Source organism: Triticum urartu, chromosome 2 (genome assembly GCF_003073215.2).
Source record: "Triticum urartu cultivar G1812 chromosome 2, Tu2.1, whole genome shotgun sequence".
Taxonomy (NCBI): Eukaryota; Viridiplantae; Streptophyta; class Magnoliopsida; order Poales; family Poaceae; genus Triticum; species Triticum urartu.
Genome location: NC_053023.1, coordinates 443,358,777 through 443,430,865, shown reverse-complemented (window position 1 = coordinate 443,430,865; position 72,089 = coordinate 443,358,777).

The window sequence follows — 72,089 nt, the reverse complement described above, 5'->3', positions numbered from 1 at the left end:
GCCGCTTCATTGAGAACTTCTCCAAAGTGGCCAAACCTCTTACGGAACTTCTCAAGAAAGATGAAAAGTTTGAGTGGTCCCCACAGTGTGAGCACAGTTTTCAGGAACTGAAAAGACGCCTGACTTTTGCTCCCATACTTGTGCCACTAGATTTCACTAAGGGCTTTGTTATCTATTGTGATGCCTCACGATAGGGACTAGGTTGCATTCTTATGTAGGATCGTCATGTGATTGCCTATGCATCTCGACAGTTGCATCCACATGAGGATAATTATCCTACACATGATCTAGAGCTTGCAGCCGTAGTCTATGCACTTAAGACATGGCGACATTACCTTCTCGGTAATCGTTGCGAGATTTACACCGACCACCAGAGTCTCAAGTATATCTTCACCCAACCAGATTTGAACCTTAGGCAAAGACGTTGGTTGGAGTTGATCTCAGATTACGACTTAGGGATTACCTACACCCCAGGCAAGGGGAATGTCATGGCTGATGCGCTAAGTCGTAAGTCCTATTGCAACAATCTCATGTTGCAGCAGGGCCAACCACTTCTTCATGAGGAATTCTGTAAGCTTAACCTTCACATTGCTCCTCACGGATTCCTTTCTACCTTGGTGGTGAAGCCTACCCTTGTGGATCATATCATAGAAGCCCAGAAGCATGATACGGGGATTACCCGGATCAAGAGAAACATTGCCAAGGGCATTGCTGGTAGTTTCTCTATAGATGATCAGGGTGTTGTTTTCTTCGGGAATCGCCTGGTGCTCCCCAAGAAGCAGCATCTTCAGAAATTAATCCTTAAGGAGGCGCATGAATCTCCTCTCACGATTCATCCCGGTCAGGACCTACGCTAGAGGTTCTGGTGGACAAGGATGAAGAGAGAAATCGCTCAGTTTATTGCTAACCGTGACGTTTGTCGTCGCGTGAAGGCAGAGCATCAGAGACCTGCTGGCACCCTTCAGCCTTTAGCTATTCCTGAATGGAAATGGGATAAAGTTGGTATGGACTTCATCACCGGCTTTCCCAGGACCAAGAAAGGGAATAATGCTATCTTCATAGTCATTGATCATCTTTCTAAAGTGGCTCACTTCCTACCTGTTCGAGAGAGTATCACTGCTAGTCAGCTCGCTGACTTATATATTTCTTGAATAGTGTCACTTCATGGTGTTCCACTAGAGATCAATTCAGACCGTGGTAGTCTTTTCACTTCTCATTTCTGGGAGAGTTTCCAAACTGCCATGGGCACCCATCTTTCCTTCAGTACCGCTTTCCACCCTCAATCAAGTGGTCAGGTGGAAAGGGTCAACCAAATTCTCGAAGACATGCTTAGAGCTTGTGTTATCTCATTTAGTATGGATTGGGAGAAGTGTCTTCCCTTCACCGAGTTTGCTTATAACAACAGCTACCAATCCAGCCTCAAGAAAGCTCCTTTCGAGGTTCTGTAAGGACGAAGATGTCGAACACCTTTGAACTGGTCAGAAACCGGTGAAAGACAATTCTTTGGACCGGATATGATCCAGGAGGCAGAAGAGCAAGTTCGCATCATTCGTGAGAATTTGAAAACAGCCCAATCTCGTCAAAAGAGCCAGTATGACCATAGTCATAAGGAAGTGGCTTATGAAGTTGGCGACAAAGCTTATCTTTGGGTTACCCCTTTGAACGGTACCCATCGATTCGGTATCAAGGGCAAGTTGGCTCCTCGTTACATTGGTCCTTTTCGCATTCTCGCTAAATGAGAAGAGGTTGCCTACCAGTTGGAACTATCCCCACATCTTTCTCGAGTTCATGATGTCTTCCACGTCTCTCAACTCAGGCGTTGCTTCTCGGATCCCATCCGCGGAGTGGACCACGAAACGCTTGATCTCCAAGATAACCTCACTTATCGAGAGTACCCTGTCTGCATCCTTGATCAAGCAGAGCATGTCACCCGACGTCATAACATCAAGTTTCTCAAGGTTCAGTGGCCTCATCATTCCGAGAGAGAAGCTACTTGGGAGCGTGAAGATCGTCTTCGACTTGAGTACCCCGCTTTCTTTCCGCTGACTCCTGAATCTCGGGAAGAGATTCTTCCGAGTGGGGGCGAGTTGTCAAATCCCTAGTTCTGGTATGACCTAGACCAGCTAGCCATTTGTGCATCATGATTAAATTCCATTTAAATTTGAAATGGGGATTGGTGAAACCCTCGGAAATCATTTCTGGAAATAATCCAGATAAAAATTGCTCCAAAAAGGTCCAAGAAAATGTTCATGTTACTCTCTAAAAATATTGGTCAGAGATAAAAATCAAACCAATCTTTTTAGGAGCTCATAAGCATTTATTTTGGGCATTTGGAATTAATGCAGTAAATATTTGCTTTGGATAAATATTGTTATATATATATACAATATTGTCCAGAAATTATGCCATTTGTTGAGGAGCTCTTCAATAATACCACTAGTTTCTACAAAAATTGGCATAAGGAAATAAAATGATTTAGTATTCTTATTAAATCAAACAAATGTGAGATAAACAGAAAAGAAACAGAAATGGTAAAAACCCACCTGTGCTTACCTGCGGCCCAGCTCCTGTGCTGGCCCAGCACTGTGCAGCCCAGCAGCAGCCCAGCCACCTGTCTCCCTCCCCTGTCGTCTTCCTCCTGCCAGGAGGACAGCGTGTGTGGCCGCCGCGCGCGAGCACGCACCTCGCCACCTCCTGCTTGCCGCCGAGACCCTGGACGCGTGGATGCATGCCCCGGTGTCGTCCCGATCCGCCCGACCTCTCTCACTCTCCCCTGCTCTCTCCCTCGTCGTTCCCCACCTCACCGAACGAGCCCGCCGCCGCCGACGAGCACCACCGCGGCCACCACCTCCCCCTCGCCCTCTCCCCATGAGCAGAAGCTCCGCCACATCGTGGGCTACCTTCCCATCAAGACACGCACCTCGGGAGGCCCTGGAATGCCGCCTCGCCATCGTCTTCACTTCCGGCCGCCAGAGATCGCCCTCGCCGTTCCGGCTGCACCAAGCCTTCCCCGAGCTCGCCGACCCCGCCGTTGGATTCGCTGTGAGCCCCGCCGTCGAACCCCCCTCTCCCCTGCTCTTCTGGAGCCCTCTAGCCCCGTCTGCCACCACGGCTGTAGCACCTCGCCGCCGGCTATGGCGCCGCCGTGGCCAGAGGCCGAGCCAGCCGCTCCCGTGCGTGTCACCTTGCTCCTGGGGACACCAGGAGGCCGTAGAATCCCTCCGCATCCCCTGTCGTGCACTGCAGCGTTGCGCCCGCACGCCACCGAACTCCGGCCGCCGCCCCGAGCTCCGCCCCGGCGAGCTCCGGCTGTCCCCGCCTCTCCCACTTGCCCCAGATGAAGCGGACGAGGCTCAGCTCCTCGCTCGTGGTCTCCGCCGCCCGAATGGTCGCCGGAGGGCGATTCCCGTGCCCTCCGCCACGTTCGGCCTCGCTGGCGGCTTAGCGCCGGCAGGTTTGACCGAGTCCACCCCGCTAATTAAACCCCCCCTTTGTGACACTGACAGTGGGCCCCGCGCCCTAATCTGTTAATTAGATTAGAAATAACCCCCTTTGTTAATTAACCTATGAAACTGACGTGTGGACCCCACACGTCAGGTTTGACCGGTCAGCCACGGTTGACTTGCTGACGTCATGCCACTTTCATGCTGACGCAATTATTCATTTTCTGGTATTAAAATAAATCAGAAAATTCCAGAAAATATTCAAAACTTCAAAAAATCACAGAAATTCAACCGTAGCTCAGATTGAAATAATTTATATATAAAAATCATCAGAAAAATGCAATCTATCCATCTGTACTAGATTCATGCATGAAAAACCAAGTTATACCTGCGTTATAGGTGAAAATACATGAATGGCAATTATAAGAGCTTATGTTAAAGATGCATTTGAATCTTTGGTTCAAATGGACTTTGACCAAATGAATGCTAGTTGCATTAGCTCAAACAACATCACATCTTCATGCCATGTTCATGCATCATATTGTTGCATATGCTTGTGTATTGATTGTCGACACCGTTCCTTCTCGATAGGTCCTGCTCCGGAGACCGATCCAGAGTACCTGTCAGAGGAGCAGTGCCCCCTGTTGATCTACCAGGCAAGCAAACCCCCTTGTTCAATCCGATACAATCCCACTCTCTCGCTCCTGCTCTCTTTTATTGCATTAGGACAACAACGATTCAACTGCTACTTTATGCTGCGGTAGTTGAACCCATTCCTTTGCATGACCTGTCATTGCCACATTAAATAGTTGAAACCCACTAGCATGTGTAGGAGTTGTTTGAGCCATGTTGTGCTTCTACCATGCCATGCCTGCTATTGCTTAGAGTTGTGTCAGGTCTGATTCATTGGGAATGGATTGGAGTGTTATGCTATGTTCTGATGCTGAGAGTTAAGCGTGTGAACACGATTTGGTAAAGGTAGCGGTGAGAGGCCATGTAGGAGTACATGGTGAGTTGTCTCATTGGACCGTCCTTAAGAACCAAGTTCTGTGTAAGTTGTCCAATGACTAGCTACTACCACACATTGGGTTCCGGTAACTCGACCCCTCTCGACTTATTAACCAACTTGATCTCTGTCCAGGAGTTGCAACTAGTTTATGGTGTTTGTAGGTAGTGCTATTTTTCTACCAAGTGGCACCCGGCAGGGTGGGCCCGGGACAGACTAGGCACAGGTGGCACGGTGTACCAAGTGGCACCCGGATGGTGGGCTTGGGAACCCTCCTCACATCGTTTGGGGCCGTGAGCGACACCTCGGCCGTATCTCCTTGCGGATGGAACCCGAATAGGCGATAAACCTGGATTAGAGTCTTGCGTGGTTAGTCAGGTCGTGGTCAACACCCTCGCCAGGCTTCCGCTTGAAGGTTGCCGAGATACATGACGTGTGCATGGTGATAAGTGGTGAGAGCGTGTGTGAAGAAGTACACCCCTGCAGGGTTAACATGATCTATTCGAATAGCCGTGTCCTCCGTTATGGACTTCTTGGATGCTTACGTGGTACATAGACAACTTTAAGTGGATACTCTAAAATGCTCAAGACAAGTGTGAGTGCTATGGATGGCCTTCTTGTAAGGAGACGAGGATGGATCCATAATACTGTATTGATGTGGTGATTAGTGGACTCGTGTGCGCTGCCTCATCTCAAAGAAGTTTCTCGTTGTCGTAGAACAGGATAGCCACTGGGTCAAAGCTGGCTTGCTGCAACTAAACCCCACATTACCTTCTTGATACAAATGCATGTATGATAGGATCTGATGTAAGTCTTGCTGAGTACCTTTTTACTCACGTTTGCTTTATTTATGTTTTGCAGGTGAGACATCTGTCTCACTAGTGGTACTGCTTGGACTTCAACGAGTAGCTGTTACCTCAGCTACGATCTTGTACCTTGGAGGGACTTGTAGATAGTCAGGCTTCTCGGCCTTTTTCTTTTGTAGTTGTCTGTACTCAGACATGTAAAGCTTCCGTTGCTTGTATGCTCTGAATGATGGGTCATGTGACCCCTGTTTGTATTTATGCTATGTGGCTCTTCTGAGCCTTTCTCTATATGAGTTGCGTTATGTTGTGATGCCATGTTGTACATCACATACTTGCATGTTATACGTACGTGTGACGTGTATTGCTATGTGTGGGATCCGACAATCTAGTTGTTTGTCCTTGGCAGCCTCTCTTATGGGGAAATGTAGTCTAGTGCTTCCTTGAGCCATAGTAGTCCGCTACAGCCCGGTTCACCGGAGTCCTGCTAGCCCAGCACTAATGTTCAGAACACTTGACTGGCCGGCATGTGTTCCACTTCATTCCTATGTCTGTCCCTTCAGGGAAATGTCACGCGGTGACTTCCGGAGTCCTGTTAGCCCAGTGCTATAGCCCGGATTCATACGCTGTTGACCGACATGCTCGATGTGATTCATGTATGCCTGTCTCCATAGGTCTGTGCTGCTTTGGGTTCACGACTAGCCATGTCGGCCCGGGTTCTCTGTCATATGGATGCTAGCGACACTATCATATACGTGAGCCAAAAGGCGCAAACGGTCCCAGGCCATGGTAAGGCGACACCCGTGGGGATACTGTGCGTGAGGCCGCAAAGTGATATGAGGTGTTACATGCTAGACCGGTGTGACTTAGAATCGGGGTCCTGACAGCTGTCAAGAAAATTTAGCGCTAATTAGCCCCCCTAACAACACGCTCAAGGCTTAAAGCCCAGGAGCTTTCCTCGTTGAAGCCCATATGTGCTTGTCGGTTAGCCTGTGCTAGGGGAGCTTTCCTAGTTGAATCCCATATGTACTTGTTGGTTAGCCCATGGAAAACAAACACCCAGAGTAGTTTCAGAATCTGCAGAGGCCACGATCGAAGGCATCCCCAATCGTTTCTTTTGCGCCGACGCACGAGGCACACGCGCTCGCTCTGCCTGGAAGTTCGATGATGGCATCTTTACAACAAATCCATAATGGTGCTGAAGGTAGAATAATCCTGCGGTGAGTCTGCTTTGATTCCTTTGATGATTTATACTATAGAATACAACTGATGAACTGTTTCGAATCGGGCTCCAAAAGACCAGAAACTTTTTGCTTCAGATGAAATTTATTAGGGGTGGCAATTTCTTGTTTTATTCTCAATAATAGGTACTGTAAATTAGGTTTGCGCTGATTTCATCATCTGTGTTTTAAATTTCACCCTTAGGACACATAGCTAATACACAAACTACCGATCAAATATATTCTAGCACGAGTAAAATTTACAACAAGCTCGACTCGCCATATAGGATTGTTGACTTTGTTCTATATTTTGGGTGTCAGAGCCACATTCAAATTAATGAACAAAAAAATTTCTAATTGAAAAATACATGTTATCTTGTGGTCCTCTATGTATGGTCATTTTTAGAAAAAGGAATATGTTTGGTGTCTTCTTCGCCCCCCTATTGTCAAATCCTGGCTCCGCCCCTGACTGGATGAGATGAATTGGAAGCTCAAGAGCTCTGATGAGGAGATCGACCTTATCAACATGCGGTTTGATCAAGCACAAGGGTAGCCCGCTCGAGATTTTACAGTTTTCATGTCGAGAAAAGTGTTCATGATTATTCCTAAGAAAGAGATGCTTAGTTATGTTTGGAACTATCGCCACGGAGGTCGAGGGCCTCAAGTCCAAGATGAAGAAGGCCAAGGAGGAGGCGGCTGAACGAAAGGCGGTGACCGAGAAAGCGGCTGCCAAACTCAAGATGGTGAAAACTGTGAGTGAGAAGCACGAGGCTAGAGTGGCTGAAGTGCAGCATGAGCTCAAGGATGCTATCACTACATGTGAGGACCTTGAGGAGAAGAATAATGGTCAAGCCACCGAGCTGTCCAAGGTAAAGCAGAAGATCCAGGAGGCCAGGACGGAGACGCGAGGCACCCGAGAGGAGCTTCGTCAAGTGAAGCAAATTGCCGATGGTAAGTCGTACTTACTATAGAGTTTCTTTGGCGGCCATAGGTTCACATTGCTCACACGAGTCTGTAATTCCTCAGGCACATTTGTAGAACTCCCGAGGAGTGCGGCGGATGCGGAAAGGTATTATGCAGCTCGGGAGGGTGATACCAAACACAAGTTGTTCTGGACCCAGTCCCAAACGCCAGAACACCCGCCCCTGCTGAGCAACCAGATGAAGCAACTGATGGAGCTGCAACGGATGGCGGAACCTGCCATGAAGTACCTCTGTGTCCAGCTGTGCTAAGCAGAGCCAATACCGAACAGTTATTTCGGCCTGGTGTAGAAACTGCGCGGTGCGGCCTCCTAGATTGACACTGTTAAGCACTCTGTCTGCATTGAGGTGGCTCGGATGGCTTATGCGAAGACCATGGTGCACTAGCCCAAGATCAAGCCAGTTGAAATGGCCACCGGTCCTCCACCTACTGGAAGGGAGCATCGACGTCCCGAGCAATACTTCCCCATGGTGACGGATGGTGCTCGGATGATAGAGGACCACACTACAAAAAAATACACTTCCGTGATGATACATGTTTCTCACAGTAGGTCGCGTTTTCTATCATGCATGTACATCCATGATGATTTTATGACAGAATCAAGATAGTCATACCTGTGCTGTCATAGAAGTGTTCCATGACATTACCAAAATTATCATCACGGAAGTGTCCACTTCCATGATGATAAATTGCGCGTCACAGAAGTGCTTTCGTCAAGGGTGACCGACACATGGCATCCACCGTAATAGAACACCGTTAAGCTATCGGGTCGGGTTTTGGATCTGATAACCCGTTAACAGCCCCAACCAATGGGGATTTTCCACGTGTAAAATCATCATTGGCTGGAGGAAACACGTGTCGGCTCATCGCTGGGACAGATGTCATCCACTCATTGGACAGAAGGCGCCTATGATACGTCGACACGTGGCACGGCCCAACAGAGGCCCATTCCTATGGAAAGGCTGGCCCGTTTGACTTGGTCAAAAGGTGGCGGGCCGGCCCATGCAAAGCCTGTTAACGGCCTGTTCACATATAGCCCATTTACAGCCCGCTAACCCAAGGTCCGTTACGCCCTATTCGAATTAGGCCCAGTAGCGTCATCTGGGCCATCCAATATGATTCCAGCCCATTTTCACTTCTAGCCCATGTATGGCCCATGATGTCTTTCAGCCCATATGAGGCCCTATGTAACTCTTGGCCTATTAACGGCCCGTGGTGAAACTGGCCCGTAATGAACAGTGTATCACTTTACACCCATTAACAGCCCGTGGTGAAACTGGCCCGTAAAGAACAGTGTATCACTTTATACCCATTAACAGCCGTTATTCCATTGGGCCATTTCCAGCCCATGTTATCTTTCGGCCTTCTTAGAGCCCATTTATTCTTGGGCTATTTTCCAGCATTCGTTTACTTACGGCCCATTACTGTCATTTTCTGCTTATGGGCCAAATTCAGCCCGTGGTTACAGTCGGCCCGTTTGTGGTCCATTAATACGTTGGGCCGTTTTCATAGCGTCATCAAATACGGCCTATTAACGATGGCCCGTTATGGTCGGCCCATGAACGGACGATTCCAACTCTAGCCCGTTTACGGCCAGAATGTGGTCTGTTTGGCCCATGTTTGGCCAATCGATCATACGGCCCGTATAAGGCCCATTGTTTCTACGGCCCGTAGAAGGCCCATTGTTTCTAAGGCCCGTAGAAGGCCCACTGTTTCTACGGCCCGTAGAAGGCCCTGTATTTATACGTCCTATAGAAGGCCCACTGTTTATATGGTCCGTAGAAGGCCCACTGTTTCTACGGCCCGTAGGAGGCCCAGTGTCACTACAGTAAATATTAGCCCATGGTTATTGTGGCCTCTTTTTAAAAAATAGGTTATTGCAACCACTAGCAAACCGTAGAAAAAGAACTGCACTGACTACAAGCAAACAAATAAACAAGACAACAAGGAAATAAATAAGCAAGCAACTTACACTAGGCTATCACGGCTATTACACATATTACATCCACTGGGCATCAAAGTTCGCCACCAGTGCAAATATAGGGAACACAGCTGCATATAAACGCCGCAGCAAAACAAGTGCAGAACTGAAACCACTTCAGAAGAGCTCAAGAAACAATATCCTGGGTACCCATAATGCTGGCAAGATGCTTAGCAAGCTTATTAACTTTCTCTTGTTTGGCGCTTAAGTCCTCCAGCGCTTGCTGTTGCACCAGAAAGTATGCATCTGAATTCTGCAGGGACTTCCTCAGTCCTTCGGCTTCCTGTCGCATATCATCTGATCGATGTCTTTCAACTTGAAGTTGAGACTCAAGAAGCCGAATGGTTTCAGGCAACGAGTTCGAAGAGCTGGTGCCAGCGGTGGTAGCCAGTAACTCGAACACTACATCAAGGCAGGACTTTGGGGTTGTCTCAGTGTCTTCAATATAGTTTTTATCAGCTTTCTTGGAGACCAGCAGGGATGTCACACTATCTTGAACCTTATCTGCATTACTTCCTTTACCATTGCATAACAGGGTACTCTTCTCCAATATTTTATCCGTGTTCTAAAAGAGAAACAAACAAACACATCTCAGGTTAACAATGTAGTATATGAAACTCATTTTGGTAAACCAGTTCAGTAGTAAGGTGGATAGGATAATAGCATGAAACAAACATATATCTATGTAGTATGGTCACTTTATGGTATATATCATTCTAGTTTATGTTGCCAAATCAAGATAGATACAGTTCGAATCATATCTATTTAAGACAAAGCAGCATAGACAGAATATAAGTGTGGGAAACTACACAGCAATAACAACACTTGTAATGTGCATGGCATGAGAACATAACTGTTTATTCAATTGAAACTGAAATCAACATAGAGCCAGTTACAACAGCAAACAGCCAAACACGTTGAAGAAACAGGTTTAAAACATACCTGTTGCGCCACTGGAGTCTCAGTTGCATCCTTCAAATTTGAAATTAGCTGGTATCAGTAAATACAGTGATGCAAGAGCAAAGTAGTATGAACCATAGCTACAGAACCTGACCTGAGAACAGTTCTTCTTCTGCTTTAAGCGTTGAATTTGGGTTCGGAGTGGTGGTCCTCATGATTTGGGCACTGCAGTTGCCTTACTAACTGCTCGTGTTTGGGTGCTCTGTGGTGGAGACGGTGTTGTGTCAACGGGAACTGGGTGTCTATCTGCTGGGGTTGGGGTTAGAAGGGGTGTAGCTAGTTCTCTATCCAACTGGGTAGGGGTACAATCTACATGAGTGTGGGTTATGTGTGGTGGGGCTGGTTCTTGGGCAAGTACAACCGTGGTTCTATCTGCATCGACAAGTAGCATGATCTTTTCTGAAGACCGTCTTTTTACTCCCACAGAAACTGCCATCACTCCCTCCAATTGAAATGGCTGATAAACAAGAAAAGTAATTGAATGTACAGACATTGTAAGATAGACAGGTGCAATGGATAGTAGGGAAGAAAACAGGGCATGAAATAATTCACATTTATGTTGTCTAAGCAAACAGAATAGCAGGACATAATTTCGCATATATGATGGCTAATTAAACAGGATAGCATGACACAATTTCACATGTATGATGGCTAACTAAACAGGATAGAATGACATACTTCAAAATATGATGGCTATGTAAACAAGATGACATGATGTAACTATACGATGTTTCTATTAAAGTGGTTGGCATGCCATAAATCACAAACATGTCGTCGATGGAAACATGATGGCATGATATAATTCACGGATAGAATGACATAATTTAAAATATGATGACTATGTAAACAGGATGAGATGGTATAACTATATTATGTCCTTAGAAAATGGGTTGGCATGCCATAATTCAGATACATGCTGTCTATGTAAACATCATGGCATGACATAATTCAAATATATGATTTATATACTAAGGAAGTGAGCAGAGGGCAATCGCATATATGATGTGTCAACTAAGGAGATGGCATTCAATATTGTGTATATGATGTAAAAACTAAGCATTGCAATACAACATATGCATTATATGAGTAATATAACCCTACCAAGTTTGAGCATACACCTTAGGGGGGTAATAGGACTGGTCATCTGCCTCTAAATCCTCCTCTGAAGAGCTATCTGTAACCAGCAAGATATTTGCTTCAGCAGGTAGCATTGTCTGCTCTGAAGACCTTGTTTTCACTCCAGATTTCTCCATCATCAATTCGAATGGCTGATGCACAGGAAGAGCAGTTGAATATACAAGTATTGTTGACAAAAGCAATGAGAAATACAAAAAAAGGATGTCATGATATAATTCACATATATGACGCTTGCCTAAACAGCATGGCATTGCATAATTCACATACATAATGCCTTGCAACAAGATAACATTGCATAATTCACATATATAATGTCTTGCAACAAGACGGCATTGCATAATTCACATATATGGTAATTAGACACTAAAAAGGTGGCATTCACACAAAGCATGTCTAAACAAAGCAAATGACATAGCAATGCAAGATATCATACGCACGATATGAGCAACATAACCCTGCCAAGTTAGGGCATGCACCTCGGGGAGGAAATATGACTGGTCATCTGTCTCTGAATCCTCCTCTGAGGAGCTATCGGTAACCAGCAAGACATGCGCTTCGTCAGATAGCATTGTCTGCTCTGAAGACCTTGTTTCCACTCCAGATTTTTCCAATGGCTGATGCACGGGAAGAGTAATTGAATGTACTAAAATTGTTGACAAATTTAACACGTAATAAAAAAATGATGGCATGATATAATTCACATATAAGATGACTGGCTAACCAGGGTGGCATTGCAAAATTCACATATATGATGCCTGGCTAGACAAGATGGCATTACATGATTCACATATACGATAAGAAACTAAACAGATGGCATTGACACAAAGCATGTCTAAACTAAGCAGATGACATCTTTAATGTATAGAGTAAGCAATGCAAGGCACCATCTGCATGATATTACCAACATCAGCATGCCAAGTTAGAGCGAAGACCACATGGGGTAAATAGGAGTGGTCTTCTCCTTCTAAATCCCCCTCAGAATAGTTATCTTCCTCTTGATTACGATCCAAAATGGGTGGAGGGGGCTGCCTTTGCACCCACCATGGAACAACGTCTGCATGAAATTTTATTGCCACGCAAGGCTTGTCTCTTTTGCTCTACATGATCAGTTCCATTGTGTACAATAACTGGCATGCATAGGAATAAAACATAGTGAGATTATGTAAGGAGTGCATGCACAAATCCAGAGTGATGGTAGCAAACTATGGATAGGCCCAAAACCACTGATAGTAGGCAGATAATAGCTTTAGTTAAAAAATACAGATAATGGCTCCTTTAATGTTTGTTTGCACCCAACATGAAACTCATAGTAGACACCGGAGATTAACAGATAGTAGACAGATAGTACTGATTGCTACCCCAATATGTACCCCACAACCATATAAAAACTCAAGTTTCAGCATTAGTTTGGACCTGACTCGGAGTCTAATAGGTGAACACGACGATAATGTAGCATGTCATCATATTAAGCGACGCATACCGTAAGCAGACACAGAAGAGTGCGACCTCTCTTGCGGACCCGTGTAGTCCTCAAGGTCATCTGCACAGTTGATGATGGTAATGTAGTTGCCGTGGCTGCCGACGGCGGGGAAGAAGATCTGAGGGGGCGAAAGACAGTCTGGATAGCGGATCCCTGCTGTGGTAAACCCTTCCGTTGTTGGAGCAGCTAAGCTGGGGTGGAACACAGCGCCGCAGGAGCAGGACAAACCACACCAGGTTTTCTTTGACACATATATGTAACAGAAGTAATTGAGTAAGGGCTTGTTTGAATTTGAGGATTCTAACAATGCAGGGATAGGAAATAGACAGGAATAGGATAGGAATGCACGTGCAAAACAGAGAATTTAAAAACACAGGATTTCTACCAATCTGGGTGTTTGATTCACAACAATTGGAAGATCACAGGATGCAAAAAAGCATGGTGAGATTAAGTCAAACCACAAGAAAATGTACGGTTATAATGCTATTATGCTACTATCTCTTAGTCTTGTGCTTGATGAATAGGAATATGAAAAGGAGGAGATGTGGAAATTAGAATTCCTACAGTTTTTCTTTCAAGGAGACACTAAAGGAACAAATCCTACAGTTTTCCTTTGCTCCATTCCTTTGCACCAAATTCATGAAAAGTAGTACCATAGGAAACTTTCCAATTCCGATGTTTTTCATTCACTTTTCCTTTCAAGCACTGGCGATTCTAGTAGGCAGGCTTGAGCAAGGAAAATCCTACACTAAAAATGTTTTTGTGCTACTTCTATTACTTTGGACGCAGGCCACTGCCATACTAGCTCAACTCCCAGGCCCATCGACAAATGCACAGCTCAAACGCGCAGAGCTAAATAATGATGGCGTTCAAGAGAGTCCATCACGGATAGCTAAGTTGCCTGGTACCTCACTGCTTGTCATATAGTAGGATAAAATAATCGTATTTCCCGTTACTATGAGTGCTCAGTGGACAATATATATATAACATGTAGAGAAAAAAGAGATGCAGCAAGTGTACAACCTCTTTGGCAAAGCCATGTCGATCTCAGCGTGATTGGATTGGCCGGTGAGGATGCTCCGGCTGACTTGGCTGTCGGACAAGGGGAAGAAGATCTTAGGCGTCTGGAGATGGAGCCCGAGGTACTGCTCCACCGTGATGGAGGGTTTCGTCGTTGGAGCAGCTCCAGTGAGTTGTACGACGTCTAGGCTGAAGCAGGACAAGAGAGACAACGAACAACGTTAACCTGAGTGGAATTCTAATAGCATCTCCAATACAGGACGTAAAATACATAACCACAAAGTGCTAGATGTAAAATACATCAGCCGCTTATCTCTGAACTTAACTGTCGAAACTGAACTTAACTTTCGAAACTGAATTTTGCTGACGAAACTGAATTTTGCTGTCGAAACTGAATGCACTAGCAAGGTGAGGCTACACGTCGGTCGACTGACTTTTTCATCTCTGGTCGGTTGATTTTGCAGCCGTTGGATACGAAATCAAGGGCTTGCGGTTCATCTTCAACCTCCACCCCCTGAGCCGCCAGCCACCACCGGCCAAACAGCAGCCCCTCGCCGCCCGCGGCCGGCGGTGCGCCGCCCCCCCCCCCCCCAAAACACTCCCCACCCCCGGGCTGCCGCCGCCCCGGCCATCCCTCTAGGCCCCCCGTGCCGAGCTTTTTCTCCGGCGATCCCCACGCCACCTCCCCACCACCGCTGGCGACCATCGCCCCCATCCTGAACACTAAGATAGATAGTGGGGTACCTCTCCGGCGAGCCCCCCTCCCCGTTGCGGCTGGTTCTTCCTTCACCCCGGTGAGCCCCTCCCCCCCACCCACCCCCTGAAAATCGACTGACCCAAAACTCGATTCAATCGACTGAAGTGTAGCTAAATCGGAGCAGCATCGCAAGCAAGAGCAAGAGCGAGAGCAGCAGCGCGAGCAAGAGCAATAGCAAGAGCAGACCAGGCAGGGGACCGAGAGCAAGAGCAGAGCAGAAGCGCGAGTGAGAGCTAAAGCAGCGGCGGCTCCTACTGATGTGGACGTCGCCGCCGAGGGAGCGACGCCATGGAGGAAGTGGCCGGCGATGCCACCGTGGATGGAGCCACGCCGTGTCAGTTCGGGACCGAGCGCTGGCAGCACCGTGAGATCGAATCAAGAAGAAAATGTGGCGATTAGTGTACAACCTCTTTGGTGGCGCCGATTAGGCCGCAGCTTCATCCGAGCAAACAGTGATGATGATGCTCTTCCGGTGGTGCAGGTGAAGACGGCGGTGTGGGAGTGGAGGTGGCGCGAAAGACGAGCGGAACGTCGGGGCAGCTCCTTGGAGGTGGAGGACGGGGTGGCTGAACCGGCGGGACGATGAGATCGACGATGGATCCTCATCTGATACGGTGGATGAGGGACGTCGAGGTGTTGCTGTGGACGACGTCATCGGGGAAGAGGCTCCGGTCGGGTGCCGGACGGAGCAGGGTGTGGAGTTTCGTCGCGGGTTTTCACGGCCTCGGTGTATGAATGGGTGGGCGGATGGGATGGTAGTGGGGAACCATGGCTTAGAGACGCGCTTGTCCGAAATGTGGGGTAAGTTACGAAAGTACCCCCACAGATTTGAGGCGGTTCTTTCGGTTCAGGGGTACCACGGGCATTTCGCATGTCGGGATTTCACAGGAGGTGGGCGTTTCCGCGCGCGTTGTAATTTAGGAATAGCAAGGCACGGGTTGAGATGGAGGGAGTTGTCGGAGCACAACAAGACAAAGATATATCTTAAATATTTCGGGCAAACAAGGCGCGGGTTGAAGAGGCAGGAGTTTCGCATCACGATAGACAGAGATGCTAGCTTGAATTTTCGGCATAACAAGGCGCGACTTGAAATTTCGGAAGAACAAGCTTAACGCCTACCCCAAAAAAAGACAGTTTGCACCTCAACACGCACAACACACATAAAACACCATTTAGATTAGAGTAAGGTACACATGCATTGCACGCATGAGATTTGGCAACCAAATTATGAATAAATACCACATTATAGCATGCAAGCTTTGAGTCATATATGCATGATGTAGATGTTCGTTTAATTCTTATAGCTCATTTCATTCAAAATCATCTAGTTTTTATAAGAAAGCTAATCTATTTTAAGATTCATGGAATTGTGCGTCGTAAGACATAAAGTAAAAACAAATAATGGCAAATCATGTAGAAAAACATTTGGGCAATTCTGATACGGAAGATTATAGAACAAATTAGAAGTGCTTGTGTTTTGATGTTTGTGCATTATGCTTAAGTTCAACCATGGAGTCTTCTAGATTATACATTTGGCGAAATCTGGTGGAATCTAGATGATATCCAACGGCCAGTAGTGCTCAAATTTGCCATCTTTGGACCATTGGATTCGCCTCATCCAACGACTATCTTTCAAAGTTAAAGTTACCCGCACACAATATAAAAATATATAAAATATAATATATATATATAGGGGTATAGATATAGATATGTGATGCGAAAGCCGCCCATCATCTCCAATTAGAATAGTGTGTCCATGCACGGATGCGACGTGGCCAAATGATGTCTGCCATCTGTATCTCAAATTCAAATCAGTTTGACCTTGTTCAATGTGTATACATTACAACATGCTCGTTTCAAAACCACACCATGCAGATCTCCGTTATATTCATGCATGCATGGGTTTCAAACATCATGATCTCTTATTCAAATATTTGAATTCAACTTTACATTGATTATGACCTCACCTATTCTTTTACACCCACACAGTAGTATTCTCTTTATAATTGTACCACTAACTTTCTCTCGTGCATGCATGCACACACACTGCCAGTCGGCATTATCCATCACAAGCATGCAATCTTTTTCTTCAGGTCGGTCTCCCATGAAGGCACACACCCACACACATCCCCCTCTCCATCATATCGGGCATTCTTTTTCTCTCACGCGTGCATGAGCAACGATCGATGTTCCTCTATGTATGTGTGTATATAGCTAGGTGTTTCATAGTTTTCCACACAAACCGATCAATCGATATATCCAGTGAGGTCTCACCCTCTTTCCCACGTCCACATCGATCAATTTATACCTTTCTATATAGGATTAACATATATAGCTAATACACCCACATTAATTATATATCCAATGCCCCCCTCTCATCATCCATGCCTTCCGCTTCATCTCTCAGACACATGCACAATGGCGAAGACAAGGGGCAGTAAGGGCCCTGCCCCCCTCCCCCCTAACATCACTATATATCGAGGCTAATATGAATGTGATCATTAGATAATTGCTGATAAAATGGTTTAAGTTCATGAATTGACCCTCCCCGTAAAGGATTAGCAATGATTGGCCCCCTAGCTCATTTATTTTTCATGGCTCCGCCACTGTGCACAACAGCGCACGTGTTTGCCCCCTCTCTCTAAATATCAATCTCGCACTTGTGCATTCCTTCATAGTCTCCCTCCACTCGGCCCCTCGCACCATCTTCTAGCCCCCACCGGATTTTGCCACATGTACAATCTAGCAGACTCCATGGTTTGAACTTAAGCATAATGCACAAACCTCAAAACAACAGTGGTTCTCTTTTGTTCAAGAATCTTCCGTATCATAACTGCCCAAACTTTTTTTCTAGTTGAATTGCCATTATTTGTTTTTAATTTATGCTTTACAATGCACAATTCCATGAATCATAAAATAGATTAAGGGCTTCTTCGATTCAAAGGATTCTCAACAGAATTTTGGAGGATTCTAATCATTAGGAATTTTTCCTATCTTGGTTGTTTGATTCGTAGGATTGTAAACCATAGGAATTTTTCCATAGGATTCATTTGCACTAGATTTCATAGGAAACATCCCATCCACTCAAACCTCTTTGAAAGAATTCCGCGTTTTTCTATGCACGATCAAACACTCGTACAATCCTGTAGGATTCAAGACGACATTCCACTATAATACCATGTTTTTCCTATTCCCGCGTTCTTAGCTTTTTTATAAAAACTAATTGATTTTGAATGAGATGAACTATAAGAATTAAGCGAAGGGCTACATCAGGCATATATGACTCAGAACTTACATGCTATAGCGTGGTATTTATTCATAATTTGGTTGCAAAATCTGATGCGTGCAATGCACGTGTACCTTACTAGTACTTCGAGTATGTGCAAAACACGTAAATTAGAATACCAATGGCACGCTACACAGTGTCTCTCTTACAGTTCATGAAGCCACGTGGCACATGTGGAGGCGTTGTCGCGACCTCCTTGCGTGGATTGATCACAGCAACGTGCTGCTGGTTCTAGAAGAATGTACTCGTCCTCCCTGAGCCATACTGGAGGTACATGCACGAAGCGAAGATGTGCACGCATGCTATGCACGCACTCATTCCCTCGCACGCACACGCGGGTACACGGGCGGACACAATTTTGTACCAAGATCCACCCCATGTGATAATTTGACACGTGTAAAGTCGTTCACTTCATTGATGGTCAATTAATACAGCGCATGCAAATTGAGTGGACGTGAGGGCAGATGAAAGACATTATTACTCCAGTGCGCGCATGCGAGTAGTTAAATCGTGGGTTGCTAGTAGTACTTCCATTGGTCTCCTTCGTATTTTGTGCCAATTTTTGATAGTAACATAATATTTACGCATTTGAGCAGTGTAGTACTTGAAATTTATGTTCCTCTAAACTCATCGAGAGTCGTTTCGGGCCTCAAAACCAAAACCATCAATTAATCTTTACCTTGTTCCCATCACATTCGAAAGCCTGCTCACACCTACTAGTACGTACCAAACCTGAACATGTTCCCACTATGCAGGTATTAGTACCAGTGCTAGTACTTAGGTTAAAAAAAAGGGGAACTACCTAACCAAAAATTTCTCTACCTTTCCTCCTCATAAGTGCTTCTTCTTCGTCCGTCGTTGCCATGGCCGGTGAGCACAGCTCTAGGTCGAGTACTACTCATTACAAGGGAGCGGCAACCAAGGCTGCAGAAAAAAAAGAGGGCTCGCCGCCACGCAGAGACCTCGAAAGATCTCTCACGGGCAGGCGATGGCTCCCAGGAGCGCCCTAGCCGCGGAGGCGAACATGCCGAGCCGGCGGAGCTGGAGTCGTTATCCCTCGACGGCATGCCCGATCAGCTCAATAATCAGAAGGAGTTCATCCAAGGCTTGATGGAGTTGCTGAAGGAGAGCCTCGATGACATGCCCGCTGAGCTCAATCAGCAGGGGGAGTTGACCGCCGGCTTGGTGATGCTGCTGAAGAAGAGCATTGCCTCGGAGAAGAAGGCGACTGGCGAAATCCTGCGACTTCAGGAGGACAAGGCGAAGCTCTTCCACGAGATCGACCTGTTGAAGGAGAAGAACACCGGCTGGAAGAAGCTGCATGAGAATAGTAGTTCCTCGATGAAGATGCTGCAGGCCCTCGTCATGGAATAGAAGGAGGAGTTGGCGAAGCTCCGCATCGAGCACCCGGCTGCTGTCAAGGTATGTAATGCGGCCATGGAACAGATGATGAAGGCTCGCATCGAGAAATACCGCGTCATGGACAGAATGAAGAAGATGGAGGAGGAGACGCGCAAGGAGATGGAGGTCGTGGAGGCGATGAAGAAGCAGTTATGACTCCGCGGCGAATTAGATCATTTGGGGTGATAATCTTCCTTCTTCTTTTGCTCCTGGGTTTCATCTTTTGCTTCGGGTGTTTCGCCGCATGTGTCACGTTCTCTGCGAGGCATGAATAGAACAATGTTTTTTTAGGGAATGAATAGAACAATGCTAACAATGAGATGACTAGCAAATTAGATCATTTTTTATCGCCATATGCCACTGGGCTGCCGTGTTTCATGCTCCTCTGTTGCAGTACTACTCCAATGGAAAACTTGAGTATACCGCACGGTTCTTTGCTCCTCCTCGATCAGGTCATCGGCGCATTTATACGAGCAGTCAAATCACAAGGCCCCGCCTTCCAGCAGTAATGAGCCGTAAAATCACAAAGGCCCTCGCCCCTCGTGAAACTGACCAAGCTAGACTGCCATGCCCTCTAACCTTTTAAAAAATGTATACTTTTGTACAGCAGTAGTATCGATGGATTGCGCCAAGGAGCAAAACTTGAAATTTAAAAAAAGGTGGTACATATAGAGAGCGCCCGTCGCCAAATTATGCATATAGTACTATTAAAAAGGCTAGTCACAATAATGGTTTCCAGCACAACCCACCCCTCAAATAAAACTAAGAGGGTGCTTGGATACGTTTTAGTCCCATGACTAAAAGTAGTGGGACTAAAACATGCTAGCCTCACCCATGCTTGGATCCAAATACTAAAAGGCTAAAATCAAGTTAATGAGCATTTATTATCCTCGAAACCCTCCAATCCAGAACTCGCCTGTGTTAAAGGAGAGGAGTTAAATGAGTAGACAGAGGACTAATCCACATTTTAGTAGGGGTACCCCTGACTAAAAAATTTAGTCTCAAGACTAGTTTTAGCCCCTCTTTAGTCAGGGGTGCTTGGAACTTTAGCCTTTTAAAGAGACTATTTTTAGTAAGACTAAAATAAGTCCCTTGGATCCAAGCACCCTCTAAGCATCCTGGAATTCTTTGACAAAACTAAGCACCCTGAAATTCTTTGACAACTAAACTGCTGGCTATATGATGTTGGCCATATATATTGTACGTATATAATGTGAAGAAACGAGTGGTAGTACTATACCAACTAAAAGATGAAATGTAAGAAATACTAGTATGTACGTACTGAAGAGTTAAAGTAACAAGAAGAAACATAACATAGTTCTGCTGGGGGCTCAGCACAACACACCCCTCAAATTAAATTAAGCACACCTGAAATTAAACTTTGCAACTATTCCGGTAGACACTGCATTAGAACCACCATGAGCAACGACACTGCCACCTTACTCGGAGTCCTTGTCCACGTCCTCGACTTCGTCTTTGTCCCTCTTCCACTTGGCCGATACTTCTTTGCTTGAACCGCACACTTGGCTATTGTTCTTCATCCAACCCTTGTAGATATTGAAGCAAAGGTAGCCATCCATTGCAGCGTAGTGGATGTGGTCTATATCTAGTACATTCCGCTGCCATGCATGACGATGAAACGTGTATGGAGGTTTCTCCAGTTTACCGTACGAAGGATGAACCATGGCTCCTGCCAGGATCAGCATTGAAGGCTGACGAGAGGACACCAGTCGATTCTTCCGGAGGTCGAAGGGGTTGCCTACAACGAGACCTATCCGATGTAGGACATCCATGTCGTTCTTAAAGTCTACAGTAACGAATTTCACTGTTTTGTCCTTGAGGAAGTTCTTAAAATCCTGGCGCTCAACATCAGCATGGCATATGTGGTAGACCAAGAAAATGTTATGTACGCAAACCTGGATCACGGCGGGTTCTTCCTCTCTTCGTCCTTTCGATCCTTCTCTGGTCCGAGGACTGTGGTGTAGTCAACATCTAGCCCAGCGACCCACTCATCATCTGAGTTTTCGAACATGCGTTTGAAGCGAGAAAGGCATCCTTTCACCGTCGTGGAAGAACGGGTGTAGATGACGTCGAACTCATTGTCGATGATGGTTCTAACCTTGTACTCACCGCCAATCGTGGAGATTTGGGACGCCATGGATTTGGGAGGAGGGTTAGGATTAGTGGAACTGCCGTAATGTGAATGGACGTGACGACTAGGAGCGAACCGCCATAGTATTGAAGGACGTGCGGGGACAAGTAGGAGCGAATTGCCAGCGTGTGAACGGCAGGGTAGTGGCTTTCCATTCTCCCATGATACGGGCTTCCCAGAGCCCTTGGATCTGAGATCAAATGGTTGCATGGCGTGATTCTAGACCTATGGGTGAATATCCTATCCTAGAGGGTTATTCTGCAAATTTTCAGCAACTTAGCATGCGACCGTTTGATCTTAGATCCAAGGGCTGCCAGCAGCCCATATCATGGTCGCGCCTACCACGACCGCCGCGTCGCTCGCGCGGTCGCGCCCTTGGAGATTTAACACGGTGCGTTAGGCTATCTGATGTTGGCATGTCATACATAGTCATCACTTAGTCACTCATACTACAACAAGGTTGGCTATAAGTGTATTTTTTACTCCTCTCTATCTCTTTCTTCATAATGGAGGTGGTCAGGATGTAACACCCCGGATGTAACCTACCTTATTTGTATTCCAACTCTTGCCTTTTCCGGCACTAAGTTATGTTATTTCCTCGTTGTCGGGTTTTTGTCTCCGTGTGTTTTGTCTTTGTCATGCATCTCATATCATGTCATCATGTGCATTGCATTTGCATACGTGTTCGTCTCATGCATCCGAGCATTTTCCCCGTTGTTCGTTTTGCATTCCGGCGCTCCTATGTCCTCCGGTGTCCCTTTCTACCTCTTTTCGTGTGCGGGCATTAAACGTTTTTGGATTGGACCAAGACTTGTCATGCGGCCTTGGTTTAGTACCGGTAGACCGCCTGTCAAGTTTTGTGCCATTTGGACTTCGTTTGATACTCCAACGGTTAACTGAGGGACTGAAAAGGCCTCATGTGTGTTGCACCCAACACCTGGGCCGTTCGATCATGATCGCGTGGCTGCAAACACCTAAACCTCCTCCATCACCTGGGCCGTTCGATCATGACCGCGTGGCTGCAAACACCTAAACCTCCTCCATCACCTGGGCCGTTCGATCATGATCGCGTGGCTGCAAACCGCACCTCATTTGGAGCTTCCTAGCTCCCTCTACCTCTATAAATAGACCCCCCTTTCCAAATTTCGGATCTCTCCCCCGAAACCCTAGAAAAAACACTCGTGCCGGCGCCAGATGTGTCCGTTCCACTCCGCAGCCACTGTGGGCTCGACACATGTCCCGGGCAGGTACCACTTCGCCGCGCCGCCACCCGAGGCCCGCGAAGCCCACTCCAGGCCCCCGCGAGCCCGTTCCTTCGCCCCCGCCCGCCGCCTACCTCCTCCTGCCGCGCGTCGCCATCTCCTTCAATGCCGGCCACCTCCGCCGCTCGCAAGCTCGCCGCCGACCGGCGACCCCGCCGCGCGCTTAGCTCCTCCACCGCGGCCCCCTCCTCGCCCTCGCCGTCCCTGACTCCGGACAAGTTCCCGGCGACCTCCTCCGGCCTCCCTCGTCAACTCTGGCGTCCCCCCGACGAGCAACTCTGGCCGGATCGAGCAACTCCGGCGAACTGCTACAGTGAACTCCGACGATATCCAGATCTGGATCGGATCGGTTGACTTTTTTGCCTGAAACCCTAGTTTTTTATGCATTCTTTGCCATGCCATAACTTCATCACCGTTGCTCCGATTCGCGCGTGTAGCATATCAATATGTTCGTCTCGACGAGTACTCCATTTCATATCAGTGCATCATTTTCATTTGAGCTCATCTTGATGCCCAAAATGATGTTGGAAGAGGGCTATGTGATGTTAGTTTTTGATTCATATTAGCAAATGCACTTTTGTCATTTTTCCATGATTAATGTGTGCATGCTATGATCTTGAGCTCTACATGTGTTTTGAAGTATGCCATGCCATCTTTACAAGGGTGTATGCCATGTATTTTTGTGATCTCTGTGGTGACCAGCACAAGCATGCAAAGTAGCTTACTTATTGTTGCTGATTTCAGGGACTTAGAAATATTCTAAGTCTCTGCCCTGTCATTATTTTTATGTCATGTGTTCATGTTGATACCTAGTGATTCGTGCCTCGTTTGAGCATGATCAGTAAGGATGTTTTGTAGGTATTGTGGTGCTCTATCCATCCATGTCTTTTTATGCATTTATGGAGCACCCTAGCTTGAGTCAATCGATCTCTACTTTTGCTATGAAATGTTCCTGGCAGATTGTTAACATGTTTAGCAATTTTGCTGAGCTTGTTGTAGTTGATCCGTGCATGCTATGATGTTGTTCTTGCAATGTCTAGCTTCTATGGCATGTCTACTTGCTGGGTGTGTGCGTAGTTTGTCATGAAATGCCTTGTGGTGAGTGCATCGAGCTCGTAAACATGCCTACATGATATCTGTTTTGCCATGTTCCAAATTTCACCAAGTCTGAATTTGTTAACGATAATTGCTATGTTCACGTGGTTGCAATTGTATTTTCTGATCCCTTTTGGCTTATGGTTAGTAAGGGACTTTTGTTGTATGATTTGAGTAGCTTCATGCCATGCCTTGATTTGCCATGATATGTTCCTGTAGCATGTTGTTACACTTCTCTAAAGATTGCTTCCTGATGTTAAATTCCTGACATGTTGATAATTTCTCTAAGTCTGTAACCTGTTATCTTTTGCACTTTTGCCATGCCTGTTTGAACCTGCTATTGATTGAATTAGCTGTAGCTTAGTGTTCATCTTTTGTAAAGAATCATGAGTGGATCCCTATGGTGTATTTTGTTGCTATATTTGAGTGCAGTAGCATATTTATCTTGATGCATTTAGATGGCTTCGTGTTGTTTATCGCAGACTAGTGCCATATTTGTTTTGCTTGTCCTTTCCAAACCGTGCATCCGATTCCGGTGATCTTTATATCGATTTCAACCGAAATCAACTCACCTTTCCAGTGGCACTCTTGGTTTTACAAGTTGAGGCCATGTTCAATCATTCCTTTCCAAATCATGCATATGCATCACATATCGCATCCCACATATGATACCATGTTTGCATCATGTTGTTTGTGCATTGAACGTGGTTGATTGTTCTCCCTTTGCTTGTGTTTCTTGCTTTGGGTAGAGCCGGGAGACGAGTACGTGATCGAGGAGCCCGTTGAGTACGCTTACGAGGATCAAGTCAACTCGGAGAACTTTGCAGGCAAGATGACCATACCCTTGAAATCACTTCTATCTTCGCTTGCTAGATGCTCGCTCTTTTGCTATGCCTACGCTATGATACCTAACACTTGCTTATCATGCCTCCCATATTGCCATGTCAAGCCTCTAACCCACCTTGTCCTAGCAAACCGTTGTTTGGCTATGTTACCGCTTTGCTCAGCCCCTCTTATAGTGTTGCTAGTTGGAGGTGAAGATTGGAGTTTGTTCCTTGTTGGAACTTGTTTATTGTTGGGATATCATTATATTATCTTGTCTATCTTAATGCACCTATATACTTGGTAAAGGGTGGAAGGCTCGGCCTTATGCCTGGTGTTTTGTTCCACTCTTGCCGCCCTAGTTTCTGTCATACCGGTGTTATGTTCCTTGATTTTGCGTTCCTTACACGGTTGGGTTATAATGGGAACCCCTTGACAGTTTGCCTTGAATAAAACTCCTCCAGCATGGCCCAACCTTGGTTTTACCATTCGCCACCTAGCCTCTTTTCCCCTTGGGTTCCGCGGACTCAAGGGTCATCTTTATTTAAACCCTCGGGCCAGTGCTCCTCTGAGTGTTGGTCCACCTTGTCAGCCGCCGGTGGCCACCAGGGGCAACTCTGGGCTGGCCTACCGGAAGTTTGGACAATCCGGTGTGCCTTGAGAACGAGATATGTGGAGCTCCTATCGGGATTTGTTGGCACATTCGGGTGGCTTTGCTGGTTTAGTTTTACCATTGTCAAGATGTCTTGTAACCGGGATGCCGAGTCTGATCGGATTGTCTTGGGAGAAGGAATATCCTTCGTTGACCGTGAGAGCTTGTGATGGGCTAAGTTGGGACACCCCTGCAGGGTTATGATCTTTCGAAAGCCATGCCCGCAGTTATGGGAAGATGGGAATTTGTTAATGTACGGTTGTAGAAAACCTAAAACTTAACTTAATTAAAATGCATCAACTGCATATGTAACCGTGATGGTCTCTTCTCGGCGGGGTCCGGGAAGTGAACACGGTGTTGGAGTTATGTTTGACGTAGGTTGTTCTAGGATCACTTCTTGATCATAGTTGTTCGACTATGCCTTTGCCTTCTCTTCTCGCTCTCATTTGCGTATGTTAGCCACCAAATATGCCAGTCGCTTGCTGCAGCTCCACCTCATACTTTTACCCTTCCTATAAGCTTAAATAGTCTTGATCGTGAGGGTGTGAGATTGCTGAGTCCCCGTGACTCACAGATTCCTTCCAAAACCAGATGCAGGGACCGATGATGCCATTCCAGGAGATTCAACTGAGCTCAAGTGGGAGTTCGATGAGGACTCCAGATGATACTACGTGTCTTTCCCAGATGATCAGTAGTGGTGCCCAGTTGGGGCGATCGGGGACTATGTTGCATTTGGGGTTTATCTTCATTTTCGTTCCATAGTTGGACCTTGAGTGTATCTTGATGAATGTAATGTTATTTATGATATTTGTGTGACGTGGCGAGTGTAAGCCAACTATGTATCCTTTTCCCTTATTATTACATGGGTTGTTGTGAAGATTACCTCACTTGCGACATTGCTTTCAATGCGGTTATGCCTCTAAGTCGTGCTTCGACACATGGGAGATATAGCCGCATCGAGGGCATTACAAGTTGGTAATCAGAGCCTTCCCCGACTTTAGGAGCCCCCTTCTTGAACGAATCGCTGGCGTTGTTGAGTCTAGAAAAAACGTTTTGAGTCATTTAGGTTTATATATACCGAAGAGTAGGTATTATTTTTACTTCTTAGTCCCTTCGTTGCTCTGGTGAGGCATCCTGACGTAGAGTTTTGACTCTTCTCTTCTCAAATTTCACTCAAAAAATTTAGGATCACACGGGTATCTTGGAATCGTTCCGATGGTTTTGTGACGAGAACATTGTTCTTGGTGCCTCCTGACATTTAGGGGTTGTGGAAGTGTCCCGGGGAGTTGAGCTCCGAGGTGTTGTCATCACAATTTTATCGTTGCAATTCTGGAATACCTGAGTTTCGCCGACATCGAAAATCTCTTTTATGCAGTTGTTGGTGAGATAACCTCGATGCCACCCAGTACTGGGGCGGGAGTTTGGGAGTATTGCCATAACTCGTATAACAAATGCTTTTCGAAGGTTGAGGTAGATGATTTCCGAAGGTTTCTTGGTTATGTGTTGAAGGATGGATACAACTAGATGTAGGATTTGCTAGCTTTGGGTGAGATATTATGCTTCCCCTGTATCCCCAACACCTGATTACATAACCGGAAAGGTTCGGGAGTTTCATAGGTGGGAATTCATATAGCTCTAGTAATTCTTCCGCAGTTATTTGGTTTGTGATTGGGTAATCCTCACCAAGTATTTGTTCTTGTCCGTACCTTGTTGTTTTATTCTTCTACCTCTATCTAAGTGGCTTCTCAATTTATGGAAGTGTGACCATTTCAATTGGAATGCATTAGTTCATTTTGCTCGGATGTGAAGACTATATGTTGCAATTTCGATCCATTTGATTCAGCTTGAATATATGTCTGTCAAGATGCTAACGGATGTCACCCTCTCCAGGATGGCTCCTCCAACGCGTACGACTCTGAATCCTGATCCTCCACCACCACCTCCACCTCCGGAGGCATGGCAAGCTGTGATGGCCGCTACCAATGCAAACACGCAGATGCTTTTGCAAATCTTGTAAGAGCGCAACCAAGGGAATCATGGCCATGGCAACAATCAGAATTAGTTTGCTACACTCAACCAGTTCCTCGCAAACCAGCCAAAGACCTTCAGCAATTGTGTTGAGGCAACAGACGCTGATGATTGGCTCGTGGATATCAGCAAGCATTTTGAGTGCAACAATGTCAGGCCTGAGGACTTTGTCAAGTTTGCTTCGTTCTAACTCAAAGACCAAGCTGCAGAATGGTTTCAACAGTACAAAGATTCCAGAGGAGGTCGTGTGATTACCTGGGATGAATTCCGTCGAGACTTCAAACTCACAACATTCCTCAGAGTGTTGTTGAGAGCAAGCGTGAGGAATTCCGCAACCTGAAGCAAGGCAGCTTGTCTGTTTACTAGTATAACATCATGTTCTAGAAGCTCGCTCATTTCGCCAAGTAGGACGTCCCCGATGAGAAGAGCATGATTTATCAGTTCAGAGGTGGCCTCAGAGAAGATCTTCAACTAGCTCTCATGCTCTTTGAGCCGAAGAAGTACGATGAGTTTTACAACATGGCACTGAAACAAGAGACTGCTCAGCTGAAGTGCGATGCTTCCAAGAAGCGAGTCAGAGATGCGACTCCTTCTTCCTCAACTCAAGTGGCTACTAAGCAACAAAAGTATTGGTTGCCTCCTCCTCCGTTTCGTCAGCCTTATCAATAGAAGAGCAAAGGTGGAAGTGGATCTTCCCCCCCCCCCCAACCCAGGCTTTCCGAAAAAAACCTCGTCTCATGCTCCAAGATCAAGTGCTTCGTATCACCGTCCGCTCTCGGAGGTCACGTGCAACAAGTGTTAGCAGAAGGGTCACTATGCCAACAAATGCTTCAATCAGAGGCGTCTTACTCCTCCTCCTCCTGTGAGATCTGCTAGTACCGCAGTGGTCAAGCATAACCCCAAGTATGCCAAGGTCAACATGATGAATGCAGCTTAGGCAGAGGACTCATCAGATGTCATCATGGGTAACCTTCCTGTTAACGATGTTCCTGCAAAAGTTCTTTTTGACACTGGTGCATCGCATTGTTTCATCTCAAGACCATTTGCATCTAAGCATGAGTTGCCTTTCCAAGATTTGCATAGACCATTAGCAGTTGTCTCTCCGGGCAAGTGCTTGCACGCAAGCTACGTGGTTCCGGATGTTTCTGTCACGTTGGGCGACTATAAGTTTTTGTCTTCTCCAATGGTCCTTGGTAAATTGGATATCGATCTTATTCTTAGAATGGATTGGCTTTCTAAGCACAAGGCTCACCTTGATTGTGCTGCCAGACAAATTCAATTGACACATTCGTCTGAGGATGTTATCGTCTTTGCTGCTCGTGATGATGCCATCTCACAGATTCGGTCATTTGTGAATATCAAGACGTCTTTCCAGAAGATCTTCCAGGAATGCCTCTGCACCGGCCAGTTGAATTCATCATCAATCTTGAGCCTGGCACGGAACCTGTTTGCAAACGTCCTTACAAGCTTGGACCTGAAGAGTTGAAGGAGCTGAAGAAGCAACTTGATATTCAAGAGCGAATGGGTCTCATCTGACCAAGTTCTTCTCCATGGGGTTGTGGTGTTCTTTTCGTCAAGAAGGATGGAACGGACCGACTTTGTGTCGACTACCGTCCATTGAACAAGAAGACTATAAAGAACAAGTACCCATTTACCAACATCAATGAGCTGTTTGAACAACTCAAAGGTGCTCAAGTATTCTCCAAGTTTGATCTCTGTATGGGCTATCATCAGATTCGCATTCATGAAGAAGATATTCCTAAGACAACATTTAGAACAAGCTATGGTTCATATGAATACACAGTCATGTCTTTCGGCCTTGTCAATGCTCCTCCAACATTCTCTCGCATGATGAACTTCATCTTCAACGCCTACACAAATGACTTCGTCTTGGTCTACCTCGATGACAATTTGGTATTTTCTAAGAACAAGGAGGATCATGCCAAGCACTTGCGTTTGGTGCTGGGTAAACTCAGAGAACATCAGTTCTATGCGAAGTTTTCAAAGTGCGAGTTTTGGCTCGTTGAGATTCTCTACCTTGGGCATATTATCTCTGCCAAGGGCATAGCTGTAAATCCTGAGAAGGTGTTTGCAATTGTGAATTGGGAACCACCTCAGAATGTGAAGCAACTCCGCAGCTTCCTTGGTCTCGCAAGCTATTGTCGAAGGTTCGTTGAGAACTTCTCAAAGATCGCGAATCCTCTTTCCAACCTTCTCCAGAAGCATGTGAAGAACGTCTAGTCTCCTGAATGTGACATCGCTTTCAACACCCTGAAAGATAAGTTAGTCACTGCTCCAGTTCTGACTACTCCTGATGAATCCAAACCGTTCGAGGTCTTCTGTGATGCTTCCCTTCAAGGTCTTGGTGCAGTGTTGATGCAATAGAAGAAAGTTGTGGCCTATACCTCTCGCCAGTTGAAGCCCAACGAAAAGAACTACCCCACTCATGACCTCGAGTTGGCAGCAGTTGTCCATGCTCTTTTAACTTGGAGACATCTCTTATTGGGAAGAAAAGTGGACATCTTCACTGATCATAAGAGTCTCAAGTACATCTTCACTCAGCCAAACCTCAACCTCAGGCAGACTCATTGGGTCGAGATGATTCAAGAGTATAATCCGAGTATTGAATATACTCCAGGCAAGGCCAATGTAGTTGTTGACGCATTGAGCAGGAAGGCTTACTACAACAGTCTAATTCTCAAGCCTTACCAACCCGAGCTTTGTGAAGCTTTCTGAAAACTCAATCTTCAAGTTGTTCCTTAAGGATTCCTTGCCAACCTCCAATTCTCTCCTACTCTGGAAGATCAGATTCGCGAGGCTCAACTTCTTGATGCTATGGTGAAGAAGGTGAAGATTGGGATTGCCAAGAGTCAACCCAAGTACAAGTGCTATCGTCTTGATGACAAGGATACTCTATTCTTCGAGGATCGCATTGTTGTGCCTAAAGGTGACCTTCGTAAAGTCATTATGAATGAGGCTCACAATTAACTCCTCTCTATCCACCCTGGAAGTACAAAGATGTACCATGACCTCAAGCAGTCGTATTGGTGGACTCGAATGAAGCTTGAGATTGCTCAGTTCGTGAACAAATGTGATGTCCGCAGAAGAGTGAAAGCAGAACACCAACGACCAGCTGGTCTCCTCCAACCTCTTGCCATTCCAGAATGGAAGTTTGACCATATTGAGATGGACTTCATGACTGGATTTCCCAAGTCCAAGCGTGGCAATGATGCTATCTTTTTTTTCATGGACAAACTCACTAAAGTGGCTCATTTTCTTCCTATCAAAGAATCTATCATAGCAGCTCAGTTGGCAGAGCTATATACCTCCAGGATTGTATCTCTGCATGACATTCCGCAGTTGATATCTTCAGATAGTGGCAGCATCTTTACCTCTAAGTTCTGGGATTCTTTTGAGAAGGCCGTGGGCACCAACATTCGCTTCAGCACAACTTTTCATCCTCAAACTAGTGGCCAAGTCGAGCGAGTAAATCAGATTCTTGAAGATATGCTCAGGGCTTGCGTCATCTCTTTCGGTATGAAGTGGGAAGATTGTCTTCCATATGCCGAGTTCTCCTACAACAACAGCTTCCAAGCGAGTTCGGGCAAGGCCCCGTTCGAGATTCTCTATGGCAGGAAGTGTCGTACTCCTCTTAACTGGTCAGAGACTCGTGAACATCAACTTCTCGGAAATGACTTGATCACAGAGGCAGAAGAAATGTGCAAAGTCATTCATGATAATCTCAAAGCCGCGCAATCGCGCCAGAAGAGTTACTATGATAGCAAGCATCGTGACTTGGATTTTGAGATCGGAGACCATGTCTACCTCCGCGTCTCTCCAATGAAAGGTACTCGTCGCTTCGGTATCAAAGGGAAGCTTGCCCCTAGATACGTGGGTCCTTTCAAGATCATCAGCAAAAGAGGCGATCCCGCCTATCAACTTGAGCTTTCGTTCAACTTTGCAAATGTGCATGATGTGTTTCATGTCTCTCAACTCCGCAAGTGTTTCAAGGCACCTGACCGTACCATCAACTTCGAAGACATCGATCTCCAAGAAGACATGTCTTATCATGAACACCCAGTTGCTATTCTTGAAGAAACTGAGTGCAAGACTCGCAACAAGTCTATCAAATTCCTTAAAGTCAAGTGGTCACATCATTCCCGCTATGAAGCTACCTGGGAACGCGAGGATCACCTCCGTTCTGAGTACCCGGAGTTTTTCTAGTCATAGATCTTGGGACGAGATCCTTTCATAGTGGTGGAGTGTTGTAACACCCCGGATGTAACCTACCTTATTTGTATTCCAACTCTTGCCTTTTCCGACACTCAGTTATGTTATTTCGTCGTTGTCGGGTTTTTGTCTCCGTGTGTTTTGTCTTTGTCATGCATCTCATATCATGTCATCATGTGCATTGCATTTGCATATGTGTTCGTCTCATGCATCCGAGCATTTTCCCTGTTGTTCGTTTTGCATTCCGTCGCTCCCATGTCCTCCGGTGTCCCTTTCTACCTCTTTTCATGTGCGGGTGTTAAACGTTTTTGGATTGGACCGAGACATGTCATGAGGCCTTGGTTTACTACCGGTAGACCGCCTGTCAAGTTTCGTGCCATTTGGACTTCGTTTGATACTCCAACGGTTAACCGAGGGACCGAAAATGCCTCGTGTGTGTTGCAGCCCAACACCCCTCCAAAGTGGCCCAAAACCCACCTAAACCTCCTCCATCACCTAGGCCGTTCGATCACGATTGCGTGGCCACAAACCGCACCTCTTATGGAGCTTCCTAGCTCCCTCTACCTCTATAAATAGACCCCCTTTCCAAATTTTGGATCTCTCCCCCGAAACCCTAGAAAAAACCCTCGCGCTGCGGCCGGACATGTCCGTTCCACCCCGCAGCCACTGTGGGCTCGACACGTGTCCCGGACGGGTACCACTTCGCCGCACCGCCGCCCCAGGCCCGCGAAGCCCACTCCGGGCCCCCGCGAGCCCGTTCCATCGCCCGCGCCCGCCGCCTACCTCCTCATCCCGCGCGCCGCCATCTCCTTCAACGCTGGCCGCCTCTACCGCCCGCAAGCTCGCTGCCGACCGCCGACCCCGTCGCGCACCGAGCTCCTCCACCGCGGCCCCCTACTCGCCCCTCACCGTCCCCGACTCTAGCCAAGTTCTCGGCGACCTCTCCGACCTCCTCCGGCCTCCCTCGTCAACTCCAGCGTCCCCCCGACGAGCAACTCCGACCGGATCGAGCAACTTTGGTGAACTGCTACAGTGAACTCCGGCGAGATCCAGATCTAGATCGGATCGGTTGACTTTTTCGCCCGAAACCCTAGTTTTTTATGCATTCTTTGCCATGCCATAACTTCATCACCGCTGCTCCGATTCACGCGTGTAGCATATCGATATGTTCGTCTTGACGAGTACTCCATTTCATATCATTGCATCGTTTTCAATTGAGCTCATCTTGATGCCCGAAATGCTGTTGGAAGAGGGCTATGTGATGTTAGTTTCAGATTCATATCAGCAAATGCACTTTTGTCATTTTTGCCATGATTAATGTGTGCATGCTATGGTCTTGAGCTCTACATGTGTTTTGAAGTATGCCATGCCATATTTACAGGGGTGTATGCCATGTATTTTTGTGATCTCTGTGGTGACTAGCACAAGCATGCAAAGTAGCTTACTTATTGTTGCTGATTTCAGGGACTTAGAAATATTCTGTCTCTGCCCTGTCATTATTTTTATGCCATGTGTTCATGTTGATACCTAGTGATCCATGCCTCGTTTGAGCATGATCAGTAAGGATTTTTTGTGGGTATTGTGGTGCTCTATCCATCCATGTCTTTGTTTGCATTTATGGAGCACCCTAGTTTGAGTCAATCGAGCTCTACTTTTTCTATAAAATGTTCCTGGCAGATTGTTAACATGTTTAGCAATTTTGCCGAGCTTGTTGTAGTTGATCCGTGCATGCTATGATGTTGTTATTTCCATGCCTAGCTTCTATGCCATGTCTACTATTTGGGTGTATGCTTAGTTTGTCATGAAATGCCTTGTGGTGAGTGCATCGAGCTCGTAAACATGCCTACATGATATCTGTTCACGTGGTTGCAATTGTATTTTCTGATCCCTTTTGGCTTATGGTCAGTAAGGGACTTTTCTTGTATGCTTTGAGTAGCTTCATGCCATGCCTTGCTTTGCCATGATATGTTCCTGTAGCATGTTGTTACCCTGCTCTAAAGATTGCTTCCTGATGTTAAATTCCTGACATGTTGATAATTTCTCTAAGTCTATAACCTGTTATCTTTTGCACTTTTGCCATGCTTGTTTGAACCTACTATTGATTGAATTAGCCATAGCTCAGTGTTCATCTTTTGTCTAGCATCTTGAGTGAATCCGTGCCATGTATTTTGTTGCTATGTTTGAGTGCAGTAGCTTATTTATCTTGATGCATTTAGATGGCTTCGTGCTGTTTATCGCAGACCGGTGCCATATTTGTTTTGCTTGTCTTTTTCAAACCGTGCATCCGATTCCAGTGATCTTTATATCGATTTCAACCGAAATCAACTCACCTTTCCAGTGGCACTCTTGGTTTTTCCATGTTGAGGCCAGGTTCAATCATTCCTTTCCAAATCATGCATATGCATCACATATCGCATCCCGCATATCATACCATGTTTGCATCATGTTGTTTGTGCATTGCACGTGGTTGATTGTTCTCCCTTTGCTTGTGTTTCTTGCTTTGGGTAGAGCCAGGAGACGAGTACGTGGTCGAGGAGCCCGTTGAGTATGCTTACGAGGATCAAGTCAACTCAGAGAACTTTGCAGGCAAGATGACCATACCCTCGAAATCACTTCTATCTTTGCTTGCTAGATGCTCGCTCTTTTGCTATGCCTATGCTACGATACCTACCACTTGCTTATCATGCCTCCCATATTGCCATGTCAAGCCTCTAACCCACCTTGTCCTAGCAAACCGTTGTTTGGCTATGTTACCGCTTTGCTCAGCCCCTCTTATAGCGTTGCTAGTTGCAGGTGAAGATTGGAGTTTGTTCCTTGTTGGAACTTGTTTATTGTTGGGATATCATTATATTATCTTGTCTATATTAATGCACCTATATACTTGGTAAAGGGTGGAAGGCTCGGCCTTATGCCTGGTGTTTTGTTCCCCTCTTGCCGCCCTAGTTTCCGTCATACTGGTGTTATGTTCCTTGATTTTGCGTTCCTTACACGGTTGGGTTATAATGGGAACCCCTTCACAGTTCGCCTTGAATAAAACTCCTCCAGCATGGCCCAACCTTGGTTTTAGCATTCTCCACCTAGCCTCTTTTTCCCTTGGGTACCGCGGACTCAAGGGTCATCTTTATTTAAGCCCCTAGGCCAGTGCTCCTCTGAGTGTTGGTCCACCTTGTCAGCTGCCGGTGGCCACTAGGGGCAACTCTGGGCTGGCCTACCAGAAGTTTGGACAATCCGGTGTGCCCTGAGAACGAGATATGTGCAGCTCCTATCGGGATTTTTCAGCACATTCGGGTGGCTTTGCTGGTTTAGTTTTACCATTGTCGAGATGTCTTGTAACCGGGATGCCGAGTCTGATCCGATTGTCTTGGGAGAAGGAATATCCTTCATTGATCATGAGAGCTTGTGATGGGCTAAGTTGGGACACCCCTGCAGGGTTATGATCTTTCGAAAGTTCTGCTCGCGGTTATGGGCAGATGGGAATTTGTTAATGTCTGGTTGTAGAAAACCTGAAACTTAACTTAATTAAAATGCATCAACCGCGTATGTAACCGTGATGGTCTCTTCTCGGCGGGGTCCGGGAAGTGAACACGGTGTTGGAGTTATGTTTGACGTAGGTTGTTCTAGGATCACTTCTTGATCATAGTTGTTCGACCGTGCCTTTGCCTTCTCTTCTCGCTCTCATTTGCGTATGTTAGCCACCAAATATGCTAGTCGCTTGCTGCAGCTCCACCTCATACTTTTACCCTTCCTATAAGCTTAAATAGTCTTGATCGCGAGGGTGTGAGATTGCTGAGTCCCCGTGACTCACAGATTCCTTCCAAAACCAGATGCAGGGACCGATGATGCCATTCCAGGAGATTCAACTGAGCTCAAGTGGGAGTTTGATGAGGACTCCGGACGATACTACGTGTCTTTCCCAGATGATCAGTAGTGGTGCCGAGTTGGGGCGATCGGGGACTATGTTGCATTTGGGGTTTATCTTCATTTTGGTTCCGTAGTCGGACCTTAAGTGTATTTTGATGAATGTAATGTTATTTATGATATTTGTGTGACGTGGCGAGTGTAAGCCAACTATGTATCCTTTTACCTTATTATTATTACATGGGTTGTTGTGAAGATTACCTCACTTGCGACATTGCTTTCAATGCGGTTATGCCTCTAAGTCGTGCTTCGACACGTGGGAGATATAGCCGCATCGAGGGCGTTACACAGGAATCGGGAGACTCACGCCGGTCGTAGCGCTGCAGTTAAAATGATAATGGCAAGTCAAATCATGGGGCCCCACCTGTCCAGCAGTAACTCGCTGTCAAATCACACAGCCCTACGTTTACAGCAGCCTACTCCCTCGTCCTTTCGCGCCTCTGTCGAATCGACTAGGCGGAACTGCACCGCCGCCTACCGCGCAGGAAAAGCCCCACCCTCGACTTTTAAATAGTATACAATATACTAATTTTGTATCCATGGATTGTGCCCGCGCCATGGAGCAAAGTGTCTAGAAACGGCGGCACACATGTACGGAATATACAGCACGCCCATCGCGTTCGCGTCACACCCTAGACGGTCGGTCGGTCTAGCACGCTGCTCTCCGAATCGAACATGCGTCATATTGTGTTTGCACACACATGTGGGACGACAATTGAGAACTGACCATAGGCACACTCCCCGGCCCCGCAAGTCGGGTGACTTAATAGAAGAGGGAGACGAGCGATAGTACTAGAGAAGTGTTGTACTACGATGGTGCCTGGACGATCCCTGCAAGACACGGAAGATCAGTTCGTCCATGCATGTGACCAGACTCCAGCAAACATGCCTGATTGGCTATCGTCTACATATCGTGCAGGCTGTATTGTACATGGCTGTGGTTGTGGTGAGAAATCTAAAAAAGGTTTCTTATCATCTCGCAAAATTAGGTGTCATGTGCTTCGGATCACTGCGAGGGTTAAACAGCGACAACTGAGTTGGGCTAGTCATTGGGGGCACATGAACGAACAGTGACTACTCGGTTGCCATCTAGGTCTAGCCGGCTATGTTAATTAGGACATCTATCGACGGACCCCTTTTCTACGAGTTTATCTTTGATTTGAGCTTTCTTCCTCGTCTAGTTTGTCCGTCGGGATTCATGTTGTCTCCTTTGGGCAGTGAGGTTATGATTTCTTGTCATGTGGCATTTTTTCGGGTTATATGTTATAATCCAGCGCTTCAGATCAAAATGACGACAACTGCACCTCTGGGCCACGTGCATGAAGACTTCTCGACAGTCATTGACAAGGTCAAGCCGGCTCCGGTAGACAAAATAAAACTAGTACTACTCCACTATATAGGGAGGAGCCTCTGCGCTTGCTTGCTAGTGTTGCTCTCTTCACACTATCTCGACCTATCCATATCTAAACACGATAGCGGTGGCCACACACTCTCTCTCTCTACTCACCGCTGGTCACAGATCCAGCCGGATCCTCTCCGCCGGGGAAGGTGAGAAGTTGCAACGTTCACGCGGTCGTCCTCGGCGGCGGCTCTTACCCACTGCTGGGCGCGTCTCGATCAGCCTGCCTTACCATTCTCTCCCAAGCACCGCTGGCAAGGGAGGGCCTCCGACCCCTTCTTCGTCGCTGCCGTAGTGTGGGCAGATCCGGCCTCCCGCCGCCCACCTAGCGACATCCCGGCGACCATTAGGTATAACTTCCTTCGAAACCGGCCTTGCTCTACTTCCCGAGCTCCCGACGTCGCTGCATTTGTATCTTTTAGTATTTCTCAGGCCCCCTCGTAGATAGGATCGATCAGCTGTTCGAAAACCACCTGATTTTTTTACGTTTAAGAGGTAAAACTAGTTCATGCACTCGAATCTAGTACTACTTGGTTCAAACAAGGAAGAAAGGGGGTGGGGGTGGGGGAGGATTTGTTACCTGAATCTAGGACTTGGTCGAAAGAGGAAATAATGGGGGCGAAAAGTAGCAGAGACTGGCTATCCAACTGGTCTCTAGGTCTAATAGGGAAATAAAGGGAAACACAGTACAAACTCAATATAAACCCGATCTATTGGTTGAAAAAGGAAAGAAAGTGGGGACTGGGGGACAAGTCAACAGAGTAAGTCCAACACTAGATTTGCTAGCCTCACACAGTATAAGGTGGCTATACCGAACAAAAATGGGACCAACCCAGATATCCTATTCTGATGTTTGTTGCCCCGAGCCACTCTTATGTAATGCCACTAGTAAAATGTAGCAGTCGCACTGTTAAAAGTAAGGACACATTAAACCAATGTTGTTTTCAATGTAATGCCTCTAGTAATATGAATCAATGGCACTTCTTTACATGTCCTGCTAAAATTTCCCATTAAGATAAGTTGGTTCTTTTCGTTAGAAATGTAACTGTCCTGGTCTGCCTACTCTCCCGTGCCCAAAGTAATATCGTACTTAACGGTTGTCATAGTTAATCCTAATGCCCACACTAATATCTAGCAATGCCAGTGCTTTAGAAATTGCTACTATCCGTGTAGGATTGCCATTCAGATAAGAAACATGCTTCTTTTCATTTGATGCATGTTTCATCACTTGTTAGTCACCCTCCTTTCCACCTTTTTTGTGCAAACAGAGATATACATTTCACGCTCGATCTTAGTTGAACTGCACAAATGATATCCAAATTATAGTTGAGCATTCCAGGAGCTTCACAACCAACCTTGATGTTGCTCAATTTTATTGCAACTAAGGAAGAAGAAGCTTTGTAGGTTTCGTTTTCTGATGGAAATGGAACTGGGGCTGGAGCCCTTTTCTTAAAAAGTTGAAGAAGCTGCTAGCTCACGGGACATTGCTTCATTTTAGTTGAACTTCACCAAAAGGTCCCATGAATTGAGTCATCCATGTTGGTGACTGAAAGAGCCAGCTTCCACATCCCAGTCTAAGCACCCCCGGCCTCCATCCTTGCGATTCACGGTACACCTCGTTTGCCACCTGCTTGACCCTAGTGTCACTCATAAAATGAAGTAATAATACAATTGAAATAGAGCGAGTGTCATCTCTATCATTTCATTTCCAATGTAGATAAGGAAAGTGCTTCTCTTTGTTAATGTATGTTTCATCAACTTGTCCCATTGTTAATGTTTAAGCATTTCTACAAACTGGGGTGCTTAATTTTAGTTGATATGTACAAAAATAGAGATTTGAATGTCTCAAGGTGCCTCCTTGTACTACCGATGTACACTGATGTTCATCACTGGCAGAAGGTGTATCTGGGAGACTTGGGACGATGCCCAGTATGAGGCGTACCGTATGAGGTGTCACAGGGCCCATCTCGCCCTCGCAGCATGGCATACTATGATACTATCGCAATATTTTCTTCTATTTATTTTGTGTGTTTCATCAACTAGTGCCACTATAATGTAATCACGCTTTTTCATTATCTGTGCAAATAGGGTTATTCAGCTGCATTTTGGTGGAACTGCACAAATGTACGTATGGAACCGGCATATATGCAGAGTGCGAGGTGGTTTTGCAATGGAGAAGATCAGAAGAGGGAGAGGCGAGACGGTGGTTTTGGAATGGAGATGATGGAGAGGAGAGGAGGTGGTTTTGCAATGGAGAAGAGGGAGAGGAGCGTGCGGCCACGATTTAGGATTGGACGAGGGTCCGGCGCGCTGTGACTGGATCAAAATCAAAATCAGTTTACCCTTCAATTAAGAAGCGACCCCACATTAACTAGTCTCCCTTTTATTCTGGGTCATAATTGACCATGATTTTTGCACATAAAATATATGTTATACGTTGGAAAAATAATATAATTTGAAAGTACATTCAGATACGAACCAAACAATACAATTTTTGGTGACATGCATTCACATTTTGCTTGTCAAATACAGTACGTGGTCAAACTTTGACCCAAAATACGCAAAACAACAAAAAAATACTTCCAAGACCAGCGCCGCTCTTCCGCTCTTCTCCTCTTAAACCACCGCCGCTCCTCTCTTGTTCCAATCTAAATGCAGCGCCGCTCCTCTCCTCTTCCATTTCAAAACCACCGCCCCTCCTCTCCTATTCCAGTCCAAAACCAGCATCGCTCCTCTCCTGTTCTAATCCAAAACCAGCGCTGCTCCTCTCCTCTTCCATTCAAAAACCACCGCCGGCGAGTGAAGGTGCTGTGGAGAAGTAGATCGATGGAGGAGTACAACCGATACGTGAGGATCGCAGACGGCGACCCTGTGAAGCTAGCTAGGATGTTGGAGATACAGTCTTGGTTTGACAACAAGGGCCAACTAGCGGCGACGGCGACATCCATGGCTAAATATCTGCAACAAAGCAAAAAGGCAGCGATACTCCCGGAGGGAGTCGCGCCGGAGTACATAGAGCTGCTCCTCTGGGCCATGTAGCAAACAGATTCACCGAATCCGATCGTGAGGGAGCGGTGGTGGGAGTATCGATCCCAGATGGAGCATCCACCAGAGATTGAAGGATCGCGCATCTACAGGGTGCCGTTTGTGAGGGTGTCCTGCCAGAGCGAGCCGGTGGAGTCTTCATCGACCGAACCCAACTGCAAGAGGAGAAAAGCAGTTGGCCCGATGACGCTTCCCCGCCATCTTCTCCCTCGCCTTTCACATCGTCTCACGGGGCGGCTGTCTGTCGCCGAGGAATAGGAGGGGGCTGCCCCCCCAGCCCAATAGTCGAGCAGGTTGTGAATTGTCAGGAGGAGCTTAGGGTTGTCAGTATTTGCAGGTTGTGAATTGTGTTTTGTGTTGTGTATTTTGAGAGTACTTTCAGATATGAATGTCTTTCGAATTTCAGATTTGCGGTATTGAGCATTCGAAGTATTTTATGAATTCTAGAGATCTATTTTTAGCACTTAAAAATGTAGTTTCATAGGAGTATAAAAGTGCAGACAATGTGATTCTCAGAGAAAAAACTGCAAGTTTCAGTTTCAGATAAGAAACCGCAACTTTCAGAGGCAGTGCATTTATATTAGCACGGCCTTTTCAAACAGGGTTAACATCATGTTGGAAGTTTTCTTCATGGTCGAAAATGGAACTACCAGCAAGTTAACATCATGCTGATCAACATTCATGCATAGTACATCTTCATATGATGCACAGTCAAAATGCCCACACAATCTCGAGTGTGCGAAACAAAGAGAAAATGAGGGACGAACTTTTGGCAAGTGTTGGACGTGGTTTTGGGCTGCCGCGTATAGGCTTTCATTTTTAACATGCGCAGCCCACGACCTCGGATGGGAGGTCCATAGGCCTGTTTGTATTTTCTTAGGGTCGTCATGTATCGACCGGCCTATGGACCTCCCATCCGAGGTTTTATTTTTGGCAGCCCAATTTATGTATTTTTTGAAGAAAACGCAGAGGTCTGTTCTATTTTTCTATATAAGAATAGGAACGCCAGGTCCAACTTATGTTTCCCTTCTAACTATATTATATATATTTAAATTATTTTATATGTTATTATATATTATTTTTATTGTCATCATATATTTAATAGATACTTACATATGTAAGAAAACAATATCCCACATCTTATTAACTTATAAAAATAATTTCTTAACAAATAAAATCCTGGATTGTTTTGGCACGAAAATCCAAGTGATTGTGTACAAAAGCTTGTTAAGATTTAAGGACGAATGTAATAATATCACTTATTATTTAAATATATTTATAACAAAATGCTCAGTCCCTTTTTATTTTTTGATAACATTGCTGGCCCAACCCAACATTATAATTAGAATCAGCGCAGCAAATTCGTGTATTTCAAGAAAGTGCAAATGGCCTGTAATTTTTTAGGAAATAAAATAAATGGGCCGCATGTATGCTACATTATTAGTTCACCCAGCCCAGCTAATGGCTGTAATTCAAAAAAAGATCAAATTGACTGTAAATTCTACCACGCAAAAAAAAGACTGTAAATTCTGAAAAAATGGGTTGAATACGTGCCACATTTTTGGAGGCTGAAATGTGGGCCAATAGGTCGAAGCCAACGCAAGTCGTTGTCAATTTAGTCAACAAATGATTCTGACATGTTAGCCGTTGGATTTACATCCAACAACCGGCATCCATCTTCAATCTCTCGTCTTCTTCCTCCAGCGCCGCCGGGACCACCTCCCGCCTCCTGCTGCTAGCAGCTCTGCTTAGCACGCTTCGCTATGAAGCGCCACTCCACCGTTGGCCAGGCCATCCCTCCACCCCTCCACACTTCCTATTCTTCTCCACCGACTGCCGAACCACACCGCACTAGAACCAGTTAACCCTCACACTACTAGGAAAAGGGCTACTAATGGCGCAACAGTTTTGCCTACTAATGGCGCACTACTGGTGCGCCATTAGTATCACGCCACTAGTATTTCTTACTAATGGCGCACCACCGGTGCGCCATTAGTATCTGGTATACTAATGGCGCACCACGCAGTGCGCCATTAGTATAGAACACCATGTGCCATTAGTATCCGGCATACTAATGGTGCACTGTTGGGTGATGCGCCATTAGTATGAATATTAGGGTTTTTTTACTTTTCTGAATTTTGCACAGGTTACAAAATATATTATTGGACAGAATATAGACAGCACCCCACAGCAAGAGCAGATTCATCGAATACAATAGAAGATTAGTCTCCGAATACAATTCATCATATTAGTCTCCGAATTCAAAAGACCGAACAAAGATAGAACATTACAAGTCTCAAGACCGCGAGTAGCGAGTTTGTCGGAAGTAATACTAATCCTAATAAGTCCTACTAATCATCATCATACAACTTCTACTCGTTATTAATAACAAGTCATACGATCATCATCTTGATAGTCATCGAACCAACCCTACTTAATTGTTCTTAGCACATGATCATCAGTATTAGGCAGGACCTAAATACCCTATTTTAGCTAAAATAGCATAAAACAATATAGACCTGACTCTCCATTATGGAGAATGGAGAACATCCTGTCTCCAATTCTTGCACTTCGCTTCCTTTTGCTTCCAAGAACCTCCTTACGACTGTCCATACATTTTTTCCATCCTTTGATTTTCATGTCTCCACTTCTTTTAGAAATCTCGTATGGACAGTTGAGATTCGTAGGATGACCTAGATGTATGTTCAAAACATTAAGACTACCTTTCTTATAAATCAAATGAGGCACACAATTCTCTGGGATTATCTGTTGAAAAACAGAGTAATAACTTCATAGTTAGCAATGATGTACTAGTTTTAGAAGTATGCAAAAGATGCACGGATGTCGTAATAGTAAAAATCTTACCAGGGTATCTCCATGGTAGTTACCGTAGTTGAACACATGCACTAGTGGCACGTATTTACCATAATGTTGAGGAGTTTGATTGTGGATATTGTAGTTCTCAATGTCAGTACAAAATCCGACCAGATGATTTTTCTCCTTGTAAGTTGTTAATTCGGAGCCATCGGTGTAGTGGGTTTTGTCTACCATCTCCCGCACATTCTTTGAACAATAAAAATAAGCTGTCAATGGAAATAAGCTGTCAACTATTTTGAAATAAACAATATAAATTACCTAATAACTATGTTTGAGAAACTCACATAATGGTAGAACTGGAGGCGTATCAACAAGGACCCAAATGTCCATATTGTCTTGGTTGATGTCAGGATTACCAAGATCCATGGTGATAAGCATACCCTCATCAAAACCATACATCTTGCAAAATGCTTCCCAATTTTTGCAACCAAAATGGGTTACACTCTCAGAATTATATAGATTTACTTCAAAGTCCACATCGTGATGAGTCCTTAGGTGAATTTTCTTTGTTTCAGAAATTTCATGGTCTTCAAAATCCATCCTCTCCAAGACATAGCGTCTTGCGTGGCATGGGATAAGCTATACTCGAATTGTAAAAGATGAAAATTACACGTTGAAATAGTTGAAGTCATGCTTAATTATGAAAATAACACTTGTCGTTGTTGTGTACCGTTTCAACTTCGAAGGTCTCCTCGAGCTTAATGCTGAAGCGCCGATCAACGTCCAGGTGAGGCATGTCGTACAGACCACGATCGTCGTGGCACCAGTCACACTCCCCCGGGAGACTTTCGTCGTCCGATGACGACATATCCTACGTTCATAATTCAAAACTACATCATTTAGGGTTTGTCAACACCGAGGCATCCTAAAAGCTAAGCTTTTATCATTTAGGGTTTGTCGATGCCGAGGCACCCTAAAAGCCTAAGCTTTCATCATTTAGGTTCTTATCGACACCGAGGCACCCTTAAAGCCAAGGATTTATCATTTAGGGTTTGTCGACGCCAAGGCAACCTAAAAGCCTAAGCTTTCATCATTTAGGTTCTTATCGACACCGAGGCACCCTAAAACCTATGGTTTAATGCAGCAAGAATAAAGGGGCAGTTGATCCTACTTAATTAAGTACTAAGATACCCCGACCCATGCATTAGTCGCAAGTACCCCATATGTCCTATTTTTAGCAAAGTCATCCTAAAATTCATGGAAAATTTCAGCATGACCTTTGGTGAAAATAGGACATATGGAGTACCCGAATTTGCTGGAACGGAAGTTAATCGACATTCCGGCAAACTCAAGGGCCTCTCGGGGTACCTGCAAATTCATCACGACACAATGGTCGGAGACAAAACCCAGCAAACTAGCAAGATGATCATCATCTTTTAAAGTCATTACTTGTCAAACGCAGAAGTGCATAACACAAGCTCACCGACATAGACACACATAACAGCCGCACAACAGCATAGACATTAAACATGTGCAGAGATCACAATCAACAAAGGTTTCCATCAGGTGTATTTCAGACTATTATTCCCATCCCGAGAAAGCATCAACTTCAGAATATCCCCTTTTTAAAGAATGTGTTCTGTGATGAAAGCACTAGCGAATCATGTTAAAGCTAACCCCTACTTTTGACCCTCAACTATAACAACCGCATGTAGTACAGAGAAGTGTTGATGCAGGCATCAAACATTATAATGCCGCAGGACAAGGTCTCAAGTTACATGATCAGTTGTGCTTGACTGAAAATTTTGGCAGGAAAATTTTGACTAAAATTTTGACTGGAGTAACAAAGGCATAACAGTAGAAATTACAGGTGTAGATTGCTCTGTTCAACAAACTCCCTATTAGTCCAACAATGTTTCTGAATCTAAACTTTTTCAGTTAACAGAACCTAAACCTAACAATGTTCAGTTAACAGAAAGGGGGGTGAAGGGGAACCGGTGCAGCTCACCGAGAGGAAGACAATGGCGAGCTCGTGCGGGGCCGGGGTTGACGAGGTGACGCGGATCGACGGTGAGGCGTCTGTGTCGTAGAGGCACCGGAGACCTTGCCCTGTGAGACAGAGAAGGGGCCGTCAACCCCGGCGTAGGCGGGGGGCAAGGGGACGAGGAGGAGGGGGAAGGGGAGGAGGAGGGTCGGGGGCGTACGGTGCTGCGTCGCTGCTCGGCGCCGACGGTGAGGAGGAAGGCGAAGACGTTGAGGGTCGGGACGGTGGGGGTGGGGGGCGGCGGCGTCGTGGGTCTGGCGAGGGAGAGAGGGACGAATGGGATCTGACGAGGGAGAGGGAGGACTTAGCTATAGGGGGAAGCATACTAATGGTGCACCACCCGTCGGTGCGCCATTAGAAATCATTTTTTTAGATAGCAATGGCACACCCACCACTGGTGCGCCATTAGTATATTTTATTATTATTTTTTTTTAATAAATGAATATAAATATGAAACAGTAATCCATGCATTTAAATAATTATTGTGTATTTGTATTCTGATAATATTTGTTAGTTATTATGCCTGATTTATAGAATGATTGAAACTAGTTTAGTGGGTAAACCAAGTTAAGATTTATTTGTGGTGATGTTATAAATAATTTTTGTTATGAATGTTAGTAATTGTTTAAAGGTTTGTTCTTGCATACATAATTTGACCAGAGCGGGGGAGGGTGCGGGGGGTGCTCTTCAGCGGCGGTGGAGCGGGGGAGGGTGCGGGGGGTGCTCGTCGGCGGCGGTGGAGCGGGGGAGGGTGCGGTGGGTCGTCGGCGGCAGTGGAGCTAGCGAGGGAGGGTGCGGGTGGAATCGAGATCGAGATGGAGGGTGCGGGGGGTGGCTCGTCGGAGGCGGTGGAGAAGGGGAGGGTGCGGTGGGTCGTCGGCGGCGGTGGAGCTAGCGGGGGAGGGTGCGGGTGGAATCGAGATCGAGATGGAGGGGGATCGAGATCGAGTGTCCTCATGAATTCAAAAACTGCCCATGAAATTTAAAAATATTCATGATATCAAAAAGTATCTGTCTTGGTGATATAAAAAATATCAAAAAGTGCCCATGAAATTTCGCGGTGATGTTTGCGCCATTAGCAGTTTTGCAAAAAAGTAAAAAATATATATATATACTAATGGCGCACCGTGGCAGAGTGCGGTATTACTAGTTTAAACTAGTAATGGCGCACTTTGCAACTAGTAATGGCGCACTCTGCCACGGTGCGCCATTAGTAGTTTTGCAAAAAAAACAGATAAAAAGAAATACAGTAGTGGCGCACTCTATGGCTGGTGCACCATTACTAGTTAGAACTACTAATGGCGCACTTTGCCCGGATGCGCCATTCGTATGTTTGGAAAAATGAAAAAAAAATTGTTACTTGTGGCGCAACTTGTTCCTGGTGCGCCATTAGTGTCTTCCACACTAATGGCGCATCACCACATTGTGTGCCATTAGTATATAGTAGTGGTGCACCACTTCTCTGGTGCTCCATTAGTGTCAATATCATCTATAGCCTTTTCCTAGTAGTGTCGTACACCTCTCCATCTACAACTCTACTCCCGCGTCTTCCCATCTTCGGCTCGTTGCTGTCCGGGGCCTCGCCGTCGTCCACCACCTTGGATGCTCTCGGCGCGGCGTGGTCAACGTGGTCAACGAACGACACCATCGGAAGTAGACTGTGCGTGGAGAGGCTGACAGCTGGGTCCACGGCCACACACAAGGAAATGCCTCCTTATTACACGCAAAATAATGATTCCTCCACCTGACATCTGGGACCCACCGGAAGGGCCTGTGTATTTCGCAAAAATAACATGCCCCCCGCTGACATGTCGGACCCACCAGCTATCTTCGCATGCAAGGAAGTGCCTCCCTATTACGCAAAAAAATGAATATTCCCCCTGCCAGCTGGAACCTAGCATAGTGGGAGTCTGACTTGTGGGCCTACCAAATTGATGGGGATGGAGGGCTTTGTCAACTTAGTCAATATGAACGATTCTAGCTCCTATTATCGTACGATGTTCATCCAACGGCCGTAGTGCTTCTTCAACCTCTGGTCTTCTTGCTCCAGCCACCCAAACCAGCACCGGTCGTGCCGCGTGCTCCTGCCTCCCGTGGCCGGCTGTGATGCCACGGAGGCCTCACCGTCCCCTACTACTCCCACCGCTGGCCAGGCCATCCCTCTACTCCCCAACACTCCCTGTTATTCTATGGCGACAGCAGCCTCACACTGCAGCTGAACCAGTCAACCCTCGTACTCCTCTTCGCGTGGGCATCCACTGTTGCATCTTTCCCAGCTCCGAGTCGTCCCCTTCCTAGTCCTCACCGTCATCCACCGCCGTGGTGCTCTCGGCGGGGCGTGGTCAACGTGGTCAAGGAACGACTTTCGTCGGACGTGGACTGTACGTGGAGAGGCTGACAGCTGGGTCCATGGCCGCAGCAAGGAAGTGCCTCCTTATTACGCGCAAAATAATGATTCCTCCACCTGACAGCGGGACCCACCAGACGGGCCACCGTACTTCGCAAAAAAAACGTTTCCCCTGACTGCTGGTACCCACCAGCTACATCTTCGCACGCAAGGAAGTGCGTCCGGGCAAAAAAATGATTCGCTCCCTGACTGCTGGGACCCACCAGCTACATCTTCGCAAGCAAGGAAGTGCGTACGGGCAAAAAAAATGATTCGCCCCCCTGACTGCTGGGACCCACTAGCTACATCTTTGCACGCAAGGAAGTGCCTGACAGTCGGGACCCACCTGGTCGAAGCGTACGTAGTGTTGTCATTCTGGTCGCGAACGTGTACGTACATATATACTGGTGGATGTAGAGGCACGCACGTGTCGTAGTAGAGGCGCGTACGTGTCATAGAAGAGGCGCGCACGTAGCATGTACACGTACGCACAGCGGCCAGTGTGCAAGAAAGAAAATACGGCCACATATGTGTACATACGGGCGGGGTCTCGAACGCCTACTCGCGCATACGTATGGCCAGGGTTCGTGTACATGGCTGGGTCGGAACGGAGAAACAACGTCGTTGTCGTGTTCATGGGGAGGCAACGGAATGCGTCGTGCTCATGGGGAGGCAACGGAATGCATCATGTTCATCGGGAGGCAACGGAACGCGTGGGAGCCAACCGGCTGGGTCAGAACGGAATGCGTGGTCGTGTTCATCGGGAGGGCTTGGATGGAACAGGCGATGGAAACGAGGCATGGCGGACGGCAAAACAGAGGAAATGGACCTACTATGTTCGGAACGGGGTCCTGTTGATCGGGAGGGTGTGGCATACCGCAAAACGGAGGAAACGAACCTCCTACGGTCAAAACGGGGGTCCTATTGATCGGGAGGGGTGTGGCGTACCGCAAAATGGATGAAACGGACCTCCTACGGTCGAAACACAGGTCATGTTGATCGGGAGGGGTGTGGCGTACCGCAAAACGGACGAAACGGACCTCCTACGGTCAAAATGGGGGCCCTGTTCATCGGGAGGGGTGTGGCGTACCGCAAAACGGGAGTCCACGGGATACTGTTCATCTCCACCGTCGACCTCCTCCAGCCTCCACGGGCTCCTGTTCATCCAGCCTCCACCGCGCGCTACTCCATCGGCTACTGTTCAACCACCCCTCCACCGTCTACTGTTCATCCAGCCCTCCACACGATGGGGTCCTGTTCAACCACCCCTCCACGGGCACCCCTCCATCGTCTACTGTTCACCCAACCCTCCACCACACCACGGGGTTCTGTTCATCCAGAGGCACGCCACCGCTCACTGTTCATCCAAACCCCCCGCAACGCTCACTGTTCATCCTAGAGGCAGCATCGATCGGCTTCAGTTAGCAGAAGTAGCGAAGAAATCGCTCGATCGGGTTCAGTTAACAGCCATCGATTGATCGCTCGGGTTCAGTAACGCGTAGCCTGCAGTGCAATCGCTCGGGTTCAGTTAGAGCCCAATGCCTCGCTCGGGTTCAGTTAGAGCCAACGCCTCGCACACACGCGCGTACGTGTACGAGAGAAACGCGCATCGCTCGGCCCTCGACCTCCCATCGTAACTGGGAACTCCCCAAAATTTTCCTCGCCCTCGCTTCTACCACGGTTTTTTCCATCATGGACGGCCCAAAGAATGTCATACAGCTGCGTCTCCGACACGCCCAGGATGAAAAGCCCATTTTTTGTCATGATTTTTTGTCATAGAAGTAGGAGCCCACCACATCTATGATGATACCGGGTTTTTTCACAATTATTGTCATAGAAGTGTCATATGTATGACAGAAAAAATTTCGTTCGGCCCTAAATGTCATGGATGTGTATTTTTTTTGTAGTGCTAGTGTCCGAAAGATGTAATCCTTGAATGAATGAACTATAATGTGTTCAACGACAATTGTACCTTTTGCTTTATAATGTGGTTGTGTTGTATGGTTTATCATACTTGTATTATTTTTTATTTTGTTTTGACTCCTGTGCGGCCATTTTAAACCTGAAAGTTACCAGTCAACGGCTTCGGCCCCCATGTAGATACTACAAGGGGTGTTTTGTCCTCCGCACTGTAACCCTTACCCGACGTCTTGGTGCCCGGAGGCAGTAGCGTGTGAGGGAAACAAGGAAATCAGATTATGTAGTTTTACTACTTTCACCTAGCCAAAGGAGATTGACTGCGACTAGCCCCCAGTGTTTTGTGATGTTCGGGAGAGCCGAGTATATACCTTTATCATGTAGTTTTGTGCAAAGACAAAATCTTCGTATAACACAGTGTAATCGCTATCAATTTTGAGTTTGACACTTGCCATCGGATCGCCGACTAGTTCTCACTTATTATGACATTTAGTTTTCAGCTTTCTCCACTGAGGTACTTAACCAGGCTAGTCAGAAGTACAATCCCAGTGGTTCTCCCTTTGCCTTCTTAGCCGAAAGCGTGGAACGTAAGAAGGTAAGCATGGGAGCCGGGCAACCCAACTATTGACCCAAGACATAATTCAGAACCGATTCATATAGTGCAATATTCAAGACGTCGAACACGTAGAGAAAAGACAGTGCCTGACTTTGATGCATATGGCGAGTATTATGGATGAGCCCTTGGTCTATTAGCTGATTCCATCTTAGAAAAAATATGTTCCGAACTAGTCGAAGAGCCATAGAAGATGGTCTTTATTTCCCATGAGCTCATGACGTCTATCCGTACAATTCGAAATGTCGAAGCATCTGCTATGGGCACTTTATAAGAAGAAAAGAAAAGGTTTGTAGATGAAAGGTTTACATAGGGCCTTGATGCGCAATTTAATGTCCCTAATGTGACGTGCTGGACATATGCACATTTGCCTCTGTTGGGAAGAATAACTCCATGGAGGGGGGTGATAATTGTCCGACTGGCCCTTAACAAGTTTAATGTCGGATAGGTCCTAGATGGTAACTTTTGGCATCTGAAGATGTGTGTAACCATAGTTTGGTTGAGTTGAACACTTGTTGTTTAGCTGAGGCCCCACGATTGTCCATGGTATTTTGAGTGCGAAGTTGTGCTGACGAGGCACATAATATGTGACTAGGGTGGGCGTGTTGTGGGGAGCGTATCCCTATTTATATGAAGCGTAGGGAGGCTCCTCAAGCAGAGATAGCGCTCGGGCCCGTTTCCTTGCTTCTCGTGCCTTGACAGCGGGTTGGTACTTGGGCCCCTCGATACTGGTTTGGATTTCGGCTGCCAGGGCCGCTGTATGTTCCTCGGTCAGGAGTGAGCGCTCCTTGTTGCCGTTGACTATGATGACACCCTTAGGTCTGGGCATCTTTAACTTTAAGTATGCATAATGGAGGATAGCGTTGAAACAAGCGAATGTTGTCCGGCCTAGGAGTGCGTGATAGCCACTGCGAAAGGGGACAATGTCAAAGGTCAAGTCTTCGCTATGGAAGTTGTCTGGCGAGCCGAACACCACTTCCAAAGTCAGAGTTCCTGAGCAGGGAGCCAACATGCCTGGGATTGCCGCCTTAAAGCTGGTGTTACTAGGTTTGATCCTTGACGGATTTAATTCCCATCTTCCTCACTGTATCTGAGATAATTAGATTGAGGGCTACTACCTTCGTCCATGAGGACTCTAGTGAGGTGGTACCCATCAATAATGGGGTCATGAACCAGGGATGCTGAGCCTCCATGACAGATACTGGTCGTATGGTCTCTGCGGTTGAACATGATCAGGCACGCTGACCATGGGTTAAATTTCGGGGCTACAGGCTCTATGTCGTAGACGTCCCGAAGTGCGTGTTTCCGCTTCTTACTGGGTATATGGGTAGCGCAGATCATATTCATCGTCTTTACCTAGGGAGGGAATTTTTTTGGCCCCCATTGTTTTCCCTATGAGGTTCCTTTTCGTCCTCGCTGTAGGGGTTTTGTCTGCGTCCTCGGCTTTGAGCTTGCAAGCCTATTTAATTACCCAACAGTTACGGTTGGTGTGGTTTGCGGGCTTATCAGACGTGCCGTGGATCTGGCAGGGCCTGTCCAGAATTGTGTCCATCTTGGTGGGTCCATCCTGGTTCCCTTAAGAGGGTTTATTCCGCGGTCCTGATTTGGAATTGCGGAATCCGGCATTTACTGCTATTTTTTTGGCTTCACTGCCATTGTGGCGGCTCTTATTTCCTTTATGCCGTAGTTTCCCGCTTCCGTCCTGGACTTCCGAGGTACCAGGGTATTTGGAGTTGGTGCTTCTACGAGCCAACCAGCTATATTATCCCGCACAAAAGCAGGTCATGAGAGAGGTAAGTGCGGACATCGTCCTTGGCTTATCTTAGCTGAGCTAGCGTGCGAGCCATCCATCCCGGATACTATGCTTGAATGTGACTATACATTCAGTGTTCCACAGTCGATGATTTGGATCTTTTTGGTCAAAAACCGATTCCAAAATTTACACGCTAATTCGCCGGGCTATTGGACCACATGGCTTTGGTCATCGACATTCGGAGGCCGGACATAAGTGCCTTGAAAGTTGGCTCGAAAAGCATCCTCGAGCTCTTCCTAGCTCCCTATGGAGTTTTCAGGGAGGCTGTTGAGCCAATGCTCGGCTGGTCCTTTGAGCTTAAGTGGTAGGTCTTTTATTGCATGGAGATCATCTCCTTGAGCCATATGAATGTGGAGAAGAAAATCTTCAATCCATACGGCTAGGTATGTTGTCCTGTCGTATTGTTCAATGTTCATGGGTTTAAACCCTTCAGAGAACTGATGCCGCATCACCTCATCCATGAAGCACATCGGATGAGTGGCGCCCCTGACCTGGGCTACGTCATATTGGAGATCGGCTACCATATCGGCCATGTGTTGTTCCCGAACTCTTATCATTTCGATCGCGCCAGGTTTGGTATTCGTCCCTTCCAACTGGGGCGTGATCTCGAGATCCATAGATGGATCTTTTCTGTCCTGCTCTAATGGCGAGGTCGTGACGGAGATCGTATTGGTATTCTGGGTGTGCTGCCTCTTTGCCTTTACGATGAGGGGAAGCGGGTGGGTGTTCGACCTCTCTAGCCGGCCTATTCCTTCCTAGAGGGGGCGGTCGGGCTAGTCTGCGTGTGTATATCTTGGTGGTATAGGCGCAAGGGCCGCGTCATCAAATTGTGGCAGCGGCTTATGCTTTGAGTAGCTTTTACTTTGTTGTTGGTAGGCGTGCCCCTCTTCGGCTGCCAAGACTTTTGTCCATCTGTCATTGAGGGTATTTTGTTCGGCCTTTAGCTGCTACTACTTCTTCAAGCTTCGCATAGTGGCTATGAGCTGCTGTTTGAACCGCTCTTTGTCCAATGAATCATCTGGAATGATAAAATCTTCGGCTCCGAGGCTGACCTCCTCTTCGGAGAGAGGCATGTAGTTTCTATCCTCAGAATCATTGGGGTCCTCGGGGTTATACTGACCCCATGCCCCTCCGAGACATCAGGCTGTTGCTCAGGGGCGGGGTCGCCGAGGTCTTCCACATTGTCCGAAGTATCGTCCTCTCCGGTGCCCGTGTTGCTTTCCCTACCTTAACGCCCCCTGGATCATCGGTGTTGTTTCCTGCATTTGGGGGCTCCTCGTCGGGCTTGTTACTATCTCTTCTGGGGGTGCCATCCCAGTTATTAGTGCCATCACCGATGTCCTTGGGGGTGCCTACCATGTAAACGTCATAGGTGGAGGTGGTTGTCTATTAGCCGGTGACGGGAGGGGCAGTGTCAGCGTGGGCCATGGCTTCGCTGTCGTCGTCCTCCTCAGAGGCGTAGTCCAGCATGTCAGTTAAATCTTCGATAGTGTATACTAAGTGGGTGGTGGATGGGACATAAAATTCCCTGTGGCCTGCCTCAAGGCTCCGCTGAGCATAAGCCGAGGATGGGCCATCCAAGATATTCATCATCTGGATCTGGTCTAGCGCCTCATTTATGAGGGCGAAACTGGCCGGGTTAGCGCATGCTATTTCCTCGGAGTCAACCTCCGATATGATGGTGGGGTGACGGGTGAGTCCAGCCAGGGCAGACTCCTGGTCTCCGCATGCCATACTTGCGTCAAGGCTCAAAGCCGGGTCCGAGGTAAGTGGGGTGAATCTGCCGGGGTTGGCTCCCGGTCTACGAACGTCGAACTCCCACCAGAGCTCGAAGCCAGGTCCACGGTAAGGAGGGAGGGTCCAGATGGGGTTGATTCCTGGTCCTCGGATGTGGTGGTCGCATCTAGGCTCGAAGCCGTGTGCGGGGTGAGGGCCGATCCGGATATCGGATCGGGAAGATGTCCCAAAGTCGATGCTTTGGGGTCCGTAGGTGCCTCAGACGAGGTTGAAAAGCTGGTGAAGATCAGATCGCCCTGAGTGTCTGCGTCTGAAAGCACAAGTGCTCCCTGGGTGACTTTGGTAATTAATGTCAACATATCTCTTATTGGACTAATACTTTTATCTAGTATATTTCAGATGAGTTCAACAATGGCGTGACAGGGACAAGAGGATGTGGAACTAATACGTCTCCAACGTATCTATAATTTTTTATTGTTCATGCTATTATATTATCTGTTTTGGCGGTTTAATGCGCTTTACTATTCACTTTTATATTATTTTTGGGAATAACCTATTAACCAAAAGCCCAGTGCAAATTGTTGTATTTTGCCTATTTCAGTGTTTCGCAGAAAATGAATATCTAACGGAATCCAAACGGAACAAAACCTTCGCGAGGATCTTTTTTGGAACATATGCAATCTAGGAGACTTGGAGTGGACATCAAGGAAGCAGCGAGGAAGCCACGAGGCAGGAGGGCGCACCCAGGGGAACCAGGCATGCCCCCACCCTTGTGGGCCCCTCGCAGCTCCACCGACCTACTTCTTTCGCCTATATATACTCTTATACCTTGAAACCATCAGGGAGAGCCACCAAACACGTTTTCCACTGCCGCAACTTTCTTTACCCGTGAGATGCCATCTTGGGGCCTTTTCTGGTGCTCCGCCGAACAGGGATTCGATCACAGAGAGCTTCTACATCAACACCATAGCCTCTCCGATGTTATGTGAGTAGTTTACCACAGACCTTCGGGTCCATAGTTATTAGCTAGATGGCTTCTTCTTCTCTCTCTTTGGATCTCAATACAAAGTTCTCCTCGATCTTCTTGGAGATCTGTTCGATGTAATTCTTTTTGCGGTGTGTTTGTCGAGATCCGATGAATTGTGGATTTATGATCAAGATTATCTATGAACAATATTTGATTCTTCTATGAATTCTTATATGCATGATTTAATATCTTTGCAAGTCTCTTCGAATTATCAGTTTGGTTTGGCCTACTAGATTGATCTTTCTTGCAATGGGAGAAGTGCTTAGCTTTGGGTTCAATCTTGCGGTGTCCTTTCCAATGACAGCAGGGGCAGCAAGGCACGTATTGTATTGTTGCCATCGAGGGTAAAAAGATGGGGTTTATATCATATTGCTTGAGTTTATCCCTCTACATCATGTCATCTTGCCTAATGCGTTACTCCATTCTTATGAACTTAATACTCTAGATGCATGATGAATAGCAGTCGATGTGTGGAGTAATAGTAGTAGATGCAGAATCGTTTTGGTCAACATGTCACTGACGTGATGCCTATGTTTATGATCATGCCTAGATATTCTCATAACTATGCGCTTTTCTATCAATTGCTCGATAGTAATTTGTTCACCCACCGTAATATTTGCTATCTTCAGAGAAGACACCAGTGAAACCTACGGCCCCGGGTCTATTTTACATCATATTAGTCTCCCGTCAACTAGCTATTTCTGTCGCCGTTTACTTTGCAATCATTACTTTCCAATCTATACAACAAGAATACCAAAAATATTTATCTTATTATCTTTATCAGATCTCACTTTTGTATGTTGCCGTGAAGGGATTGACAACCCCTTTATCGTGTTGCTTGCAAGGTTCTTGATTGTTTGTGAAGGTACTAGGAGACTTGCGTGTAGTCTCCTACTGGATTGATACCTTGGTTCTCAAAAACTAAGGGAAATACTTACGCTACTTTGCTGCATCACCCTTTCCTCTTCAAGGGAAAACCAACGCATGCTCAAGAGGTAGCAAGAAGGATTTCTGGCGTCGTTGCCGGGGAGATCTACACCAAGTCAAGACACACCAAGTACCCATCACAAACTCGTATCCCTCGCATTACATTATTTGCCATTTTCCTCTGGTTTTCCTCTCCCCCACTTCACCTTTGCCGTTTTATTCGCCCTTTTTCTGTTCGCCTCTTTTTGCTTTCTTCTTGTGTGTTCGCTCTTTGTGTGATTTGTTGCCATCATGTCTGAAACTGGGAGGTTATCGTTGAAAAGGATAATAGTAACAATGGGGGAAACTTTCAAGATTTTGATGATCCTCATGAAGAACCTACTACTTTACACACTAAAAAGTTTCGGATTGGTAGTGGTAATATTATTGGAAAAGGAGTTATTCAAGATTTCTTTACTTGTGTCGGTGCCTTGCCCACTATGGAAGGGTCTATTCTTCATAGAACTAGTATCCTTGCGGATGCTATATCTTTGCTCGTAATTGAACTTGATAGACAATTTATGCATATGCATCCTTGCATACAAAGGATATTTCTAGAATTTCCCAATATTGAACATTCTTCTATTAAATGTGCAGCTACTATCTTTTTGGCACATGAGTTCAGATTTATTATGAAAGAGGCCAAGGAAATTTTTGCTCATTATAGGGTGGATGCTGGTCGTCCACCCATAGAGGCTATCCTTTTTAATCAGGAAGATACAATGCGTTTATAATCTTTAGATCATATTGCTTATAGTGAAAATCTTAGAAAGAAGGTCCCTACCGATCTTCTAGTTAATAGAATCTTTGAGCTTATTGATAATTTTTCTATTCAGAAAAATGGGCTGGGTTTCTCTATTGAACAGAGGCTCATGAATTTTTGCCAAAAGAATGCTTATAATGATGAATTGGTTGTGCAATATGAGGGGCCAAAGGAAGAACCAATACCTCCCAAGCTTGATCTTGGGGACTTTTGTCCCATTAAATTTAGCCCTTTTGATTACTTTTGTCTGCCGCAAAGAAAGCTTGCTACTGAACGTAGGGAGTATGAGATGAGTTTTCGCGATATGCCTTATCATTACGGTAATACCTAGGTCTATTCTTGTTTTTATGCCTAGCTAGGGGTGTTAAACGATAGCGCTTGTTGGGAGGCAACCCAATTTTATTTTTGTTTCTTGTTTTTTGTTCCTGTTTAGCAATAAATAATTCATCATGCTACTGCTATGATTGTGTTTTTTGGGTTTTAATTACTGTTTGTGCCAAGTAAAGCCTTTAGGATCTTCTTGGGGGATTATTGTTTGATCTTCCTGATAAAAACAGAAAGTATGCACCCACGAAAATAATCTTAGTTTTTTACCAGAGAGAGATAAAATACCAATTGCAACTGCAGTAGATTAATATACAAATTATCCTGGTCGTCCTAATTTGGTAGAATTTTTGGAGTTACAGAAGTATACATTTGATACAGATTACTACAGACTGTTCTGTTTTTGACAGATTCTATTTTTCGTGTGCATGGTTATTAGCTAGATGGCTTCTTCTCTCTCTTTGGATCTCAATACAAAGTTCCCCTCGATCTTCTAGGAGATCTATTCGATGTAAATATTTTTGCGGTGTGTTTGTCGAGATCCGATGAATTGTGGATTTATGATCAAGATTATCTATGAACAATATTTGATTCTTCTCTGAATTTATATGCATGATTTAATATCTTTGCAAGTCTCTTCGAATTATCAGTTTGGTTTGGCCTACTAGATTGATCTTTCTTGCAAAGGGAGAAGTGCTTAGCTTTGGGTTCAATCTTGCGGTGTCCTTTCCGAGTGACAGCAGGGGCAGCAAGGCACGTATTGTCTTGTTGCCATCGAGGGTAAAAAGATGGGGTTTAAATCATATTGCTTGAGTTTATCCCTCTACATCATGTCATCTTGCCTAATGCGTTACTCCGTTCTTATGAACTTAATACTCTAGATGCCTACTGGATAGCGGTCGATGTGTGGAGTAATAGTAGTAGATGCAGAATCGTTTCGGTCTACTTGTCACGGACATGATGCCTATGTTTATTTTCATGACTAGATATTCTCATAACTATGCGCTTTTCTATCAATTGTTTGTGCAGATACTGGGCGACTTGCGTGTAGTCTCCTACTGGATTGGTATCTTAGTTCTCAAAAACTCAGGGAAATACTTACGCTACTTTGCTGCATCACCCTTTCCTCTTCAAGGGAAAACCAACGCATGCTCAAGAGGTAGCAGGAACCCCTTCAAATTGCTAAGGACAAAGATTTGCAAAGGCTCAAGACTCTTCATTTTCAATTTAGTGATCAAAGATCACATTGAGTCCATAGGAAAGCCAATACTATTAAAAGGGGATGAGGTGTTGCTTAATGGTCTACTTGCTCAAAGTGCTTAGTGATATTGCTCCAAAACCGTCAGCCACTTTCTCATTTCCACATATGTCCAAAACCTAAAAGTCAAACTCGGCCCCACCGATTTGATCTATCCAGAGCCACCGAGTTCATTTGACCTAGCTACTGCCAGAAACCCTAGACAATTCGATCTCACCGATCGGGATCTCGGTCTCATCGATATGGCCATGAAAACTCTCTGTTGCCTGTTGTAATTATTTTGGTCTCATCGAAATGTGCAATCAGTCCCACCGAGTTTGCTTAACTAACTCTTTGTTTGCTCATTGCTGAAATCAGCCTCACCAAGTTTATGCAATTGATTTCACCGAGATGAGGTTTTGCCCTAACCCTAGCACATTGGACCCACTGAGTTGATCATGTCGGTCCCATGGAGATTCCTAACGTTCACATTTTGAACTGAATCGGTCTCATCGAGTTCTTCTATTCGGTCTGACCGAGTTGGGTCAAATGTGTGTAATGGTTGGATTTTGTGTGGAGGCTATATATACCCCTCCACGCCTTCTCCATTCAAGAGACAGCTACCAGAACGTGATTACATTTCCACTACTCATTTTATGAGAGAGAACCACGTACTGATGTGTTGAGACCAAGACATTCCAATCCAACCACAAGAATCTTAATCTCTAGCCTTCCCCAAGTTGCTTTCCACTCAAATCATCTTTCCACCATAGCCAAATTTGTGTGAGAGAGTTGAGTGTTGGGGAGACTATTATTTGAAGCACAAGAGCAAGGAGTTCATCATCATCACACCATCTATTACCTTTTGGTGAGTGGTGTCTCCTAGATTGGTTAGGTGTTAGTTGGGAGCCTCCGACAAGATTGTGGAGTTGAACCAAGGAGTTTGTGAGGGCAAGGAGATCGCCTACTTTGTGAAGATCTACCCAAGCGAGCCAAGTCCTTCCACTAGAAGGATACCCCCTATAAAGCAACATATATTCTACAACATTTTGACTACAGGTTGCAAAATTCACAAGAGATATGCATATAAGCGTTGCAGCATATGCGTTGTAGACTTACATCTCATGACCATAATGTCATACATAGATTGCAACAGATCTTATATGTAGCCATGTATGTGTTCTATATTATGTAATTTATAAGGCCACAAATTTACATAATTAAAAATAAAAATTAGACACGCTGACACACGTAATGAATGTGGTGGCAAAAATATCTGCTTAAACAGCAAAAAATGATGAGTGGCAGTGGGATTGAACTCTAGACATCTTCTTTCAAAGACAAACCCAGTAACCACTAGGACATCTAAATGCTTGTGCCTACTAACTTCATTTTCCCATTTTATTCTTTCTTTAGTTCGGGGAAGCCCCGGGTTTTGGGAAGCTTCCCTGGCCGGGTTTTTTCTGGACCACTTTTGTTTGTTTTTTCTTTTGTTTTTTTCTATTTCTATTTTTTTTCAAAATGCATGATTTTTTTAACATTGATGAACTTTTTTCAAAATTGAGATTTCCTTCTAAATTGATGAACTTTTTTTTCAAAATTTATGAACTCATTTCAAATTTGAGACATTTTCTTGAAAATTGATGAACTTTTTCCCAAATTCGATGGACATTTTCATATTTGTCAAATTTCTAAAGTTTAATCAAATATATGGTTTTTTTATTTCTGCTAACTTTTTCCAAATCCGTGAACTTTTTTAAAATTCATGAACATTATTTTAAATCAATGAGCTTTTTTTTAATTCCATAATTTGTTTAGAAAATTGTGATTTTTTTTGGAATTCTATGAAATTTTCAAAATCGTGTTAACCGTTGGCCTGTTTTTTCCTTCAATCAGAAGCACAACACATCCAAGAGAAGAAAAACAGGAGGCAAGAAAGGCAAGTTGAGCGAGAATAAATAAGAAATGGGATTGGATGGAAAATAAGCCCAGTAACAGCTTACCCGCAGGTCCACCCGGGATAAGAGATGGGCTTCAAGAGAAAGGCAAGTTGAACACGTTGCTGTAGGGCCGAGTTCTTTTCTCCCTTTGATCCAACAAGTTCCCCTAAAAAAACAAGAAATAAATAAATGTTGTAGCCATAAGCATACGTAAACACTAGTCTATCTTGTTGGTGATTTCCTTGTGTCCATTCTAGTAGGGCCAAGTTCGAACTTCTGCATGGTTGTCTTCGGACAAAATTTCATATCGCAGGCATTTATTTATTTTCATAGCAGGCATAAATTGAAATAAAAGACAAAATTAAACATCATTGGACTACGAGGCATGATAGAAAATAAGAATGATTTTTTATTATAATATATTAAAGGTATTAAAACGCATATAGACGATTAAGTCTGCGAGTCAAAATCCCCTCGAATTGGAACCAAAGTTGGGGGATGTTTGTGGGTGTCCGGACCCATGCTAATGTACGCAGTCCCGCCAGAACACTCTTCCGCATGAACTGCTCTACGACAAAATTTCATACCGCAGGCATAAATAGATTTTTTTGTAGTAGGCGTAAATTGAAATAAAAAGTAAAATTAAGCAGCATTAGACTATGAATTGTAGGCATATTTTTTAGCGATAGGGAAATATTACGAGGTCAAAAATAATAAGGCATGACAAAAAATAAGAATGATTTTATACCTTTTTATTATAATATATTATAGGTATTAAAACACACATCTACAGTTAAGTCTGCGAACTAGAATTCCCTTGAACCGGAACCAACCCTAGGGGAAGTTTGCGGGCGTCTAGACTCGTGCTAATGTACGCAGATCCAACAAAACACTCTCCTGCGCGAACCGCTCTAGGAACTGCTCCTGCATATCGATGTCGGCCAGCCACCCCAGAATGGACACGACTCGATGGCCTTGATGTCGGTCGGAACAATCCGCCTGCCCGGGCTAATTAAGTAGGGATCCAGCGTCGAGCAACCCCATCTTTATCTCATCTTCGCTCCTCTCCCCACAACCATAGGCTCCAATCCGATCCTATCCTAGACCGGCAAGATAGGCTAGTCAGGCTCTGTCGGATTGTTCTCGGCGCTGGCGGAAGATCTTCCTTCAGATTGTCCCATCGTTCTCCTCTACGTCATCAAAGAAGGAGGTCGTGCTCTCCTTGGATGACCAAGAGTAGTAGCAGTCACCCCTCCTTGCCTACACTACCACAATGGACGAGGAGTTTTAGTGAGAGTTCGAGCTCCCTCCTTGACCGCAATTCGCGCCGGCCTCGCCACTGCCTTCCCCGCATCATCACTGATTGTCGCCCTATCGATGCCCGGTCACTATGAAGCTGGATCCATACCTGGAGCTCACGAACGCACACGGGCACCTCGTGTCGTAGCTCAAACGCGGCCGTGGGAGAATGTTTCCGCAATGCTCTAATGGCGGCCGAGTTTCATGACATGGCGCAATGCACATCACCGTTCTGTGTTCGCATTGTTAGACGTTGCGCCAGACTGGGTCCTTGCAAACGCCGCACTGGTGGAGGCCTATACCATCTACCAGTTGAAGACCATGTGAAGATGTCCGCGCGGCACCGATGCCGCCCCGACGACTAACTAGTCATGATCATCTTGGGCTAGTGGCTGCGTGCCGCTACCCTCATCTCCAACAAGGGCAAGGGAAGGGCGGTGGGACGGGGTGGTGTCCACGGTTGACGGTGCCCTGCATGCGACGACAGAGGAAGTTGAGCAAAAATGCCGCGAGCGGCAGGTCACGTCCTATTAGGCCCGGTTTGAGCAACAAAAATCAATATTACTTCACCCATCTTGCATTGAGTTTTTACAAACATAGAAGAAGCACATTGTGTTTGGCACAAATATATGTGCATGTGCGTGTCAAGGACCAGATCTGATAATAACAAAATTTATAAATTGTTTCGCTTGAAATTTTTACTACTTGTATTCTTTTCTGATTTGGCATCAAAATTTTCCTTTCCCTCCATTCTCTCCCAGAATAGTGACTAATTTTGGTCAATAGAAAATATAAGTATGCGCTCTTATTACCATGGCCCCACCTGCCATACGAATCAAGAACACAGACCAAAATGAGGCATCGCGATGAGGTAACTGCGCCATCAAAATCGGAAACCTCCCCCTCCCGTCCCCCATATCAACACAGTCCCCTTCCTCATCTCGTAGGATCCCTACCATGAGGAGATCGATCATGGCCTGCCCTCCCTCCTGAACCTCGTAGCTCACCCCGCCGATTCATTGAGGTCGAGGGCACAAGGGGCATGTCTTGTTCACCAACTGGGACGGAAAGCAGATCAGTCCCCACCCCTGATTCATAGACACACAAGGTAAATACTAGTACGACTTGAGGATTTTGCCTCCTCCCCGCTTGGTTCAGATCTGTCCCTTCTATGCTTTCTAATTACTCTTCTCTTGTGTGAATTTGATAGTGCACACCAAGTGTTTGATAGCTGTCCTCTGTTACTAGTTTAGAATATTGGGGGCCTTCAGATAGAGGGGGTTGTTTCTGATTCTTCTTCTATAAGGTTACACCTTCCCTACTTGATTGATATTAGCCTTTTAGGTTTTATTCATTATAGTGCCCTGACGCCAGTTTGTTTTGGTGTTCATAGGTTTACTGAACATAAGAGGTGGCTTAAATCTAGTAACTGTTAAGGTTTTAGGTGTGGACGCGTGCAATATTTCAATGTAGTTCTGCACCATTACACCTTGGTGAGTTCAATCTCTTTATAGAGTTTCTTTATGGTACTCCAATTCGGACTATCCTATTCTAGTTGGGTAGTACAGTTGGGTTAGTTCTTGCCTAACATTTTGTGGTTGAACACCTAGCACATTTTCTTTCTTTCTTCATGTGTGTGCAGACGTTTGTGACCTTGTTATTTTCTTATTGCTATCATACTATATTCTGGCTGGGGTGTCATTTGTAAAAAATGAACGATGGAGTGACTAGAAGAAGTGTTATCTTGGTCGTACCTATGGACAAATTGCAGTAAGTATCTTGTCGACTAGTGGGGCCCTAATAAAATGTTAATTTTATAATGAATATCAGAACATGATCTGTAGCAGCACAACTACAAGTCCAGTCTACAAAACCACACACTTGTTCTGAAAATAAATGTTAGTGAGCAACCATGTGCATGATAGTGAAAACACATGTATACTCTACAACACACTCAACCTTGGCCCATGGGATCTCCTCACAGTTCCAACTTGAAAATAACATCTCATCAGCCTAGCTATAATGCTTGTGCATGAACGAAACCTCCTTAACACAAAAGGGAATGAACTTGGGCGTCCTTGAGCTTATGATCCTCTTACTATCTGTGGATAGTGTTATACCTGAACATGCGTTCCCCCCTGCAAACACCAAGTTAAGAATCATACCACACAAGTACAAGTTCATCTTCCTTAAGCAATTGAAATAGATCAACAGTTAAACTACTAGTATTGAAAGATAACTGCATTTTGTGTTATAAAATTATGGGGTCATCGAAAGAGCTGCTATATGGAGTTTCATTTTGTTACTTGTTGTTTTTCTTATACACCCGATGAACAAAATAATGGACCCCTTGCAAATTTACATTTCAGAGTAATGGTTTCATGTCTTAGTTCATCGTTTTCACTATGAAATAGGAATAGCTTGATGTATTCCTAGTACCTACTCAATATTGAATGAGTTGTTATTTTGATTTGATAAGGAATAAATGTGGTCAGACTTATTTTTGTTGATTGTAGGGGCAGAAATTACTTCAAAATATGATTGTTTGAGCTGAAATCTGAATTAATCGTCTTCACATCTGTGGGGATGACTGTCATAAGGTCGAGTAGGGCCACAGAATATTGTCTTTTACATAATTTATTTAAACTTTTGGTCATTGTCATGTTGCAGCAGATATGTAATGGACAAGAATTTCAGTGCACGACGAAGGGAAATATATTCTGCTGCACATAAGGTATATTTCCATTACCATATACAATATGTTCAAAATATGTTGCTCCAATGGTTATGTATATACTGGTCGTCTTGCTATCAGAATGTTGTTAAAAACAAGACTGTTAGTGCATGTTAGGAGGAAAAACTTCTGTTGCAAACAAGCAGTATCCTTTCATGATCACATAATTTTTTTGTTCAGACTATAATGGCTTGTTTTAGTTGTTTATTACTTCTTCTTTGCTATCAGTCTGTTGTCCAGACCACAAAAACAACATAAGGTGCTAATGCATGCTGTAAGAGTGCTCGAAGTGGTTCCCTGAGTTGGATGGATGCCAATAAACTATCTGTTGTGGTCAAATTCATTTCATATGTTCCCCTGTTTTGTTTCTGTCTTCTCATATGGCAACTTTTATTTTTTCTAACAGGCAGGAACTAAAGTATTCTTGAAGAGCCCGAAAAATCATAACAAGGGTGTAGCTCTAGATACAATGGTAAGTTCTGATCCTAAATTTAAACTTGATGGTCCTGAAATTAGAAATGAATTCTGGGCAGTGCATGTCGATATGGCACTAGTGCAAACTGAAAATTTGGTATGAAGTCGCAAAAACTGCAATACTGCATAAAAAGAAAAGATTGCATGGCCTTCAACCTTTGTACATGACTAATATTTGCCTATATTACTACTTGCATCATGTAAAGGTATTGTGTGTTAGCAGTTCATTTTTGTTTTCTTGGTTGTAGATTCAAAAGATAAATGGATGAGTATATGGGAGCGTGGCGATTATACTGCAACGATGATGTCAATGATCCGTTTCATGATGATTATGATGACATATGTATTTAGTTTTAGTTATGTTGTAGGGATGACATTCCTGTCGGATGTTGTTCCTCGGTTAAGATCGATATTTTTAGTTTAAGTTTTGCTGTCAAGAAAATTGTTAGATTATGCATCACATTTGGATGATGTTCCTCCTGTAATATCCACTATTGTAATCCAATAGTTTTGATCGGATATATTATGATTTGTTCCTCTCGTGAGTATATTGTCTTGTTTTTCATTCACTTGAAATATATAATTATCGCCTTTACATGGAGCATTATTTAATTGCTAGCAATATATATATAATATTATTATTCACACTATATATGTACCAACACTTAAACGTTGGAAATTCTCCGTTGCCAAGCAATGGGATTTTGATTCATGTACATCAAGCACCAACATATAAAGCTCTTGTAAAAGTCCGTTTTATCTGTTGTTCTCTTGCAACAGACCCTTTTACCAACGATAGTATAAGTGTTACATTATGCGCTAACAACACTGGATAAGGCTACGCATCCCAAACTGTTGGTAAGGACCCTAGCAACGCATATATGGACATGTAGATACGGAAAAAGGCATTGCTATAGTGGGGGTCCTGTTGTAGTGTTCGTGGGTGATGGCCATGGTGGGACAGACAAGGTTGCTTCTTCGTGGACCCTTCGTGGGTGGAGCCCGGACTCGCGCAACCGTTACCCTTTGTTGGTTGAAGTCTCCATTAATGTGGATGTATGATAGCACCACCTATCGGAACCACGCCAAAAATCTCCGTGTCTTCATTGCATTTGCACACTCCAATCCCATCCCTTTACTTTCTTGCAATTAGCATGCTTTACTCTTTTCGCTGCTTATACTCTTGCCATTCTTGCTTGAAATGTATTGTGAATGCTTAAACTTGTGCTAAAAATCCACCTCAACTTGAAGAACTTCAAAACTACTACTTTTGATAGTTGAGGGTCTAATCACCCCCCCTCTAGACACCTCTTCTCGATCCTTTAAGCGGCATACTCTAGGTTACCGAACCTGATTTGATGCTTAGGGGCGAAACTATCGACCTGGTCGACATGACCGGCCAAGTCGGCATGTAGAATGATGCTGCCGAACGCAAAAAGCTAGCCGGGGACGAAGATGTCCCCGATGCTGATGCCATATCCGATGATCAGGCGAGCCATCGTTCCTTCAGCGATCTAGCAGCGAAGCTCTCAATGAAAGCACCAATGTCGGTGTCAAAACCGGTGGATCACGGGTAGGCGGTCCCAAGCTGTGGATCTTGGATCAATAGGAAACAAAGGACGAAGGACACAGTGTTTACCCAGGTTCATCCCCTCTCTAAGAGGTAAAACCCTACGTCCTGCTTGATTATATTGATGTGTATAGGATGATTACAGAGTCAATCTACCACGAGATCAGATGAACTAAACCCTAGTCTAGTAGGATGACGGTTGTTGTTCTAGCCTCTATGGACTAAACCCTCTAGTTTATATAGACACCAGGGGTACTAGGGTTACACTTGGTCAGTTACAAGGAAAGGATAAGCATGCTTATTCTTCTCATCTTGGCTTGGAGGACACACTAAGGCACCAAAAAGCTTCCTGTCTGGATATGGTGTCTCCACATAATTTGGCCTTCTAGCATTGGCAACACGGCCCAACATTCCAGCCCACAAGGGATAGGCCGGCAGGCCAAAGACCCCCTAAACCAGGACTCCCTCAGGTATAAGCCATGGTAAAGTTAGAATACAGTAGTTATAATGCAATAACAAAATATGAACAGGTTTGCAACAGTTCTTAAGATGGTGATTTGCTTTATATACTAACGAATCTCATGAAGGTTTTGTTAAGTTTTGTTTTGCTTGGAGCATCTTGTATTATATGAGTCTTTGTTTTTTTGTTATTTAGTTTTTCACAATCATCCTTTCTGAATACACTTGTTTGAGAGAGCCACACACATATCATGATTTGTTAGAATACTCTATGTGCTTCACTTAAATCTTTTGAGCTAGGCACTTGCTCTAGTGCTTTACTTACATATCTAGAATTTTTTATTGTTCCATCCTATTATATTATCAACCTTGGTTGTTTTATATACATTTACACGCAACTTTATATCATTTTTTGGGACTAACCTATTAACTTAGTGCCCAGTGCCTGTTGTTGTTTTCGCTTTTTTTACTTGTAGAATATCAATACCAAATGAAGTCCAAATGCCAAGAAACTTTTTGGACATTTTTTCTGGTGATAAGAGACCCTAGAAGCTTCTGGAGGCCACGAGAAGATGAAAGTGGGGCCCACTAGGCACCCGGGCGAGCCAGGGGCCTCTAGCGCGCCCTGGTGGGTGGTGGGGCCCACGGGAACCGTCTTGACCTACCTCCACCTCTATAAATACTCTAAAATCCCAAAAACCCAAGGGAAGTCCATGAAATACTTTTTCCGCTGTCGCAAGTTCCAGAACCACGAGATCCAATCTAGAGGCCTTTTCTGGCACTTTTCCAATGGCGGAAACAATGACGAAGGGGTTCTTCATCATCCTTACTGCCCCTCCGATGATGTGTGAGTAGTTTACCACAGACCGACGAGTCTGTAGCTAGTAGCTAGATGGCTTCTTCTCTCTTTTTGATCTTCAATACAAAGTTCTCCTCGATGTTCTTGGAGATCTATTTGATGTATTAGCTTTTTGCGGTGTGTTTGTTGGGATCCAGTGAATTGTGAGTTTATGATCAGATCTATCCGTGAATATTATTTGAGTTTTCTCTGAACTCTTTTATGCATGATTGTTATATCCTCATAATTCTTCTCCAATTTATTGGTTTAGTTTGGCCAACTAGATTGATTTTTCTTGCCATGGGAAGAGGTGCTTTGTGATGGGTTCGGCGGTGCTCAATCTCAGTGAAAAAGAGACATGACATGCATGTATCATTGCTATTAAGGGTAAAAATGGGGTTTATTCATACATGAGTTTATCTTGTGTACATCCTATCATCTTGCTTAAGGCATTACACCGTTCTTTCATGAATTTAATACACTAGACGCATGCTGGATAGAGGTCGATGTGTGGAGTAATAGTAGTAGATGCAGGTAGGAGTCGGTCTACTAATCTTGGATGTCATGCCTATATACATGATCATTGCCTTGGATATCTTCATAATTATTTGCTTTTCTATCAATTTCTGAACATTAAGTTGTTTACCCACCGTATGCTATTTTCTCGAGAGAAGCCTCTAGTGAAAACAATGGCCCCCGAGTATATTTTCTATCATATATTAAAACCAAAAATACCTTTCTGCAATTTTCTTTTATTTCTTTTATTTTCTCTTTTTGTTAGATCTATTTATCAAAACCTATACAACTTAATCTTTCTCAATACCGTTGAGGGATTGACAACCCCTCTACGCGTTGGGTTGCAAGTATTTGTTGTTTGTGTGCAGGTGTTGTTTACATAGTGTTGCTTGGTTCTCCTGCTGGATTGATAACCTTGGTTTCATAACTGAGGGAAATAGTTATCTCTATTGTACTGCATCATCCCCTCCTCTTCGGGGAAATCCCAATGCAACTCACAAGTAGCATTCATCAGGAAAACTATCATCAATAGGTAGTGGGTCATCAAGAACATTTTCCATTCTAGACAAATTATTAGCTACTGGATTCTCAGACCCCTTTCTATCAATAATGTGCAAATCAATTTCTTGTAGCAAAAGAACCCGCCTAATAAGTCTAGGTTTAGCACCTTCCTTTTCCATAAGGTATCTAATAGCAGCATGATCGGTGTGAATAATTACTTTCGAATCAACAATATAAGATCTGAATTTATCACATGCAAACACAACTGCTAAAACTTCTTTCTCGGTAGTAGCATAATTTATTTGAGCACTGTCTAGAGTTTTACTAGCATAATGGATAACATTCAATTTATTATCAATTCTTTGTCCTAGAACAACACCAATAGCATAGTCACTAGCATCCCACATAATTTCAAAGGGTAAGTTCCAATCATGTGGTTGAATAATGGGTGCAGATATTAAGGCTTCCTTAAGTATTTTAAAGGCTTCTACGCAATCATCATCAAAAACAAATGGAACATCTGTTTGCAAAACATTAGTAAGAGGGTGTCGGTGTATTAAACATGGGTGTGTAATACCCTAACCTATGCACAGACAAATAGCAGCTCCCCCGCCGAATGAAGTCTCAAAGAAGATTTCCAAATCAAAGGAGCAGCTCTTTGAGAGATCAAGGAGCGCATCAAGAAGACCAAGGTTTAAGACAAGCCTCAAGATCAACTACAGAACACTGGAAGCTGCCTTTGCCGGCAAGGACGAGCCGACAAGGCAAAGGCCCGGCAAGCCCCGTGGCTAGCAAACCCCCATCAACTACCAGCGCTCCACCTCACCAGCCAGCTGATCACTGATCGATGAGGTGTCGAGCCCGCAGGTAGTTAGGTGGAGTTTGTCGACACATGTCAGCACGCTGGATAGAAGATTACCTTTATCGACACCCGTCCAAATGGCGTGTCAAGCTAATAGGAGTTAGCTGGGAAGCGGTGCTATATATATCCTTGCTGGGGCTTCTCCTCCTCACGACACCTCACAGTACATTTAATGTTATTTGTCCTAACTGGCAGAGTTAGGTATGATATCACTATTGCTATCTAATCACCGTGTAAATACCTTTTTGCCACTGTGGTAACCCCTTGAGCTATAAAAGGAGGGCCTGGCCAACCTTTACAAGGGTTCGAACCCATTTAAACCCCTAGCACACTTGCTCGTGTAGCTGCCTTCTGCTAGCACCTCCCCGAGGAGAGTGCTCCGTGTACTTGTGCTATACACACTTTCAATACACCAAAAGAAGGATTAGGGTGTTACACCACAAAGGTGGCCCGAAGCTGGGTAAAGATCCTTGCGCTTTCTAATGAACCTATTGTTTGCATTTTGTGCAATCCCCTCGCCGAACCATAAAGGGGCTAAACCACCCCATAGATAGTCATTCCACGCCGACATCTTTGGCATGGCAAGTAGGGGGTTCGCTGGCATGAACCTGGACAGCAGGCAGCACGTCGATTTCATATAATTTCATCACCATCTTCATCATCCATGTCGCCCAGAAGAAGGGCCCCATGGTGAAAAATCCTTCCACGTCCAAGCTTCCTTCACACGCATCCACGGGCGCCACAGGCGATGCCACCATCGCGGACAGTGTGAATGTCACGGTGGGCGCTGTTGTTGCCAAAACCGAACCACCGGAGCACGGCGATCACCGGAGACATGACTGGAGTGGAGGAGGGAGAACACAGAAGGATTGCCGGCGCACAAACGCCCCCCCCCCCCCCCCCCCCCCCCGCTACGACTTTTATTCACCACGAGCACGAACTCTCCTCTCAGCGATTACACAGGCGTGGAGTGGGTCTTATACCCGAGCTCTGACATGCCAGGCCTCGCCTACACGCCACTCCCCCGCGCCCCGCGCGCTCCGGCTCACGCCTGCGCACCGTGCCTGCCCACGATCGCCACGGTCTCGCGCGCCCGACGCGGTCCTCCCCTGGATCCTCGCTAACCAACTCCCGTGGCCACCCCGTGCACACACGCACTGGCTCACGTACACACACATACGCACGTACGCACGCACACCTGGTTCGAGCCTGACACGGCCACCACGCGCACACACGCGCTCGCCGTGTCCGCAGCCTAGCCGAGGCTTATATGCCCTACATTTCTCCCCCTAAGCCGAGGCTCAGAGGAGGCCGTAGTCACCCGACGTCGACGTCCTCCAGCAGCGCCTGCCGCGCCGTCGTCGTCGTAGCCGCCATCGCCCGCTGCCGCTGCCGAAGCCCACAGCTCCATGCGCCGCCGCGCCACATCTGCGTGCCACACCCCACGTCCCCGCGCTCCCGCCGCGCATGTATGCGATCTGCGCACCAGGTCCAGCGCCTCGACGTGGTCCGCACCCGCGGTCCCGGCGCCCGACGCGTCCGGTGCGCGCCCATACACGCACCAGCCGCGACCGACTCGCCGCCGCGCTCATTCGCCACGCACCTGCGGCCTCACCCACAGCGCTGCGCCTCCATGCCGCCGCGCTGCTGTGTGTCGTCGCCGCGCCTCTGCATCCACCGCACGAACGGCGTCACAGCGAGCCAGCCGCGCCCGTCTCCGTGCTCACCATGGACTCGCCGCGCCACAGCCCCGAGCCGCGAGGCTCTGATACCAAATGTTGTTGCCAAAACTGAACCACCGGAGCACGGCGATCACCGGAGACATGACCGGAGTGGAGGAGGGAACACAGAAGGATTGCCGGCGCACAAACGCCCCCCCCCCCCCACGTACGGGACTTTCTGTTATTCACCACGGAGCACGAACTCATCCTCCTCAGCGATTACACAGCCGTGGAGTGGGTCTTATACCAGCGAGCTCTGACATGCCAGGCCTCGCCTACACGCCACTCCGCCCGCGCCCCGCGCGCTCCGGCTCACGCCTGCGCACCGTGCCTGCCCATGATCGCCACGGCCATCTCGCGCGCCTGACGCGGTCCTCCCCTGGATCCTCGCTAACCAACTCCCGTGGCCACCCCGTGCACACACACACTGGCTCACGTACACACACATACGCACGTACGCACGCACACCTGGTTCGAGCCCGACACGGCCACCACGCGCACACACGCGCTCGCCGTGTCCGTAGCCTAGCCGAGGCTTATATGCCCTACAGGCACAACCAGCGCAGGCGGTGTGGTCGTTGTGCCTGCTTCGCCGGGAACGGACGATGGAGATGCTGGACACAGTCACCTTCCAAGACCCTCTAGGGAAGCCAACAATATTGGCATAGGCGACGCATGCACGCGGGTCCCACCTCCCCAACGCAACGGCGAGCGCAGCCACCGAAGCAACACCGTCTGGCCGTGCGTGAGCCGAGACCACCTGCTGCACCTACTATAGTGGTGGTGAGGGGAGCGACATCGCAACACACGCCACGCCCATCGCGGGCGGGCATGACATGACCTCGAGCAGCGAGGTTGATCACCCGCAGTAGCGTCCGGAGGACAAGGCACCTGATGATCAGGCCCAAGATAATCAGGCACCGCTCCGACACGCCAACCTGCTGCCACGCCGGCAATTCGGTGGCAAGATCTCAACAACGCTCTTGCTGGCTCTGCCAGGATTCGAGCGACATCGCGGTCTTCGCACTCCAATACGCCTTCGACGGCAACAAAGGCGATGGCACAACCCCAAATGTTGTTGAACTTCCCTCCAATAGCATATAAGATGGATGAGTGAAGAGGCACAATCCAAAGTTTGATTGGATTTGCGGAAATGAACAAATCCCAGCTGGCGGATCCCTCGCGGCACCAGCAAACAACACTGATAGTTCGAACTGAAGGCCATGTTGTAGGTGGTGCACCAATGGTGCAATCACCTCCACGGCAGCAACCTCGGCAGTCACAGCGAACTCAATGGACTGACGAGCCCGATGATGTGTCAATGGCCTCTTCAGAACCACAGACCACTGAGATCAGTGACAAGTACTATTGGAAATGTGAGTAGAAGACGCTCGTACCACTATTCAACATCGCCGGGAGGCACGCCGTCAATATGACGAGCATAATAGTCCAG